At 61.7% G+C, this 67,672-nt stretch overlaps 3 protein-coding genes and 1 pseudogene across 5 annotated transcripts; 2 read left to right on the forward strand and 2 right to left on the reverse strand.

Annotated features, from left to right (window-relative positions):
• The first annotated feature begins 1,277 nt into the window (after positions 1 to 1,277).
• On the forward strand, positions 1,278 to 5,210 carry COX5B (cytochrome c oxidase subunit 5B). The gene is made up of 4 exons (XM_074939945.1): positions 1,278 to 1,416; positions 3,758 to 3,828; positions 4,387 to 4,486; positions 4,976 to 5,210. Exons 1-4 carry the CDS (start codon positions 1,293 to 1,295, stop codon positions 5,086 to 5,088), a joined length of 408 nt encoding a protein of 135 aa, XP_074796046.1. The 5' UTR covers positions 1,278 to 1,292; the 3' UTR covers positions 5,089 to 5,210.
• Positions 5,211 to 7,486: 2,276 nt separating this feature from the next.
• Positions 7,487 to 19,486, reverse strand: LOC141978265 (beta-centractin). The gene is made up of 11 exons (XM_074940241.1): positions 19,420 to 19,486; positions 15,438 to 15,502; positions 14,194 to 14,269; positions 13,477 to 13,602; positions 12,577 to 12,701; positions 11,858 to 12,074; positions 11,448 to 11,540; positions 10,950 to 11,124; positions 9,586 to 9,647; positions 9,077 to 9,117; positions 7,487 to 8,766 (listed from the first exon to the last, which is right to left on the reverse strand). Exons 1-11 carry the CDS (start codon positions 19,465 to 19,467, stop codon positions 8,664 to 8,666), a joined length of 1,131 nt encoding a protein of 376 aa, XP_074796342.1. The 5' UTR covers positions 19,468 to 19,486; the 3' UTR covers positions 7,487 to 8,663.
• Positions 19,487 to 19,914: 428 nt separating this feature from the next.
• On the forward strand, positions 19,915 to 25,393 carry LOC141978266 (E3 ubiquitin-protein ligase MARCHF5-like). Of its 3 annotated transcripts, XM_074940246.1 has the most exons (7): positions 19,915 to 19,957; positions 20,846 to 21,013; positions 22,439 to 22,641; positions 22,985 to 23,115; positions 23,416 to 23,599; positions 23,973 to 24,142; positions 25,035 to 25,393. In XM_074940246.1, exons 2-7 carry the CDS (start codon positions 21,009 to 21,011, stop codon positions 25,200 to 25,202), a joined length of 861 nt encoding a protein of 286 aa, XP_074796347.1. In that variant the 5' UTR covers positions 19,915 to 19,957; positions 20,846 to 21,008; the 3' UTR covers positions 25,203 to 25,393. The 3 variants fall into 3 exon arrangements, with proteins under 3 accessions (XP_074796347.1, XP_074796343.1, XP_074796346.1); XM_074940242.1 differs by lacking the exons at positions 19,915 to 19,957; positions 20,846 to 21,013 and adding an exon at positions 21,084 to 21,222; XM_074940245.1 differs by lacking the exons at positions 19,915 to 19,957; positions 20,846 to 21,013 and adding an exon at positions 21,842 to 21,891 and having other exon boundaries at positions 25,035 to 25,392.
• Positions 25,394 to 43,481: 18,088 nt separating this feature from the next.
• Positions 43,482 to 47,942, reverse strand: LOC141978107 (neuropeptide Y receptor type 1 pseudogene; annotated as a pseudogene).
• Positions 47,943 to 67,672: the final 19,730 nt, after the last annotated feature.

The raw sequence follows: 67,672 nt of genomic DNA on the forward strand, positions 1-67,672 counted from the left end.
AGTATCGCTGTGGAAGCACTGCAGCCGCCCAGCCGCAGCATTTCAGGCGTACACAAGCCCAGAGCTGCCAAAAGATCTGCTCTGGTTCAACGAGGAATGAAGTCAGGGAAGTGCTACGTTCGACAGGAGGGCAGAGATGATCCCAGTGGTCCCTGCTGGCCTTGGAATCTAGCGACCTCTGACCAAGAATGATGATTTTGATTATACTCTCAAAGCCACCTCTCTGAGGAAACAGCCACACTGGTCCTGTATTGGTCAATACTGCCCACGCGTCGCGTTCAGCTCTCATCAGTCAGGCCCCCCACAATGACGAGCTTGCCTCCCACTCAGTGAGTGTGGTGGCTCTATTTATTGGCCTTCTGGTGTTGGAGCCGTCCAGGGTTGCATTCAAAGCTTTTCCCGTTAACCACAGAGAACGAAAGCAAGCGACTCCCGTGTGACCAGGTGACGCCAGGAGCGGGGGCTGCGGAAACACGCTAACTAGCGTGAGAGCTGGCGAGCGCGGCCCCTCGCACGGCTGTTGGCGCTGCAGGGCCCCAGGAGGGAGCGCCGGGAGGTGGGGCCTGGCTGACCTTGGCCGTGTCACTTACGATACGGCCCCACCTCTGCAGAAGTGGCCCGTAATCTGGAGCGTCTCCGTCTCTGGGCCTCCGATCGCGGATGCCTTGAGCCTGACTGAGCCCCTCGGCCCCGGCCGGTTCTCCTGGCGGGCCGGGCCGGGCCTCGCTCTCCCTCTGGCTGGCATCACGCCGGGTCTCCCAGCGCCCGTCTCGACTGAACCTCGCCCCCCCCGGTATTGGGGCAGCACCTCGGGGTGCCAGCCGGGGGCAGCCCCGTGTGCAGGGCGCTGCATGCAGACGGGCCAGGGGCGGGTGCAAGGGGCCGGGGGCCGGCGCTGGGCGGGGGGGGGCAGCGCTGGGCGGAGGGGACCATGTGGGGGAGGCAGCGGGGAGGCCCATCCCCCCCCAGCTGGGTCCTCCTCGCCTCTGGGCCTCTCTGCCCCCCCCTCGGGTGAGCAAGTGATGGACCTGCCGGGGGTCAGGTCACCCCAGCGGGGGGCGGGGCCAGCGGGCCTGTCCCCGCCCATCCTCCATCACGTGGCAGGGAGCCGCCCGCCCGGCCGAGCCTCGCTTCCCGGTCACGTGACGGACGGAGCGGCGCCCACCGGTCACGTGAGGCGGCAGGGTCGCGGTCCCCGCTCACGTGTCCCGGAAGTCCCGCCCTGTTTCCGGCCATCTCCCGGAAGGAAGCCGCCGTCGGCGAGCGCCCGGCTCAGTCTGTCTGCTCGCGCCATGGCGTCAAGGTTACTGCGTGTGTGCGGCGCGCTGCGGGCCCTGCGCCGCCCCCCGCCCGGGCCGCTCCGCGCGCCCGGCCCCGCCCTCGCCCCCGCCCCCGCCCGCGGCCTGGCGGCTGGAGGTGGGTGAGCGCGCGCCGGGTCCCCCGGGGGCTGCCGGGTCAGAGCGGGCGGGGCTCCGTGGCGCGGCCTGGGGCGCCCCCCCCCCGTGGGGCGACGGGGCGGCCCCGCCTCTGCCCGGCCGGCTCATGAGCCCCCCCCCGAGAACGGCCCGGGCTCCGAGCTCGCGGGCGGGGCCGAGCTTGGGGTTTGAGAGAGACTCGATCGGCGGAATCGCTGGAGCCCGGCACGCGCGGGGCTGGCGGGGGGGGCCCGGAGGGAGGCTGGGGACGGGGGGGCCGCGGGGATGGCGGGGGGGCCGCGGGGCGGGGCAGGGGACGGGGGGGCCGCGGGGGGCCCGGAGGGAGGCAGGGGACGGGGGGCTGGTGGGTGGCCGCGGGGTTGGCGGGGCCCGCAGGGGGGCAGCGGGGCGCCCGTGGCAGCGGCGATCTCTACCCCGCTCCCCTGGGTCGATGCTCCGTTTGGCTCCTGAGGGTGAGGCCGTTCCCGGGTGTCCAGGGCGGGGGTCCGGACACGGGTCCTGGTGCCAGACCGGCTCAGCCCAAAGGTCCGTCCAGCCCCGTGTCCTGTCCGCCGGCAGCGGCCGGGGCCCGGCGCGTCAGAGGGAATGAACGGGGCAACTTCCGCTCCAGCTTCAGGCTCTCGGAGGTTTAGGGACACCCAGGGCACGGGGCTGCGTCCCTGCCCGTCCTGGCTAATCCCCATCGGTGGACCTGTCCTCCGTGAACTTCTTCAACCTTTTCTTTAACCCTGTGATACTTTTGGCCTTCACAACAACATCCCCAGGCAAGGAGTTCCACGGGTTGACTGTGCCTTGGGTGAAGAAATACTTCCAGCAGATTGTTTTAAATCTGTTGCCTCTTAATTTATCTGGGGCTCTGTACGCACTGCAGTCTGCGTTGATAGAAATTTTGTTGCTAATTTACACGGACCCGCATGGCGGTGGGTGCGCACAGCGCTGCGTTGGCAGGAGAGCTTCTCCAGCCGACGCTGCTGCTGCTGCCCATCGTCTTAAAGTGTCCGCACCAGCCGTGACCGCGGCATGGCCGCATCAAGGCAGCGCTGCCGCTGTGAGCTCTGTGGTGTAGCCACAGCCTGGGTGACACCTGGTTCTTGTATTAGGTGAAGGGGGAAATGACATTTCCCTAGTCACTTTCTCCTCACCAGTCAGGATTTTATAGACCTCTATCATATCCCCCGCTCAATCCACTCTTCTCCAAGTCCCAGTCTTCTTAATCTCTCCTCATACGGAAGCTGTTCCATACCCCTAATTTTTGTTGTCATTCTCTGTACCTTTTCCAATTCCAGTGTATCTTTTTTGAGATGGGGCGATTCATTACACACATTGAATCTATTTCCCCATGTTAAGTGTCCTCCCACCTTCTTGTCAACTGTCTAAATGGGCCACCTTGATCATCACAAGTTTTTTTTCTCAATTAGCCTTACTCCACCTTTGCATGTTCTGTGTGTGTGTGTGTATATATATGTGTGTGTGCGTGTATATTTTCTTACTATATGTTCCATTCAATGCATCCGATGAAGTGAGCTGTAGCTCACGAAAGCTTATGCTCAAATAAATTGGTTAGTCTCTAAGGTGCCACAAGTCCTCCTGTTCTTTTTGGAATAACATTGTTAGCTTTTTTTTTGATGGCTGCTGCACATTGAGTGGCTGTTTTCAGAGAACTATCCACAGTGACTCCAAGATCTTTCTTGAGCAGTAACAGCTAATTTAGACCCCATCATTTTGTATGTAGAGTTGGGATGATGTTTTCCAGTGTGCACTACTTTGCATTTATCAACATTGAATTTCATCTGCCATTTTGTTGCCCAGTCACCCAGTTTTGAGAGATCCTCGTGTAGCTCTTCTCAGTCTGGCTGGGACTTAACTGTCTTGAGTAGAGCCCTCTCCCTTCTCCTGTGTCACTGGTACCTACATGTACCACAACCACTGTCTACTCCCCAGCACTGCACATAAGCCTGTCTTGATGTCTTGAGAGAGCTGCACCCTTTGCACCTGGCAGGCAAGTCCCCCTGCGATGCTCCCGGTCATCACAACCCAGCTAGATTTCTAATGATCAAATCCCTTGTTGCTATTTATTACCTGTCTCTTCCGAATAACTGGGGGTCTCCTCAGTGTGAGAGGAGACAGTGACACGCCTGGAAGGAGGGTCCCAGTTATGGGATGGTTTCCCTCTGCTCCTGCCTGATGGTCTCCTGCCCTGGGACAACACCTCCCAAGCAGCACAGAGGTGTGTGTGGAGACCTGCTTGTGGGGTGGGAGGGATCCTGCCCATGACAAGAGGGTCATCATACTCTACTGTTGTCTTTATCCCCGATGCCCAGGTATCCCCAGCGACGAGGAGCAAGCGACAGGGCTGGAGAGGAAAGTCATGCAGGCCATGGAAAAGGGACAGGTGAGCAGAGCTACCCTGAAATGGGTCTCCTAATCCAGTACCTTCCCACCCTCTCTCTCCCCCACTGATATGCCATAGTCAGCCTCTTCTCTAACCCAGCTTCCTTCATTCACTGTTACCAAGCCGGTGAACCACTGCACCATCCTCTTCCTCCCCCCATGGTGCTCCTTACCTCCAGGCAGGGGGGGCGGGCGGGCGGCCAGTCTCACTGTGTGACAGGCAGGTTAAATCACTGACAGCGTTCGGTGGACTTTGGGGGTGCAGGGCTGGGGTTAGGCCATGAGGGGATCCTGGTTTTAGAATGACACAAGCTGAGCTAAGCAGGAGCCCTTCTGCCACCCATGTCCCTGGGGTAGCACCGCTCGGTGCTGCGTGGCATGGGACCACCTTCCCGAGTTGGGCTGGTGGCGCCGCTCCTGGGCGTGGGAGCAGAGCTAGGGCACGGTGCTGGGGGATGTGGGCTGGTGGCCCAGTCAAAGCTCGGGTCTGGGGCAGAGGCAGGTGCAACAGCAGACCGCCTCCCTCACTCCCTGGCTGATGGTCCTGCGCTCCCTGCAGGATCCCTACAACATCCTCCAACCAAAGCGCTATGCTGGGACCAAGGAGGATCCCAACCTGGTCCCCTCCATCTCCAGCAAGAGGATTGTGGGCTGCATCTGTGAGTGACGCGTCATCCAAGGCCGGGGGGACAGAGGCTCTGGGCTGACCAGTGAACTGCCTTCTTCAGGGCACCCCATGTGGCGGAAGGGCCTGGCGCTGCCAGTGCTCAGGGGAAGTGGGGAGTGGCTGCTGGCTTCGGACAAGGCTTCACTCTGGTTTCCAGGGCCAATGGCTGGGCCTCTGAGCAGCCTGGGGGTTCCAGCCTGGCCCCAGAGCTGTGGGAGCTGGGCCAGCTGGAGTCGGTGTTTCCTGGCCTGAGGGGAGGGAGTAAAAGCCAGGATGCCTGGGTCCTGTTCCTGACACCTGAGCGTAGCGGCCTGGCTCTGGGCCTGGTGCGGAGTGTGCCGGGAGGGCATGCTGCACTGCTGTGGGGGAGCCCATCTCCCTGATTAGCAGCTGCTGACGGCCCCCATCCGGCCTGCTGATTAACAGCCCCGCACTCCACCCCGGTGACCTCAGACTGTCTAACCCCCTTCTCCCTGCCCAGGTGAAGAGGACAACAGCTGCGTGATCTGGTTCTGGCTGCACAAGGGGGAGCCCCAGCGCTGCCCCTCCTGCGGTGCCCATTACAAGCTGGTCCCCCACCATCTGCCGCACTGAGAGGGTGCCCTGACCCCCGTGGGACCCTCCTGTCTCTGCTCTGTGGGACCCCAGGCTGAGCTGCCTGCTGCTTTACAATGTCATGTTGCTTCTTGGAGCCAATAAAGAGTTGGTGTGTTAAAGGCGTTGCCTCTACCCATGGCTGGCCTGCTTCCTTAGCCCCAGTGTCCAGGCCAGCCTGCTGCTACGCTGGGCACCGGCTGGAGGGGCCTGCTGGTGCTACTCTCCCCAGCAACCTCCCTCTGACCTGCAGCGGGGCATCTCCTGTGCTGACCTCAGTGGGGCACTCCCCCCCCCAGCTGCATTCACTCATGGCTCTGCCAGAGGGTAAAGTGAGGCTCTTGCTGTGTGCCCTGGGGAGCCCTGGGTGGTGTCGCTCAGCAGGGGAAAGAGCCAGCAAGGGCCACAGTGCAGCTGGCCCGGGCTGGAGAAAATTGTAGGGGAGATGCCAGGCTGCCAATCCCTGCCAGGGCGAGTGGAGCTGTCCCAGGCCCTGCAGCAGGAGCTAGGTGGTTTCCTGAGCTGAGGGCAGGAAGTAGGCTCAGGCATGTGCCCAGGGCCTTGTGTTCACAAAACCCCATGCCAGAGTTTGCACCCAACCCACTATACCTGTTTCTGCCCCCTGGAGATGGGCTCCCAGGGGCAGGGAGCTTGGCCCCAGTGGGTGCTTGAGAGAGGAGACCCCAGCCCTGCTTTGGCTTGACACCTTGTGTGTAGCCTCCAGCAGAGCCCCTGCTCTAAGCAGCCCCTGCCCCCCGGGCACAGCCTTCCTCTTCAGACCACTCTGCTTACAGTAGGGGGCGGCCACTGTGCCCAGCCCCCTGCAGCAGTGGGGAGGGGGGGTGTGGCTGAGGGGAGTACTGCTATGCCCTTCTTAGGCCCCCTATGGCTCTCCAGTGCCTTGAGCAGGGCTAGGTGTAGCTACCCACTGGGCCCAGCATGGATGCAGCGTGTCGCTCAGGGTAGTGTCTGCAGCCTGAGTAGAGACAGGCCTGGAAACTGGCTCGTGTCCTCCCTGCACTGGGCAGGGGGTGCAGCCCCTTGCTGAGCTCTGCATGGGGCAAGGAAGTGAACTACACAGGGCAGTGCCTGGGTCTGGTGACCGTGGGGATGGGAGGGGCCCAGCAGCACCAGTGCAGAGGGAGGTGGCCATGGGAGCTGTGCTGGGGCATTAAAGGCCACATGCCTCCTGCTGCAGGGCTAGTGGGGCACAGGGCAGCAGGGGGCTGGGTCCTGAGCACACACAGCCCCAGTGCCACCTTGTGCACCTGAGTTGTGGCTAGTTGCATGAGAGGAACCCTGGGTGTCTCCCTCAGCTGCTCCCTACAGCATAGCTGGGGGGGGGGCAGGGCACTGCACCCCCCACAGCCAGGTGCGTTCCTATCCCCTTTGACATGTTTGTGGGTACAGAGCAGGCTCCAGGGTCTCCGCTGTTTGGGCTAGGGCAGCCCTCACTGCCTGTCCTGGGCCGTGCTGCAGGGCTGGTAAAACAGGGCAGCCAGCAGCTCCTGCCTCCCTCCACAGGGCCCAGCAGTGGGGGGTGCTTGGCTGTGCTGTCACCAGGCCTCTGGGCTTTGGCCCAGGCAGCTGGGGGGAGGGTGCTGGCTGGGGCTGGGACTGCTCTGGGTGGGGGGGTTCCATGGGCAGCAGCACTGCCCCCCCAGACAGCTCTGCCCAGTGCAGCTGGCTGGGGGGGGAGGGGGGGGGAGACTGGGGCAAGATCATTTAGGGTTGGGGGTGGGGCAGGGACTGCAGCTGCTGCTCTCCCCAGCCCAGGCTAACTGCAGCTGCCCCCACCCAGCTGAGCACAGAACCTAGGCCCATGCAAGCAGCAGCCCCTCACCCCAGAGCTTTGGGGGGGCCCCCCACTTGGCAGCAGCTGCTTGGACCCCAGAGACTTTCACCCACCCAGACCTTGGCTCAGCAACCCAAGAGGAGGTTGCCCTCTTGTGGCAACTTTGACACTCCCCTGGGGATGCACAATGGGGACATTTTGTGCACCCCCCCACCAGTCAGGCATAGCAATTCCCCCTTCCCCCTCTGCTGCTCAGCACAGCCCTGCTGGGGGCAGCAGGAGAGGGGCACGCAGCCCCCGCCAGTAGTTCTACCTGCTGCTAAGGCAAAGGGGCGAGGGGAGAGGGTTAAGGCCCTGGCCAGCATGCAGGAGAGCTCTGTGTAAGGCTCTGCTCTGGGCCAGGCACAGCTGGGCCCCAGAACCACAAGCCCCCAGGGCTACTCCTTCATCCAGCCCCCCTTGAGCCTGTGAACAAGGCCCATCTCCAGCCAAACCAGCTCCTCTTACTTCCCCTGCTGAGCTGGGGGGAGGGGCTCTAGGACAGACACACAGGGCACGAGGGGTTAATTTATAATTATTACTATAATGAATTTACAAAAAAAGATACAGGCAACTGTGTTCAGTTTTGTACATTGCAGCTGGGCATGGGCAGGGGCCTCCAGGGGGTCCGGGGCACCGGCAGCCGCTCAGCAGGGAGGTACCGGGAGAAGCCGAGATCCAGACACAGGCCGCTAGCCCGGGGCAAGAGAGCTGATCTCTGCCCCGCCAGGTGCCCCACGGCCCCTCGCCTTGCACTGGGGCAGGTGATTGAGTTGCTGCCCTTTAGGAAAAGTTCAGGGGTTCACCCCTTTCCAATCCAGGGTTGGTACTTTCCCCACAGGGCCAGGCACACCACTGCCCTGCCCCCAGGGCCTCCCTCCAGGCACAGGGCAAGGGGCCATGGCTACCGGCAGCTGTGATGTGGCTAATGCCGGGGGCTAGTGTAGCACCACGAGGCGGCTGCTCTCTAGGCTTTGATCACACGGCTCTGGAGAGCTAGGGGCTGTGACTCCAAGGCTGCAGCCGGGGCTGGCAGCCACAGCCCTGCCTGGGCCAGAGCCAGCCGGACCCCAGCTCGCCTCCACAGCGAGAGGAGTCTGCCCCCATTGGAAGGAGCTTGGCCCCAGCACGGCCCGGAACGGGGTGGGCCGAGCCCACCCATCCTTATGGCACCAGGGCTTTGCTCCAGGCCTCTGGGGGTGGCTCCCACCCCTCCTGAGCAGCAGGGGCTGAGGGCAGCCAGGGGGTGCTGGATCCATGTGCCCCAGGCGGGCTCTCCTAGGGCTAGGAACTAGGAGCCCCATCTACCCTCAGGCCGAAGCCCAGCTCCCATGGGGTCGCTGCCCCCAGATGCCCTTGCTGGGCTTCCAACGATCACTAAGCAGGCTAGGGCACCCTGGCCCCTCGGGCTGGGGCACTGCGCAGGGAGGGGCGGGCAGAGGCCGCGCCCATCACACGAAGCCCCCGGCCACAGGGGCTCTGAAGGCACCAAGGGGTCGAGGGCTGAGGCTGCCAGCCTCCCCACAGGTGCAGGGTGCAGCCAGGGCAGCAGGGATCAAGGCCAGGCCTGGGGGCCGTGTGCGCACAGATGAGCGGCTCGGAGGGGTCCAGCTGATGGGGGGAGCGAGGGGGCTGACGAGGCCCCAGGAGCAGGGCTGGTGCTAGCAGCCCTGGATTGGAAAGGGGTAACGGGAGGACACGCTCAGGCCGAGCTCCACCAGCTGCCCGCTGGCCCCGCACCCTAGAACGTCTTGCGGTGGATGGCCCGCGCCCCGTCCTCCTCGTACTCCTTCTTGGACACCCACATCTTCTTGAAGGTGTCCAGCGAGGCCAGGATGGAGCCGCTGCAGGGGAGAGCCAGAGTCACCAGGGGCCGGAGGCACATGCCCCCCCACCCCTGCGGGGACAGGGCCCAACCAGCTCCCGACCCACAGGGGGCAGAGGGGCTTGCCCCCCCCACTCTGGACAGAGCAAGTCTGCCCTGGGCCCAGCACAGCTCCCTCCCCCAGTCAGGGTTTCTCCTGGTCCCTGGGCCACGCAGAGGGCACCCACACCAGGGGCCCCTCCCGCAGCAGCACTGGAGAAGTCTCCCCTTCCCCCAGCGGGTGGGGCGGGTCCCAGAGCAGAGGGCCAGGCCCTGGGGCAGCCACTCACCCGATCCACGTGGAGTACAGCCGCTCCTGCGGGGCAGAGATCTGGAAGGAAGCAGAGGGTCAGCCCAGAGCCCAGCCTGCAACAGCCCCCCCAGGAATGGGGCTCAGCGCCCAGCTGACGGGTCTGCCCTGCTGTGCACACCCCCCATCACACAGCCCTACCAGGGCACCCCATCCTTGGGCCCACCCTGATCAATGGGGGGATTCCCTCGAAGCCCCCTCCCTCCCCCCAGATCCAGGGGGCAGCGCCTCGGGACTGTTCCCAGCATGGCCCAGGAGGCTGAAGTCGCTCGGGGACGTGCAGGGAGCCGGGAGAGCAGCAATGAGCTGTGCCCAGGCGGCAGGACTGGCCCAGGCAGGAGGGTCCCAGGCTGTGGAGCACACCGTAGCTTTGTGCCCCGGGGGAAGCAGCGGTGCCAGGGTAATCACAGCAGGAGGGGCTGGGCGTGAGGGAGGGGATCCCAGGGGAAAGGGGTGCTGGGGGGGCCCCTGGGCATTGCCAATCCTCACCTTAATTTTGACATCCTTTGGGGCGAGTTTCTTCACCTCGCTGAGCAGCCGGTCCCCAAACCCTGAAGGGGGAACACGGGCATTAACCCAGCTGCCTCAGAGAGAGCCCCCAACCTGCCCCCACCCCACAGGGGTCCCCATGCAGCAGCTGGAAAGCCGGGCGCTAGGGCGCCACCCTATGGCCCTGGGGGAGCAGCATGGCAGCCCCTGGCTTCAGGTACCAACCTGGCCTCCCCGGGGACGAGGAACCAGGCAGCTGCGGGGGGGCTGGTGAGTGTTACACCTCCTGCTGCCTCCCACAGGGAATTACCCCGTTCTCGGCCTCGCCCCAGGGCTGCGGCTCCCAGAACACTGGCCGGATCTGGGGGCAGGAGGGGGCTCCCCACCCCCAGGAGCTGAGCTGTGTGTCCGCCTGGAAGGGGGGCCGAGCGCTCTGCTCAGCAGAGGCTACCCCAAGGAGCCAGCTGGCCCACCCGCTTTCCACGCCGATTGCCCAGCGCTTGATGAGAGCCCAGCTCCAAACCGGCCAGCGCCACCCCAGTGTGCAGAGACCCCGGGCAGGATAAGGGGCCTTGACAGATTCCACCCGGGAGCGCCAGGCACGATGGGAGGAGGGGCGCGGCCGGACCGTTGCGTGGCCAGTAGCAGGCACAAGCTCAGGGAGTCCCAGGCTGAGGTGAGAGCGCCCTCTAGTGGGCAGAGCTGGGTCCTGATCTGGGGGAGCACATGACTCAGTTTCCCCCTCTGGATGCTGAGGGGTTCCCTGCCTCCCCTAGGGACTGAGGGATCGTCACTGCTGGGAAAGGCAGGGGGTATTGGGGCCCTCCCACCATGCTATCTGAGCTCACGGGGGAGCAGGGGGGACACTTCCCGGGGGGCCCTGATGACATCCTGCCTCCATGGGGCAGAGCTTGTGAGGTCATCAGAGACCCCATCCTCCTGGCTGCGCTGTCCCTAGCCAAAGGGTCAGGAGAGTTGGAGCCAGTCGCTCACTAGACGTGCCGAACGGATCCTTCTCAGCCCTGCTGGACGCTCTGGGAGGCCCCCACCCCCATCAAAATCCCTTAGTGGGGCAGAGGATCCACAGCGCCCCCCGAATCCCGAAGCAGGGGCCTCACCCCAACACCCTCCAATCACAGCAGGGGCAGCGACATCGGCAGTGGCTCAACCCGAGGGTCAGGAAGGAATTGCCCCCCTGCCTTGGAGGACCGAGAGGGCCAGGGGACCCCTGCCACTGATGGCCAAGGCGCCAGGCTGGCCAGGCCACGGGCCGTGACCAGCCCCCGGGCGCCGTGCTGTCTGGGCCGGGGGAGGGAAAGCCCGGCTTGGCCCCACGCAGAGGGGGCAGGGCGCCGAGGCCGTACCTTTGAAGAGCGTGGAGCCGCCCGACAGCACGATGTTGGCGAAGAGCGTCCGCCGCAGGTCCAGGTCGGATTTCTGGATGGCAAAGGCCAGGACCTCATGGATCCCTTCGCTCTCGTCCCCCACCAGGTCCGGCTGGAAGAGCAGCTCAGGGGCTCGGAAGCGGGCCGGGCCCACCTGCCAGAGAGCAACGTTAGTCCCGCGCCGCAGGGTAACGGGGCCCCACTCTCTGGGGCTGCAACTCTGGGCTCTCACCGGCTCCTACATCTCTGCCTTGGCTGCCCCAGGATCTCAGCCCCCAGGGAGAAGCTCTGCTCCCCGAGACACGGAGCACCGTGTGCCCAGGACACCGCGTCGCCTAGCCCCAGCCGCCGAGCCAGGCCCGGCTCCCGCAGGCCCCACACACAATCCACCAAACCCAGCCCCAGGCAAGGGGAGCTCCCAGCCAGCCAGCGCCCAGAGCCACCAGGGCACAGAGATCTCCCGCCCCCGACACTTACCTCCAGCGTGCTCCCATCTGGCAGGCTGTAGTGCACCTTCTCCGTCTCCAGCGCCTCGTCCTTCTGGGGGTTAATGGACAGGTAGCAGGCCCGCTGTGCCGGGAGAGAGCAGGTGAGCGGCCGGGCCAGGACTTCCCCTGCCCCCCTCCCCGCCCCAGCCATGAGGCTCAGAGCCTGAGCCGGCAGGAACCCCAGCCTCCGTGTCACGACTGGGGCACAGACGGGCAGGGTCTTGCCCCAGGACCCCCAGCAGGGCAGGTCTGAAAGCTCCAGCGCTGAGCTAGCCCTCCGGCCACCCGGCAGCGCTCAGCACGGAGAGCGAGATGGAGAGCGGCGCATCCCTGGCCCTGGCCCAGGGGGATCCTGCAGCGAGGCCCAGTCCCAGGGCAGCTCCCTGGCTCCCCCCGTACCTCCTTTATCATCTTGACCACCTCGAACTCGGCCGAGGTGTGGAAGTCGTAGCCCTCCTTGCGCAGCAGCAGGCGGAGGTAGCGCGAGACGTCCCGCCCGGCCACGTCCACCCGCATGATGGAGTGCGGCATGGCGAAGCCCTCGTAGATGGGCACCGCGTGCGTGACGCCGTCCCCCGCGTCCAGCACCACCCCCGTCGTGCGGCCTGTGGCGTAGCTGGAGCAGAGGGAGACACCAGGAGCCCATGAGCTCGGCCCCGCCGGCGCTTTGCGATCCCCAGAAAGCGCCCGGCACGGTGGCGTACGTCAGATCGCCCCTTGCAGCCCGAGAGCGCCGAGACAGCACAGGCCCGGCGAGGCCCGGCTTCATCCCCCCACCAAGGGGCAGCCACCTCTGGGGAGCGACGGAGCAACTACCGAGCAGCACCCAGCCACGCGGCGCCGGCAGGCCGTTCAGGAGCCCGGATTAACTGCCGTGGCAGAGGGTCAGTCCGAGGACGCTGCAGATTCTGGGCCAATCACAAGCAATCCGGGGCTGCTTCCAAACCATCCGGCAGGGCACACGCCCTGCTCCCTGCCGCCCAGCGCCCCCTATCACCAGGTCAGGACCCAGCTCTGCCCACTAGAGGGTGGGGGCCGGCACTGCCTGTGAGGGGAGAGCGCCCCGGTGTTCCCGAGGGCTCCCCAAGTGCTGCAGGGGGGCAGGGCCCGGTACTCACAGGCTGAGGACGGCCTGCATGGAGATGAAAAGCGCTGGAACGTTGAAGGTCTCGAAGAAAACCTCAGCCGCCTTCTCGCGGTTCTTGCAGGGGTTTAGGGGGGCTTCCGTCAGGAGAACCGGGTGCTGGGGGGCAGGACACCCAGTTAGCAGAGACGGGGCTCCAGTGGGACAGGAGTCACCCCCAGGCTTGGTCCACAGCCACCCCCCCACCTTCCCAGCTGCCCAGGGAAGCGCCTCGTGGCCAGGCCTGGGCAGGGAGTGCCAATGCTCCGGAGTCTGGGACCAGGTGCAGCTGGGGACCCACCTGGCAGAGTGAGCCCAGGTCAGCAGGGGGCCGGAGCCGCTCTCCTGCAGGTTGCCAGCTCAAACCCAGCCCAGACCGGGGGCTGAATTCATCTCCCCACAGTCACTCAGTGCCTGGGTGATGCGAGCTGGGGGGGTCTCAGCCCAGGTGTCCAAGTCGCCACCCCCCATTGCACTAGGTAGCCCTGGCCATTGATCCAGGCAGCCGGGCAAAGGACAGAGGAGAGAGACTGAACTTGAGGGGGTGTGGGGGGAGAGCTAGGCCCCTCCAGGGCTGGGGGACAATGGCAGGGAAGCTGGGCCGGGTGCCAACTGGGCCGTGCTCGCTCCGGGGCGGGGAGTCCAGCACGAGGCTCACACTAAGGGGATTGTGCAGGGTGGATGGCCCCATGCCCCCCAGCACCCCACTGGGGTTCAGCTCAGGTCCCGGGGACAGTCCCTGCCCAGCCCCGGCTGGGACAGGTCTCATGTCTAGCCTCAGCCCAGACGCAGCCGCCCCAGCTGCGTCCACCCCAGAGACTCAGCCCTGGGCTGCCAGCAAGACACGTGATGGGGAGACAGCCCCTGGGGATCTGGCCATCCCGCAGCCCGTTACCTCCTCGGAGAAGGTCTGCAGCTGGTCTTTGGAGTACACGTACTGCCAGATCCGCTCCATGTCGTTCCAGTCCCGGACGATGCCGTGCTCCATGGGGTAGCGGATGGACAGCAGGCCCCGGTGCTCCTGCCGGCAGAGGGAGCGAGCGGACCCGGGTCACGACACACCTGGAGCGGGATGCCAAGGCAGAGAGGCCTCCCCGGCAGCACAGCGCCCCCTAGTGCCACCCTGGGGCATTGGGGCCAGCCCTGACTGAGGGGAGAGCGCCCCACTGAGCCCCCCAGCAGCACAGCACCCCTGAGTGCTGCCCTGGGGTCGGCACTGACGCTGAGCCACCACCACCCTCCCGCTAAGGGACACAAGTCCTGTCCCAGTCTGGCGTGGGTGGTGAGGCCGGGTGTGGGTGTCCTGGGAGACAAACCCACCAGAGTCACTCTCCAGGCCGGGCAGCACCCCCGGGTTCAGGCCGCAGGGGAAGGCAGGCTGGCCAGGGTGAGCCTAATGGGACACACTTTCTGCACAGCTCCCACAATGCACCTGGCCGCTGTAGACTGCTGCGTGTGTCTGGGGAACTGGAACCTTTGACCCCAGCAGCTGCCAGCTGGAGATGCCTCCTGCCTGTTCAACCTGTGTCTGAAGCCTGGGGGGCGGGGGGGAGGAGGGGGGAGGGAGCTGAGCGCCCCCAAGAGGCCGGAAGGGGCTGGGCTGCACATTTACCTCTGCTTTGGGGCCGATGAAGAGATCCCCCTCCAGCGCCCCCGCCATGACCCGGACGTGCTTTGGGCGCCCCACACTGGCGAGAGAGAGAGAACCAGTTAGTGGGGCTGCAGCTCACATGGCCCCCATCTGCCCAGCCCTGCCCCCACCTGCCCAAGGGGAGGAGATGGGCCTCGCTGTTGCACTTGTGGGGCCAGAGAAGTCAAGGAGCCAACAGACCCCACCCCCAACTCTGGGGGGCAGATCAGCCGGGGGGGGGCAGGGGAGGGGTGAAACGACGAGCCCCGGCCTAGGCGGGCGTGGCTGGCGTCTTGCCAGTGTCAGACAGGGGGAGCAGCACAGAGCAGGATCAGCATCCCAGGGATGACACCGGCTCACAGGCACCCAAGCAGGACTGGCCCTTGGGGCCAGCCCAGCCCTCCTGAGCCACCCTGGCAGGCTCGCCCCTTCTGGGGGAGCTCTGATCCTGCCTGGGGTGAGGGAGCCCAGCAGGCCCCTGGGGCCCAGAACAAGGCCAGAGCTGTGCAGAGACTGCGACACCCCTCGGCCCCGGAGCGGCTCGTCCCCTCCATGGGAGCAGAGCCTGGCAAGGGATGTTTCCAGCATTTAGTTGCAATGGGGGGACCTCAGGCTTGGTGCGTGAGATGTGTCAGGTTCCCGGAGGCGGGGAGGGGCTGGACAACTGCAGACAAAGCCTAACACGTCCTGGCTCTGCTCCAGCACAGCCCCCGCAGACGGCCTGGGGGGCACTGCGTGTCCCTCCCGCGCCACACCCCCGGTTCTGGGCACAGCCCCCCGCTGGCAGGGCGTGGCCAGAAGTGGCCCACACAGAGTTCTGGGCCAGGAAGCGGAGGGCAGGGAGGCAGGCGGCTCCCTTCACAGGGGCCCTGATCTGACCCAGCCTGGGCGAGAATCGCAGGAGGCCCAGCTCAGGATGCTGGTGGAGACGACACACCGTGACACACCAGCTCTTTCCGACTCAGCCCCGCGCTGGGCGGCAGACAGACAAAGGCATCGGGGGGAAGGGCTGAGAGCCCGACTAGGGGCACATCTGTCCTCGGAGATCCCCACTCAGCTCTCGAGGGAGGGGCTAGGACACCCCACCCGCCTGGTTTTAGGGCCTGCTGCTGCTCCCGCTGCCTTTGCTGGAGTCTGTGGTGTGACCCCGCTGTGGATCACTCGCCTGGCGCGGGGATAATGGCCAGAGGCTGCCAGCAGAACCCCCGTCTGGGGGAGATACTCACTAGTTCGGGAAGCAGTATTTCGGGATCTGGTCACCAGCAAAGCCAGCCTTGACAACCCCGGAACCCTGGGGAACACACAAACAGCTGTTAATAAACCCCTTTCTGTGCACCCAGCTCAGCCAACATGGGACCCAAGACCTGTGAACGGGGACCCCCAGGGTACGGCCGGCCCAGGGGTCAGAGCGCTCGCCTGCCGCTTGGGAGCTCTGGGCCCAACTCCCAGCTCTGCCAGAGGCTCCCTGCATGTCCCCGAACAAGGCCTTTATTCTTCCTGGGTCTCCACTGGAGAACAGCCCGGCCCCCAGGCATGTGAGGAGGAACATATCCGAGATCTGAGGCACTCAGCTACCACACTGATGGCGCCCAGCAGCCCTTCCGCTCGTTAGAGCTGAAGCTAATGACATTTCTCCATCCAGGCAGGCTGCTTTGGGCACTTCCCTCCTGCTCCTAGTCAGTTTAACTTCTGTGGCTCAGGGATCACAGCAGGATCCCGCAGCCCCTGGGTCACCCCTTGTGACGCTTCTCAGGGCTCCCCAAGGTGCCTCGCCACCCCCTGCTCACAGCGGGAGGGAGCCTGGCTGTGCCCACCAGGGGAAACCCCCCGGAGGACACCCCAAACCTTGTTCCACTGGCCTGCCCGCTCCCTTGTCCCCATGGCACCCCTATGGCACAGCAAGCTGCTGCCTCCCAGGAAGCTGGGCCCACAGCACTGGTGGGCCCTAGTCCAACCCCCGCTTTGTACGGGGCTTCACCGTGTCTCTGGGAAAACCAAACTGAGGCTAGTTAACAGAGCCTGAGCTAGAAAGTCCCAGAGAAGCCAGTGTAAGGGGCTGGAAACTAGAGCTGAATTACGTGTTCTCCTTCACCGGTAACCTCCAGCCCACACCGTCCATCTACCCAAAACCCTGTGCGCCAGGGCTCGGCATCAGCCGAATCAGCCGAGCTGGGTTCACATAATAGAGCAGAACCCCAGACTGTGAGGAGAGGGAGTATGAGCCCCTGGCCGCAGGGGAGGCCCCCCTGCTGCTGTACAGCTCCTGGGGCAGCCCCGGGGACCCTCGACAGCCCCAGTCACAGGAGTGAGTGAGTGGGGCTGTGACGGTGGGGGTGCAGTGGGCTCCCTGCACTGCTGGCGATGCCTGTCCTTGCAGGCACAGGGAAGGCTGTAGTCTTGGTGGGTCTCCGTTCTGCCCCACACCTTGTGCCTACAGGGCTCAGGTGCCACTGGCCCTGCGGCAGCCCAGGAAGCCCTCGGCAGCCCTGCTGTCACAGGAACAAGTGAGAGGGGCCAAGCAGAGACCCCCAGCCCGGACTGGGAGGAGGAAGCAGATATGGCCCATGAGACCCGGCTCTCCAGTTGATCCAACGCTTGTTTAAAACCCATAAGCTAAATGGACACTCTCGGGCTCAGTCGTCCCAAGTCTGTCCCCGGGCCGAGCCGCCCACCTTCTCCCACTCTGTCCCCGGGCCGAGCCTGGCTCATGTTGTCAGTGACCAGAAGAAGAGCCCTAAGTCCTGATGGGCCACAGCCCCACTCATGGGCCTGGCAGGATTCCTTCCCCTCTGCAGTGCCAACCACTCCAGCAACGCACTTTCCCAGCAGGCGGGTCAGTCACTATTCTCACTTCCCAAATGGAGAAACTGAGGCACTGAGAGGGGAAGCGACACACCCAAGGTCACATGGAATCAGTGGTGGAGCCAGGAGTAGAATCCTCCAAGTGCCAAGAACATAAGAGCGGCCAGACTGGGTCAGACCAACGGTCCATCTAGCCCAGTATCCTGATGAGTGGCCAGTGCCAGATGCTGCAGAGGGAATGACCAGAATAGGCAATCAGCAAGTGATCCGTCCCATCACCCAGTCCCAGCTTCTGGCAGCCAGAAGCCTAGGAACACCCAGAGCTTGGGGTTGTATCCCTGCCCATCCTGGCTAATAGCCATTGATGGACCTATCACCCATGAATGTATCTAGTTCTTTTCTGAACCCAGTTATAGTCTTGGCCTTCACAACATCCTCTGGCAGGCAGTTCCACAGGTGGACTGTGCGTTGTGTGAAGAAATGCTTCCTAATGTTTGTTTTAATTTATGCCTGTTAATTTAATTGGTGACCCCTGGTTCTTGTGTTACGTGAAGGAGTAAACAAGCAAAGACCACCCCTGCCCCGCTGCAGGGGTCCCGCCAGTGGAGCTGGCTAAGGACAGAGGTTTTCTGCAGCTGCAGCCCCGGGGCTGGCTGCACCCACCCGCCCGGTGGAAGACAAACCCCACAGCACACTTCCTGGAAGCCAAGCCTGTGCTGAAACTCCCTTTGAATGAGGAGGTTAAGCTGAATGTTGCATCTCAGCAGCAGCCGCTGCAAAACCCCACTGTAAACTCAGCAGCCACCTCTCTCCTGCCAACCTCCCAGGAACGGCTCCAAAATCCATCTCTGGCTCGCCCGCTTCTCCTTGCCCCATTACAAACGATTCACAGCATGAGCAAGCAAGAACTCTTCCTCAGCCACACCCTGTCCCTACACACGCACAGTGCAAATCCAGCTGTCTGACACCTTCTGGGCACAGGAACACAGGGAGAGCCACACTTCCAAAGCAAATCAGCCAGAGTTAGCCTGCTCTGTGTCCCTGCTGTCACATGCAAAGGAGAAACCAGGCATGTGGTATGCTACACGCAAGGAAGTCTTCACCCCACCCAGTTGACATGGGAACGTCAGAGGACTTTGCTTGACATATACAAGTTTGCCACCCTGTCTTGTAGCACCAGATGTCATAGAAGACCTAAGGATTAGATGCTTTGGATTAAGGCTTGGCTGGCTCTAAACACCCGATGCATTGTAACCCAGAGCATTTGGATCCACAGAGGGAGAAGATCAAATGACAGCTGCTCCAAGGCAGCGTGCAGCTGGGTCTCCAGAGCTGCAGATCCAGTGGCCCACAGACTCCGAAGCGGGGACACATCAGCGCTTGCTGCTCCGAAAGCCTGGCCAGATTTCTCTCGCCAAATTCCGCAACTGAAACGCGCCACAGACTCTGACCCGGTGCAGCTCTCGGGAGCCGCACACAGCAAAGAGCTGCTCGCAGCAGGAAAGCAGAGGCCATTCAAAAAGAGAGGATGGTTCTAAGCTGAGGGCCCCGAGGCTTGACAGGACAGGGAGGAGGGTGTTACACTGCCCCAGGGCAAGCCCCCCGTCCCCCAACCAGAGGCTGAATGCTTCGGGAGGCATGGGGGAGCAGCGTGGGCAGAAAGCCCTGGCCCCCAGGCTGTGGCTGAGGGGCTCCTAGAGATCTGTGGAATAGGGTATTTCGAGAGGCAAGCAGGGGTGCGGCCTGGGGGAGGCGATGGGGCCTCCTGTGAAGTGACCCCTGCACCGAGGCCTGGCGAGCCTGTAGGGCAGAAGCAGCATTTTGCTCTGGGGTCTGAGCGGCAACACGGCCAAGCCTTTCCGCGCAAGGCGCTGTACGCGACAGGGGTCAGGCCATCAACGTGCTGCCGGGGCAGGCCGGAGAGCGGCAGGAGAGTCGTCAACACCAGGGGCTTCAGGTGGGGCCAGCTGGGTCGCAGCCGCCTTGCGCTCCCCGCGCTGGGGAACCCCCCGAGCCCCTTCCAGCGCAGCCACGCCAAGCCCCTCCCCCATCCACAGTCCCTGCCCAGAGACCCTGCGAGTCCACAGCCGGCGGGGCGGGGCGCGGCGCGTCCGATGGGGCAGGGCCCGGGGGGGGCGTCCAGACACGCTCACAGCCTCCCAGTCCTCCCGCATCGTGCCCCAGCGACCCCCCCGGGCCTGCCCCCCCCGCTCCACCCCCCGGGCCTGCCCCACGGGGCCCCCAGGTCACTCGCAAGCTCCTCAGCCCCCCCCCCGGCCCCGGCCCCGGCCCTGGCCCTGCCCCCGCCCCCAGGGCCCCCCCCCGCGCTGCCCCCCCGGCCCTGCCCCCCGGGGCCCCCCGGTCACTCGCAAGCCCCCCCCGGGCTGCCCGCCCCCCCGGGCTCACGTTGTCGATGACCACGGGCTGGTTGGCGATGATGTCGTAGGACTCCATGGCGGGGCCGGGGCCGGGGCGGGGCGGGGCGGGGCCGCCGGGCGGGGGACGCGGCTCCGGGCTCGCCTCAGTCACACTCGACGCTGCAGCCCCGCAACCACCCACCCTGCGCAACCAAACCGGCCCTCGGGAGCCGCGCAAGGGGCGGGGCCCCGCGCAGCCAATCAGCGCCTCCCTTGGGCCCGAGTGACAGGCGGAAGCCGAAGATGGCCGCGGCAGAGGCGGGGCGACAGGTTTGACAGCCGTCCAATGGGACGCGGCGGCGGGGGCGGGCCTTCCGCATCAAGCCTGGTTGCCCGGCGTAGGGAGGGTGACGTCATGGCTCCGCTCTTAAGGGGCCAGTGCGCGGTTTCCGCCCCTCCCCGCCGGCTTGGAGGGTGGGGAAGGGGGAGAGAGCGGAGGCGTTTGCGCATGTGCGACCCACCCCCCCTCCACCTGTTCCCCGCCTACACCCACCCCTGGGTGGCAGGAGCCGCTGTCCCTTTGCATTGTGGGTATCAGGTCAGGGTCAGGGTCCTGACCTAGGTCCGGGGTCTGTGCCGGGCTCGCGGGGTGCATGGGCTAATGGCCGGATCCCCATGGCAGGAGGTGGGGGAGGGGGTCCGACTAGATGATCATGATGGTCCCCTCTGACCCCACCGCCCCGCACATCAGGGAGCCTTTCTGTTCCGTATTTGTACAGCCCCTGGCATGACGGGGTCCTGCTCCATGCCTGTACCCGGCCACGCCTTGGCACCACAGCGAGACAAATCAATTCGAGTAACTGGCTGAGCAAAGCAAGGCCCTACACCTCTTCACCGCCTGACCCCAACAATTATGTGGTGTTCCTGTGCTCTGTTAAACGTCTGTTGCATTCCACTCTAGAGGTGGCTGCATTTCAGTATATCGGCTGGAACACAATATAGAAATATAAGCTACTGTTCTAATACCTTCAGCCAAAGGGCAAAGCCTGGAAACACCAGCCGGATCTCTGTTTATTTTCTAGGCGGGTCCATAAGTGAGGATTAATCATAGAGTGTAGATAGCAGAGAACTTTCCTGTGCTGGTCCTGGGGGGATGGGACCTCATGTGTCTCTTCGATCATTTCTCTTCTGATTCCTCATCCCAGACTTGCATGTCCTCCTTCCAGGAGCAAGAGATCGCTGGATGCCCCCAGAGGCTGCAGCGCTGATGGCCTGGGAAGTCCATGGTAGTTTCACAGGAAGGCCTTGGTCCTGCAAGCTCCTCCAAGTTCTCAGGATTGGGGCCTAACCTGAGAAAGTTTTTCAAAGTGTCATGGGATAGAAAAGAATCTCTGGGACCTCGGGATCAAGTTTCCAGCACACCTTTCTCCATCCCATATGCCATCCAGAGCTCATAGTTTTTGCCCTTTTTTTAGAAATCCCGTAAACCTGCGTGCCACGTCTCGCTGTCCGCCATCTCGACAGAACACTTTGCCAGCCTTGGGAAACCCTGGATGCTCACTTCTGGCTTTGCAGACCCACAGGACGTCCCGCACCAACGGGGGCCGTGACGCTGTCTTCCAGGACTGTTTGCGGGGGATGTTGTGAGAAACAATTCAAGCCGTGGGTGGTGTTCATAGCGGGCCCGGAAATTGAGCACTGATGGGTGGGATCGTGGTGTAATGCAGGCTTGGGATGTGGCTGCAGAAGTTTCGGGTGCGAAAGGCCTGGACCAGGTGCATGGGCTCCAAGGGAAGTCCATGGCGGTTTTGCCATCAAGCCCCGTGTTGCTTTCAGCCGGTGATACAAACAGGTGATGTTTGCGCCAGGTGCCATTCCAGCCAGGACGGGCCTCCCTGGCACAAACCTGGCACGTTAGGGGCAGTGTAGCCTAAGGGATAGTGCACTGAGCTGGGCCTGGGGAGCGCAGGCTTCCGGGCCAGACTCTGCCACCTGGCCTGCTGGGTGACCATGGTCAAATCGTAGCCCTCATTGTGCCTCAGTTTCCCCATCTGCAAAATGGGCATAAGGCTGCTGACCGAGGCGAGCTCTATGATGGCACCCACAGAAGAGCCAGCTGGGATTAACCCTCCTACCCGGGGCCTCTAGACCGGCGGGGCTGTGCGCGCCCTGCCCCCTGCCCGGGCCAGACCCGGGACTGGGCTCCGCACCCCTGGGCCTGTTCACGACCAGGCAGCGCCGGGCCCTGGGTCTGCGGGGCGGGCTCAAGGCTGCGGAACCGCCCCAGGGCCGGGCCAAGCTCCGCCAGAGCCGGGAGGGGAGCCAGGCGCAGCGGAGCGGCCGCGGGGGAACCGAAACCGGGACCGGGACCCGACCCAGCCAAGGTCGGCGCAGGGGCCGCGCCCCACGGATCGCGGCTGGCTGCGCGCTCGCTCGGGCCGGGGGCCGGCGATGGCCGGGCCCCGGGGCCGCCCGGGGGTGTGACCGGCCCGCCCGCCATGGCCGAGCCGGCCGAGGAGAGGTGAGCGCTGGGGGGGGTCCCCGGCCCGAACCCCCCCCTCCCCCCGGGCCGGAGCCGAACCGAATCCCCCCGGGCCGGAGCCGAACCGAATCCCCCCGGGCCGAACGACCCCCCTCCCCCCGGGCCGGAGCCGAACCGAATCCCCCCGGCCCGAACCCCCCCTGCCCGAACGCCCCCCCCTGCCCCCGGGCCGGAGCCGACCCGACCCCCCCTCTCCCCCCAGGCGGAGCCAAGCCCTAACCCCTCCCCCCGGGAACGCCCCGCGGGTTTCCCCTCCCGCCGCCTGGCTCTGGGGGCGCTTGGGACGGGGCTGGGTCCCGACTGCCCTGCGCTGAGCCTGGGCCCGGACGGGGACGGGGGACGGGATCCGGATGGGGGTGGGACTGGAGAAGGGTGCTGGGGCGGGGCACCCGGCAGTTCAGGGGCGCTGGGTCCCCTAGGGATCCCCCCGCCTGGGGTGGGGTGGCCCAGAGGTCGGCCCTGCCACCCGCGCTGCACTGTGGTGCCCGGGGGCGCCCGGGGCCCTGACGGGCTCTCTGCTCTCCAGGCACTGCTGGGTCTGCTTCGCCACGGAGCGCGAGGACCGGGCCGCCGAGTGGGTCTGCCCCTGCCGCTGCAAAGGCTCCACCAAATGGATCCACCAGGCCTGCCTGCAGCGCTGGCTGGACGAGAAGCAGAAGGGCAACAGCACGGGCAGTGTGAGCTGCCCGCAGTGCGGCACCGAATACCGCATCGTCTTCCCCAAGCTGGGTGAGCCCGGCGGGGCCCGTCCGGGCCTTGCTTTGCCTGGGCGCGCGGGGTCGATGGGGTCAATGAGGGGCAGAGTGGAGGGGGTCTGGGGAGGCTTTGCCTGGAGCACAGAGGTTGGCGCAGTGCCCTGCCCTGGCATGTCCCTGGCTCCTGACCTTGTGCTCCACCCACTAGCCTGTGAAATGGGCCGGGGGAAATTCCTGGCCTGGCGGGGAAGGGCTGAGAGCCCTGGGATCCTGCCCGTGAGCGGGTGGGGGCCGCCTGGAGTCTCCCCCGCGGCCGGCTGGGCCAGGGAACGCGGGGGGCGTACGTGGCGTGGCCTGAGTTTCTGATCTCCCTGCAGGGCCCCTGGTCTATTTCCTCCACCAGGCGGACTGGATCCTGTCCAGAGCCAGCCCCTTCGCCATGGCCGGCATCGTGGTGGGAACGGTGTACTGGTCGGCTGTCACCTATGGGGCCGTCACGGTGATGCAGGTAACGTGTTGGGGGTGCCCCCAAGGGGGCCCGAGCGGAGCCGGGGCTGCTGCTTCCGCCAGGCTCCGCAGCGGAGGCAAGAGCACTGGAGTGACTGCGCCAGTGGGTGCTGCCGGGTGCCAGGCTGGCTGCGGCAGGGCACGGCTGGGGCCATGGAGGAAGCTGGCACTGCTGGGAATTGCCCTGTGAGCCCAGCCTGAGAAGGCCCATGCCCCGTGCTGCGGGGTGCGGCCGGCCCAGCCAGCATGGGGAGCCCCACTCTCGGCGCGGGCTCTGAGCTGCCTCCTCCCCCGGCTGCAGGTGGTTGGCCATAAGAAGGGGCTGGATGTGATGGAGCGGGCAGACCCCCTCTTCCTGCTCATGGGGCTGCCCACCATCCCCGTCGTGCTGGTGCTGGGCAGGCTGATCCGCTGGGAGGACTACGTGCTGCGCGTTTGGCGGAAGTACTCCAGCAAGCTGCAGGCCCTGCAGGCCCTGGTGCCAGGTGCGGGGCATCGCCGTGGCGGGGATGGCCTGGTGGTGCTCTGGGGCTGCCCTGGGTGGGGCCGGTGGGTGGGCAGGTTGGTGCGGGGGTGGGCATGGTTGCCAGTGAGCCGAGACGGGGCGGGCGGGCTGGCAGCGAAGGGATTTGAGGGGGCAGAGCGGTGGGGGGAGGGGAAGCTGGGCAGTAGCGCCATCAGCGGGTGGCCTGGCGGGGGGAGGAGAGACAGTGACAAGGGGCAGAGCGCTGGCGGGGGTGGGGGACAGACACTGGGGCAGAGGCGGGTGGTGTGGGGAGCGGTTCAGGTCTGAGCCCCCTGGCCAGGTGGCAGTGACCAATCGCTGCCTCAGTTTCCCCTTCCTTCCCGTTTCCCCAGGGATTGGGCGCCCGGTGGCCCCGGGGCCGCTGGCTGAGTCCCGCCCCCAGAGCGACCACACGTCCCTCTCGCGCTCGCTGTGCGGGGCCCTGGTGTTTCCTACCATCGCCAGCCTGGTGGGCAGGCTCCTCTTCCGGCGTGTGGACTCCAGCCTGCAGCGCACCATCCTGGTGAGTCCGGGGCCGGGCTGTGCCAGCCGCTGCGGGGTGCCCAAGGTGCGGCTTGCACCCTGTCGCGCCTGGAGCTGGAGACTCCTGGCCTGAGAACCCCGGGCCCAGGGAGTCTGAGCTGGGAAACCTCGGCGGTCTGTGATCTGCTCGCTGCCATGGAAATGGCAGGCCAGCCTGGCACCGCCGCCCGCACTGTGCTTGTGGGAGCTCCGGGGCTGCGGGTCGGGAGTGAGGGGCACCGGCAGAGCTGGGGGGAGCCCAGGGCTGGGCTAGCAGGGGGCTGCGGGTTGGGAGTGAGGGGCACCGGCAGAGCTGGGGGGAGCCGGGGCTGCAGGTCGGGAGTGAGGAGGACTGGCAGAACTGAGGGGAGCCGGGGCTGCGGGTCGGGAGTGAGGAGGACTGGCAGAACTGGGGGGAGCCGGGGCTGCGGGTTGGGCGTGAGGGGCTCCGGCAGAGCTGGGGGGAGCCCAGGGCTGGGGTAGCAGGGGGCTGCGGGTCGGGAGTGAGGGGCACCGACAGAGCTGGGGGCAGCCCATGGCTGGGGTAGCAGGGGCTGGGGGTCAGGAGTGAGGGGCACCGGCAGAGCTGGGGGGAGCCCGGGGATGGGGTAGCAGGGGGCTGCGGGTCGGGAGTGAGGGGCACTGGCAGAGCTGGGGGGAGCCGGGGCTGTGGGTCAGGAGTGAGGGGCACCGGCAGAACTGGGGGGAGCCGGGGCTGCGGGTCGGGCGTGAGGGGCACCGGCAGAGCTGGGGGGAGCCCAGGGCTGCGGGGAGCCCCTGTCTCTGGTGCTCAGTGGGGGGCGGGAGCTGGCTGCGGGGCTGTGGTGCTAGGGTTTGCCCAGAGCCATGGGACTGGCACAGCAGCTGGCTTCATCTCCGCCCCTCCTCCGCAGGGCGGCATCACCTTTGTGGCCATCAAGGGGGTGCTGAAAGTCTACTTCAGGCAGCAGCAGTACCTGCTCCAGGCCGACCGGCGCATCCTCGACTACCTGGAGCCGGGCCTGGAGCAGGGCCCCGCGCCCCCGGACGAGGACAGCGGCACCGAGGGCAACCTCAGCTAGGCCTGGAGCCTGGCCCCTGCCCGCAGCTCCCTGGCCTGTCGGGCTCTGCCCTGCAGTCACAGCAGGGGGGCAGAGCCCTGCCCTGGGGCCCCCCGGCGGGAGGCTGTCTCCTGTCTCCCATGCCTGGCCCTGGCCCTGCCCCCTTTATAAATAGCCACTGGAAATACAAACCTTGTTTGAATGGCACAGGGTGTGTCTGAGCATCGTTCCTGGGAGCGGTTCTCCCTGATGCTGTGTGACTTGATCCTCTGCCCGTCTCCCCCAGGCGTGCGGAGCTGGGAGCATTGCCAAGGGGGCTACCCTGGGAGCTCGGCCCCTCGGTGGCCCCTGGCTGCTTCTGGCCTGGGAGAGCCATGAGCGGCTGGCCCCCGGGGCATGCAGCCGGCACTTGGCCTGACAGCCCCCACCCTCGCTGCTCTGCTGCCCATCCCCAGAGCTCCCTGGCGAGGGGGCACCAAGACGTCGGCTGCAGCTTATTTATCCTTCTGCCAGCTGAGCTGCTGCCTCCTGCCTGGCCTGGGTGGGGCAGCTGCTGCCAGACCAAACCTCAGCCCCCTTGGCTGGCTCAGCTCAGGGCACAGCTGGAATTTCTTTAAGACTTGGGGTCCCGCCAGCTTGGTGCCCGGCTCTGGGACACTGTCTGCGGCTGGTCCCCAGAGGGACACGCCCCAAACAGGCAGGTGCCCATCACCTCTCCGCATCCCTGGTACTTGTCAAGCCCCCGTCTCTGCAGTGTCTGGGCACCTGGCACTCAGTCCGGTTATCCGCAGGGCTCTTGCCCCACTTTGCCGAAGGCCACGTGGGCGATTCCTGCGGCCGGGAGGGGTTTTCTCCTCCACCTCCCTGAGCGGGGACAGAGCCGTCCCTGGCCCCCCAGGTCCACAGAGGGGGGAGGGCGGTGGCGCTCCGCCCTGCGGTGTGAAGTTTTCACCCCCTTGTAGCCAAGCTCCCTGGGGCCTGGGGCGGAGCAGGGATCATACCGGGGGCTTGACTCCCACAGGCCCTGCGACTGATGCAGGCCTGAGCCTAGATCGTCCTGGTGCCAGTGATTTTGGGTTGCGCCTTTCCCGGGTGCTTTTCGGCTCCTTTGCTGCGGCTCGAGAGGTGCCACAACCGCTCGCTACGTTGGCTGCCACGTTACCCCCGGGGAACCCCCCGGCATTTCTCCCCGGATCCCCCAGCTGGATCGAGGCCTGAGCCGGGGCGCTGGAGCTGGGAACAGCCCCCAGCAGCTGCCCACGGACAAGCTGCAGGGGGGCAGCAGGTGAATGGTCTGAGCTCCCTTGGCGCCCCCTGGAGGTGGGTCGCATCCATGCGAGGCAGTGTCGTCTGGGGCCGGGGGAGACTTCCTGGGGGCTTGGAGCAACCCACCCTGGGCGCCGGGCCCAGAGAACCCGGCAGGGAGCAGCTGCCAGGCTCTTCTGCCGGGGGCGCTGGTGAGCGGGGTACAAAGGGCTTTGCCGGCCAAGCGAGGGCGGGGGTGGCAGTGCGCCACACCAGGCTGTGTTCGGGGCCTGAGCCCACTGGCCACGCGTCAGTCCTGGCCCAGGGCAGGGTGCCCCAGCACGGTGCCCTCTCCCGGGGCGGGCAGGACTTTTAATCCCTTTGGGGAAGCATCGCTGGCGGCTCCTGGAGATCTCTCCTGGGCATGGGGTGGGGCTGAGGGAGCGTCTCTGTCCTGCTCGCTGGAGTCAGGCGGGGCTCTGCGCCCCCCTCACGGGTCCCCAGGACTGGGGCTATGGCCCCAGATTCGGAACTGCCTCTGGGAGTCCCCCGAGGGGTCCCACGCTTCCTCCATGGTGAGCCCACAGGTGCCTCAATGGCTTCCCCCAGCCCACGCTTAACTCCCACCTTCCCCCCAACCCCCATGTCCTGTGTCCGCGAGCTGAGGAGATGCTGTGAGGTGGGGCCAGGTGGGGTTGGTTGCCAGGTTTGATGTCCTGGGGATGGGATTTGCCATTGTTTGGATTCTCCATGGCTATGGAGATCAGGCCTCCTAAGGACACCTGGGTGGCCTCTCACACCTGCGTCCTAACCTGCCCCCAGAGCAAACAGCCCTTCCCCCACTAGGGAACAGTGCAGCAGCTGGGGAAACTGAGGCACACAGGCTTCATAACAATATTACAGAGAATTCTCACTTCCTCCTAGCCCCTGACCTCCAGGCTCTGCTGCCTCAGTCTGGGAGCCGAGAAGCTGCCCTGCTCTGGCTGCTGCCTCTGGGCTGAGCTCTCCGCTGGTGCAATCGTGTTGGGCTGGGAGCCGCTGCACCCCAGGGACTCAAACCAGCCTTGCGGAGAGCACTCAGCCTCGCCCGGAGGTGCCCTGTTCCTATTGCAGTAGCAGGGGTTGGGGTGCTCAGCCCCTGGGGGCTCATGCTGGCCCCCAAGACCAGAGGCCTCTTGCGAATGAGTTGGCCTGGAGCTGGTGTTACGGTCTGAGAGGTGGCTGGGGGCAGAGCTGCATCCTTCTCCCGGCTTGGCTTTGCTGCTGGACATGAGCGAGCCAGCCGCTTTGCTCCTGGTGGCGCCGGGCTAGGGTTGGGGTCTCTTCTGGCTTGTGCCCCAGCACAAGACCCTTCCCCCAGTTCCTAAAGCAGGGCCAAGGGCTGCCCCCTGCCACCCTCCTTGGTGGCCAGCTGTACTGCCGGCTACAGCCCAGCTCCCCTCTCTGGTCCCAGTGCCGGCAGTTCAAAATCACTGGGGCTTGTGTGAGAGGAGGGTGAGATCTGCAGGCCCCATAACACACCTGGCCCCCCTAAAGGGGCTTACAGTCACATCTCTGGGGCAGCATCACTTCCCCCACATCTGCTCCCAGCACGGGACATGCTTCCCCCTCCGCCGGGGACAGTCGCCCCGAAGAGCCACAGTTCAGCCCTGCCCCACGCCTGGGTCCGTCCCGTCGCCATGCCGCCAGCCGGCTTTGAACCCAGGGGCGCAGGGTGGGGGAAAGGACCATGGAAGGCCAAAACACAACTGGAGTTGCAGCGAGCAAGGGATGTGAAGGGTAACAAGAAGGGTTTCTACAGGTACGTTAGCAACAAGAAGAAGGTCAGGGAGAGTGTGGGACAGTTACAGAATGGGGGAGGCAACCTAGTGACAGAGGATGTGGAAAAAGCTGAAGTACTCAATGCTTGTTTTGCCTCGGTCTTCACAGCCAAGGGCAGCTCCCAGACTGCTGCACCGGGCAGCGTTGTCAGATGCCACCGGTGTGGTGCTCTGCTCTGTTCGATGGCGATACCAGTCGGCTGCGTGCGTGTTCCCTCTGTGTGCTGCCCCGGCTCTGCGCGGATCGCTGACGCAGCAGACCCCAAGACAACCCCCAGAGACCACAGACTCTGGTGAGGTACGAAGGCACCCGGGCAGGTTTATTGTCGAAGAGAAACACAGTCTCTAACTCCCCGATTCATATAACTTAGATACGGTTTGTTGCTAGTCCCTATGTGCTCCCTGACAATGGACACAGCTCAATCAGTGGTGGGACTTTCCGCTGCCCCCTAGGCCGGACAAAGACATCCACTCAGGGATGTATCTTATACACAGGTACAAACAAGTTACAGAACGCCCCTGATGTAGTGAGGTGCAGTCCCGCTACGTAACAACGCACCACCCTTCTACGCAGCAAGGTGCCGCCTCTCGCCTTGTCCATGTTGGTTCGGAGAAAACAACTCTCTCCATCATCCTAGCCTTTTGCCCCCGTCCTTGTTATCTCTGTGGACGGTATCAGAATGTTCTTGTACCATTTGTGTATGGCTCTGGTATCCAGCCCCCTTTAGATATATGTTTATGCAACATCAGCCCTCTCCTTGCCAGCGTCTGTGAGCAGGGCCGGCCTCTGGCTCACAGCTTAACTGTGCTTTATGTCAGCAAAGTCTTGACCATTACTTTAGCCCAGGCCTTAGGCCTCCTACCGGGCCTCTTGATACCAAGGGTTTCTGTTTCGGGGCCTCATCTTACTATAGGCACACAGCATGGGGAGGAGGTGAGCAGACCTCAGTGGTGGAAGAACAGGCTCAGGACTATTTAGAAAAGCTGGACGTGCACAAGTCCACGGGTCCAGACCTAATGCATCCGAGGGTGCTGAGGGAATTGGCGGATGTGATTGCAGAGCCATTGGCCATTAGCTTTGAAAACTCATGGCGATCGGGGGAAGTCCCGGACGACGGGAAAAAGGCTAATGTAGTGCCCATCTTTTAATAAAGGGAAGAAGGAGAATCCGGGGAACTACAGAGCGGTCAGCCTCACCTCAGTCCCTGGAAAAATCATGGAGCAGGTCCTCAAGGAAACCCTTTTGAAGCACTTGGAGGAGAGAAAGGTGATCAGGAACAGTCAACATGGATTCATCAAGGGCAAGACCAACCTGATTGCCTTCTATAATGAGATAACTGGCTCTGTGGATACAGGGAAAGCGGTGAACATGACATATCTTGACTTTAGCAAAGCTTTTGACACCGTCTCCCACGGTATTCTTGCCAGCAAGTTAAAGAAGTATGGGCTGGATGAATGGACTATAAGGTGGATAGAAAGCTGACTAGATCGTCGGGCTCAACGGGTAGTGATCAATGGCTCCGTGTCTAGTTGGCAGCCGGTATCAAGTGGAATGCCCCAAGGGTCGGTCCTGGGGCCGGTTTTGTTCAACATCTTTATTAATGACCTGGAGGATGGTGTGGATTGCACCCTCAGCAAGTTTGCAGATGACACTAAACTGGGAGGAGAGGGAGATACGCTGGAGGGTAGGGATAGGATACGGAGGGACCTAGACAAATTAGAGGATTGGGCCAAAATAAATCTGATGAGGTTCAACAAGGACAAGTACAGAGACCTGCACTTAGGACAGAAGAATCCCTACAGGATGGGGGCCAACTGGCTAAGCAGCAGTTCTGCAGAAAAGGACCTGGGGGTTACAGTGGACAAGAAGCTGGTTTGAGTCAGCAGTGTGCCCTTGTTGCCAGGAAGGCTAATGGCATTTTGGGCTGTATTAGTAAGAGCGTTCCCTTCAGATTGAGGTAAGTGATCGTTCCCCTCTATTCAGCACTGGTGAGGCCACATCTGGAGTACTGTGTCCAGTTTTGGTCCCTCCACTGCAGAAGGGATGTGGACAAATTGGAGAGAGTCCAGCAGAGGGCAACGAAAATGCTTAGGGGGCTGGAGCACATGACTTATGAGGAGAGGCTGAGGGAGCTGGACTCATTTAATCTGCAGAAAAAAAGCAGGGGTGCAGGGGGGAGGATTTGATAGCTGCTTTCAACTACCTGAAGGGGGGTTCCAAAGAGGATGGAGCTCGGCTGGTCTCAGTGGTAGCAGATGACAGGACAAGGAGCAATGGTCTCAAGTTGCAGTGGGGGAGGTTTAGGTTGGATATTAGGAAAAACTTTTCCACAAGGAGGGTGGTGAAGCACTGGAATGGGTTCCCTGGGGAGGTGGTGGAATCTCCCTCCTTAGAGGTTTTTAAGGTCAGGCTTGACAAAGCCCTGGCTGGGATGATTTAGTTGGGGTTGGTCCTGCTTTGAGCAGGGGGTGGGACTAGGTGACCTCCTGAGGTCCCTTCCAGCCCTGATAGGCTGTGATTCTATGTGCGATGCCAGCTGGCAGATTCACGGACCAGCCGGTAGAGGGCACCGATGGCCAGCGCTTTCCTAGCGCCGGTTCTGCTGGCACGTGGGGGTGCCCAGGATCTGGTGTGGTTACAGCCTGACCCTGCATAGCACAGGCCAGAGACCTGCCCCACAGTCATTCCTGGGCAGGTCTGCTAGAAAACCAGCCCTTGATGTACCGGCTCCGGGGCGGAGAAGCCACCGGCCCGGGGGAGTCGTCCCAGGGGTTCGTTACCCTCCGAGCCCAAGGTTCGTGCCCTATTTTAGTCTAAACTCCTCTAGCTTCGCGTTCTGGCCCCGGCTCACGTTCGGCCTTGGCCATGCAGCGTGAAGAGCCCGTTTGCAGAGGGTGCGAAGCAGGAGCAGCCGCCTCCCGGCTGTGCAGAACGCGAGGGGTTTCCTCGAAAGCTGAAGGGACGGCTGGGAGCCACCGGATCCCCACTGAGCGCTGGTGGCAGAGGGAGTGTGGGCTAGTGGTTCCATCAAACCTGGGTCCCTCCCACTAGTGGGGGTCAGGGAGGGCCCCCCCCCATTGTGTTCTAGGAGGTTTTTTTTAAGTCACTGGCCTCTGAAGCATGGGGGGGGGTTCCAGCTGGAGATGGGCCTGTGGGGAGGGCCGGGCTCTGCGGGGGCACCGGGCTCTCTCTGTCTCAGGCCCGTGGCTGGCCGGCTGTGGCTCACACCCCCAGGTCTCCCTGGTGGCCTGAGATGGGTCAGGAAGAAATTTCCCCCAGGTCAGAAGCAGGGACCTTGGGGGCTTGTCACCTTCCCCTGCAGCGTGGGGGGTGGGTCCCTTGCCAGGGTGTATCTCACATCATCGTTCCCTGCCACTGTGGGGCACCGGGTACCTCAGTCCCTCCTGTTCTCCGCCTGGGGCACATGCCAGCCCGGGCTCCCGAGGGCTGGGATCTGTGGTTATTGGGTGTGTGGGTGCGGGTGGTGCTAGCGACCTGGGATATACAGGGGGTCAGATTGGGTGAGCTGTTCCCTTCTGATCTTGACCCCTCCGACTCTAACCCTGCTGTGCTATGTAGTCTGGTCAGAGTGGGAGACCCAGGCTCTGTTCCATTCACTGCATGACCCTGCTCCGTGCCTCAGTTTCCCCACCTCTAACATGGGGATAACATTGACCTACCGTGAGAGGCTCAGCGGATGAAGGTGAGGGAGACACTTTGAGATCCTCAGAGGAAAATGATTGGACAAGGCCAGAGGATTATAACAAAGCAGGAGACACGTAGAGCCCTCTGCCATGCTGAGATTTCCCCACCCTGGAGGCCCATGTCAGGTAGGCGGGTCTCATCCCCATGGCCAGGCTGCATGGCAGTGCAGTAGAGGTGCTGTGTCCTAGGCCTGGCCTAGGTAGCATAAATCAAAGTGACCCTCAGCGTAACCCAGACTTGGCCCCTCTGGGCTCTCCTCCCCTGGGAAGCTGCCCGCAGGGCCCTGGCAGAAAGCGGAGGCTGGTGATGGAACAGGGCCTGCCACAGAGAGGGGCCGGATGGCCCAGTGGGTGCACCTGGGAAACCCTGCGTCAGTCCCCTGCTCTCCCCCAGCACCTTGGTCATCGCTTTGTCCGACTCTCAATGGTATTTAGGTGTCGGACTCCCACTGACCCTCCTCAAGCCCTTGTGGCTCAGGCTCTCCATGTCAGCTGCCCGCGGGGCCCGAGGGGAGAGGGGCTACCCTGCCTCCCCAGCGGGTGGCGAGATGCCCAGCTCCTAGGGCTGGGGAAGTGCCTCAGAGAGACATGCCCGGCACATAGCCCAAAGGGGCTTACGCCACTGCAGGGGAGGGAGTGTCGCCTAGTGGGTAGTGTGCACTGCCCCGGGAGGGGGATCGGCGTGGCCTGTCCGCACTGATGTCCCGGGGGTTGGACCAGCCTGGCTGTGGGGGACGCCCCGTGGGATCCAGGGTGGGGCCTCGGGCAGCTCCCTGGCTCAGCTGCCCCAGGCTCTGGGCTGCCTTGCTCGGGATACCCGGCTGGGAGAAGCGAATTGGGCCTTGGCCCTTTGAATGGGGCTGGTTCCACAGGCCCAGTGAGGGGCCTAGAGGAATTGCCTGCCCCCCTCCAGCCCACTTCAGCGCCGTGCCCCCCCTGCCCCCCACCCACAGCTCCTATTGCCAGCTGGCCCTTGGCAAGGGAAAGCAGAACGCACGGTTGCTATGGAAATGGCACCGTTTCCCTGGCAACCCTCACTATGGAGACTGGAGGCTCTGGTGGGACCACGGCTGGCTGCGTCTCCCAGCGGGGCTGGGGCCGGGCAGGGCTCTCTGCAGCCGGGGGCACCGGGGTGTGGTGGGACCCCATGGCAACTACACAGGCACCATGGCAACCTCTCCCCAGGCCCGGGTGGGGCAAGGCAGCTCCTGAGGGGCTATCAGCCCCCCTTGCTCCCCTGGGGGGCACCCCCAGCTTCTCCGGCTCGTCCTCCCCCAGCCACCTGCCGGTCCCACCCCAGGGCACAGCCAAGGCAGAGCCCAGGACATCTCCCGCCGCCTGGCTCCCAGCGCCCTCCAGGGCTCCCACCCACTGTGGCCAGGTTCCCAGAGACCCCCGCGAGGCCTGATCGCTCTCCAGCCATGCCCAGAAACAATGGGTCTGATCCCCCTGTTGGAGTCACCCTCCTGTCTCCGGGAGTGAGGGCTGCGCTCCCGGCCTGACTGGTGGGTGGGGAAACTGAGGCCCCAAGAGGGACAGGGAAGTGGCAGCTCAGGGACTAGATCCCTGTTGTTGCTCTGCCCAGTCTCTGTGCGCGGGTCAGTCACCGGGATGTGTGGCATGGCCCTGCGGAGCAGGGGGGCATGTTAACCTGCCTGCTGAAGCTACGCCCAGCACAGCCTGTCGGCTGGGTGTCACTGGGCTGGATCTAACAGGGATTCTCCGCTGAGCGGGCATGGAAGGGGCGTCCGGCTGCACACAGGGGCTAGACTCCCCAGGCCCGACCCAATGGCCATTGATTCCAGCGGCTTAGCTCGGGCTCCTTTCATTCCCAACTATCAGCGGCCTTTGCCAACATGGGCCCCACCTCCACCCAGCTGGGTGTTATCACCCCCATTATATAGCTGGGGAAACTGAGGCACAGAGCGGCCTCCGCAAGGCACACGGTGAGTCACCGGTGGAGCTGGGCTGCCCTGACCCCCTCTCATGCTCTGACTCCTAGGGCACGCTTCCCTCCCCTTGCGACGCTCCAGGTGCCCTTCCCAGGGCACGATTTTCTGTGGCCATGAAACACAACGCTGCTGGGGGTGACACCGCCCTGGAGCAAGCCTGAGTGATCCATGCACCAGGGCAGACGAGAACCCAGCCCTGGAGAGTTGGCTGGCTGGACGGGCTGGTGGGTCGGGGAGCCCACCCCCAGGCTGAAGCTGAGAGGGGTGCGGGAGGGACTCCGGATGCTGGGCAAGCCGTCCCTACGCCCCCTCGTTAAGGTTCCCACATGAGGCCCCACGGTGGGGGCCCCCACGGATCTCTGGACATGGCCGTTTGGCCAAGGGGCCAGCGTGTCCCGCGGCATTCGTGGCAGAGCAAGGGCGGCTCTGGGGTCAGGGCGCCCCCATTGTTCTCCGCTCGGGGCACAGCCTGGGTCTGCCCACAAAGCCGAGGGCGGTTAATTGGCAGCCATCCTCGCTTCTGCGCCAAGTCCCAGGATGCATTGCTGCAGGGCTGCTCAGGTTGAGAGAGAGACGTCTGGTCTCTGTGAGCTGCCGGACCATCCGCAAGATCCCTCGTAGGCCATGTTGTGGGAGCCCTGGGCTGCATGAAAGGAACCAGAGATCCATGGGCCAGGGAGAGAACCCAGGAGTCCTGGCTCCCAGAGATGGGGAGAGCTCACCAACCACAAGCTGCGTGTTTAAACGGTGAGAGATTCGGGCTATGGCTAGTGGCCACCTGAGTTCTGAGCCATGCCGGGGGGGACGGGACGGGACGTTTCCAAGCCTTCCTCTGGGCTATTTTGAAATGAGCGCTGGGATTCTGACGTGATCATGGGACTCCGGGCGCTGGGGCTTTGTGGCCATAGAGCTGGGCTCACAGTGGAATCCTTCAAGCTGGCAGCGTCGCCCCTTGCAGAGAGACAACCACACGGCTTCCTGGGGCCGGTGCAAGGATATTTTGTGCCCAACTTGAGCTTCGAGAAGCTTCGCTCACCACAGGCCACAGAAAGTGGGAGAGTCAAGAGGATGCGAGGAGCAATATCTGTGTTGGGGACACTGTCTGTCAGCTTATTTTTCCATACGAAGGTCAATACCTCCTGCGGTGATGCACTCCTCTCGACTCGTCTTGCAATAGCTTGCAACTCACTGCACAAGTCAAAGGCATCGATATCTTTGGATTCACCATGTGGCAAAGCTTGCTCCCGATTCAAGCAATGTTCCCTAATATGCTTTGGTGTTGTATTTTGCAACCTAAACATCATATAGGAAGCCAACTACTGAACTCATTTGCTGCATCACTGTGACTCTTTCTTCGGCCCAGTGTATTGGTGTGTCGACGGCTGCAAAGTAAAAGTTCACGTTGAATGTTTCTTTCGGGTTCGTCAGCTGCTTCGTGTGTGAACTGCTTCCTCTCTTGTCCAATACGGCTTGGATCTGGCTGAAAAAGTGCCAGCAGATCCAACTCCTCCGCAGGCTCCCCGGCATCTGCCAAGGGTTTCTCAGCGTCTGTGTCATCACCTGCTTGACGTAAACATGGCTTAAGAGATCACGATGACGTTTCCTGACAATTAAGCAATGTTGATTGTAATCGGAAATACACCCTTTTTAGTCACCTTACGTCCTTCCTTCGTTCTTTCATACCAAAATCTACTGCGTTTTATTCTACCTTTATAATATCCAATTATTGTTATTAATAATATTTATAAAATTAGAATGGTGGATCCTCCGTCATGCTGGGGGATCGGGTTTGGTGGGGAAGGGGAGCAGACCGGATTCGGTCAGTGGGGGATTGGGTTTGGCTGGGGAGCGGAAGGGAAGCAGACCCGGTTGAGTCAGTGGGGTATCGGGTTAGGTGGGGAAGGGAAGCAGACTGCGTTCGGTCAGAGAGGGAATCGGGTTTGATGGGGAGTGGAAGGGAAGCAGACTGGGTTCGGTCAGAGAGGGAATCGGGTTTGATAGGGAGGGGAAGCAGACTGGGTTCGGTCAGAGAGGGAATCGGGTTTGAAGGGGAGTGGAAGGGAAGCAGACTGGGTTCGGTCAGAGAGGGAATCGGGTTTGATATGGAAGGGAAGCAGACTGGGTTCGGTCAGAGAGGGAATCGGGTTTGATAGGGAAGGGAAGCAGACTGGGTTCGGTCAGAGAGGGAATCGGGTTTGATAGGGAAGGGAAGCAGACTGGGTTCAGTAAGAGAGGGAATCAGGTTTGATAGGGAAAGGAAGCAGACTGGGTTCGGTCAGAGAGGGAATCGGGTTTGATGGGGAGGGGAAGGGAAGCAGACCGGGTTTGGGTGTGGAGGCGGGAGAGGGCGCAAGCTGGGTTTGCCCGGGGGGCGGGGTAGGATTCAAAGAGCCGCAAGGTGAAATGGGTGCTCTCCTCTCCAGTCCCTGGCATGCAGCAGCGGGCCACGTGCAATTGCAACAGGGCAACGGGAGCATGTTGCCGGCTTTGCCTTCACGAGTCCGTCCTGCGCCAGGCCGGGGAGTTGAACGCTGGGCTCTCGCTCCGGCAGGCGGGCATGGGCCAGGCAGGCCTGTGAGGCAGAGAGTGTGCGGCCCTCCCGCCAAAGCAGGGTTGGGAGGGTAGAAAGCTGGGGTGCAGGGAGGTGGGTTAAAGCGGCTTAGCCCCTCCACACGAGAGAGCCTGCAGAGCTGCCAGCCGCGGCCTCCCTCCCTTCTCTCCCCAGGGAGCAGAGCCTCTGCCTGGAAATGCTGCAACCCGCTCTCCGAGCATGCCATGGGCAAGCCGGCCCCGGCCTGCACCGCCCGGCCCCAGCGGGGCCTTACACTTCCCGCCGCAAGCTGCTCCACTCTCCTTCTGGCTGCTGTGCAAGCTGCGAGACAGAGGAGCTGTGACCGTGATGTCCCCACACACAGCAATATCTGTGCAATTATCCATTCACAAGCAAAGGTCTTTGCTGGCTTTCTAAATGGTGGGAGAGCAATTCATTGGGCGCATGGTTCTTATCAGCTACGTCCTCCCGACAGTCTGCGATCTGCAGCCAGCATCTTGATTGCTATCTGCTCCTATTTTGGGGCACCGCTTTTTGGCGTCCCCAAATCTTGGTGCCCTAGGCGGCCGCCTAGTTGGCCTAGTGGTTACAGCAGCCCTGCGGCTTCCCCAGCACTAGGGACCCAGCTGGCCTGAGCTGGCCCGAGCCAGGATGTAAAGGGGCAATGTCAGGCAATCCTACATTGGTCCAAGGAACGGGGGAAGGGAGGTGTGCCAGCCCTGGGGAGGGGGTTGCATGGGTCAGCTGAGGCCACAAGGAATTCCCTCTGGGCCCATTGCTCACAGCTAGACATTGGGGTACTCTCAGGCATCCTAGTGCCCAGCCTGTGCTGCCTGGTGTCCCCACATGGGGGAGCAGCAGTCCTGGAAGGGGTCAGCCCTGGAAAGCTGGGCGAATGTAGATTGGCATCTGATGGGTGGACACTTGGCTTGAGCCCCTTGTAGTGACAGGAGTGACACTGGGAGCTGGCTCTGGAATGCGGTGTCAGGGTCTGGGGCAGACCTGCCTCTCATTGTGGGGGGCCCCAGAGCCCCCTGCACGGGGCACAGCACCACACCCCACTGCTCAGGCAGCTCCGGCAGGCCCTGGGCACCAGGGCTGAGCAGCGAGAGGGCTGGGATGAGGGAGAAGGCTCTTGTTGGGGGAAGGGGCACCCCCATTTCTGCTTGCCCTGCCTCAGTTGAGGGGGGTGACATGGTCAGTACCAGTCGCTGGGGATCTCAGAGCCCAACTGCTCCCCACCATCACCCTCCCTCCTTCCAGGCCCCAGGATGCAGCTGGCTCTGCGTGCCTGGCGGGAAGCAGGGAGTGGGAGGTGAGCATTCCCCAGTGCAGCTGCCCTGGGAGAGGAAAACACCCTGGCCCAAAATGTTCATCCCCTCTGGGGCACCTGGCATTGGCCACTGTTGGCAGACAGGACACTGGGCTAGACAGACCTTTGGTCTGACCCAGTCTGGCCGCTGTTATGAGTCCAAGGGCAGAAGGGACCATTGTGATCATCTTGTCTGACCCCCCGCCCCACCCCATGTAACACAGGCCAGACACCTGCCCCACAATAGGCCCTAGCCCAGAGCTGTTAGAAAGCCAGCCAATCTGCATTTAGAATGGCCAGGGATGGAGAATCCACCACGGCTCTGGGTAAGTTGTTCCCATGGTTAGTTACTGTCACTGGTACAAATGTCCACCTCGTTTCCAGTCTGTTTGTCTAGCTTCAACTTCCCACCACTGGATGGTGTCAGACCTTCCTCAGCTAGATTGCCGAGCCCGTCATTCAGTCTTTGCCCCCCCTGTAGGTCCTGACAGAGTGGGATCACGTCCCCCCTTCACCTCCTCTGTGCTAAGCAAGAGAGATGGAGCTCCTGGAGTCTGTCGCTCTATGGCAGGTTTTCTAACCCTTTAGTCAGTCTTGTCGCTCTTCTCTGCCCCCCTCTCCAATGTATCAACACCCCTCCTTGAACAGTGGGCACCAGAAGCGGGCATGGGATTCCAGCAGTGGTCGCACCCAGTGCCAAACACAGAGGTGAAATAACCGCTCTGCTCCTACCCGAGATTCCCGTTTACCCATCCCAGGAGCCCATTAGCTCTTTTAGCCACAGCATCACACTGGGAGCTCAAGTTCAGCTCATTCTCCAACATGCCCCCAAGTCTTTTTCAGAGTCCCTGCGTCCCAGGGCAGAGCCCCCAGGCATAGGCATGGTTCCTAGACACACACATTTATGCTTACCATTTGCCTGCGCTCAGCTCACCAACCCAGCCCGGTCTCTCTGTAGCAGTGACCTGTCCTCTTCATTTCTTACACTCCCCCAGGTTTTGTGTTGTCGGCAAACTTCAGCAGGGATGAGTTTATGGTTTCTTCCAGGCCACTGAGAAAAACGTTTAATAGCACAGGGCCAAGAACGGATCCCTGCGGGCTCCCACTGGCAACACCCATCCAATGTCAATTCCCTGCTTACAATGATATTTTGAGACCTGTCACTTAACCAGTTTTCACTCCATGCAGTTTTCACTTCCACGGTCATTTTATATCAGTCTAATTTCTTAATCAAAATGTAATGGGGGACGCAGTCGAACGCCTCACAGAAGTCTAAGTATATTACATCACCACGATTTCCTTTATCAACCAAACTTGGAATCTCATCAAAAAAAGTTATCAAGTGACTTTGACAGGATCTATGTTCCATAAGACTATGTGAATTGGCATTCATTATATTACCCTCCCTTAATTCTTATTGAGACCTGTATCAGCCTGTCTTGCCTAGGATTGGTGTCAGAATTACCTGGGTCATCCCTGTTACACTTTTTAAATGCTAGAATGACATTAGCTGTCTGCCAGTCTTCTGGAACTTCCCCCGTGTTCCAAGACTTATTGAAAATCACCATTCATGGCCCAGCAAGCTTTCAGCCAGCTCTTTTAAAACTCTTGGATGCATGTTATCTGGACCAGATTTTAAAATGTCTAGCTTTAGTAGCTGCTCTTTAACATCCTCCAGAGCTAATAGTGGAATGGGAAGAGTCTTATATAATACAATGATGTCATCTGTTCTTTCCCCAGTACAGAACAGAAATATTTCTTGAATATTTCTGCCTTTTCTGCATTATTATTAATAATTCTGCCATTTCCGCCTGGCCTCTTTTTGTTCCAAATATACTTAAAAAACTCTAAGCAAGGAGCAACCTCTTGAGTGCTAATGGGATGGGAGGAGGAGCTGGAAATGCTGGGGGGTGCTCTGCTGCGGGGGATGGGGGGGCATGGGGTGCAGAAGGAGAGCAACGCCCCAGTCTTCTGTTACATGCTTAAAGTGACTATAATGAGGGGCTGCAGAGCGCCATTTAAAGGGGGCAGAGATTTGCTCCCCCATCTGACCCTCCTCTTCCCTTCTCAGGCTCCCCTCCTCCACCAGCAGCCAGACCCCCTGGCCCATGAGCCCCTGCACCCCCTCATGATGGAGGGGGGGCCAGGCCAAACCTCTGTGGCATAATGGCCCAGCACACCAAGCTGCAATCCCATTCACTCAAATATGGCCTGGCCACCCCACCCCATATCCACCTTCATCCCACGCACAGCCCTATATCCCCACCCCACACACAACCCCTCACCCCATGCCACTCCACACCCCAAACCTACACAGGACTTTGCCCTGGCTTGGGCCTGTCCGACGTGCCAGCCTCTGGCACTGGAACCGGACAAACTGGGGACTGCAGTGTCCCGGGGGACGTGGCAAGGAGGGTTCTGGGATAGGGGTCCCCGGGGAAGCGAAGCAGGCTGGTTTGGAAGGAAACCATTGGGGGGAGTTTGGGCCGGCCTTAGGGCAAACGGTGCCCTGGGCAAACTTGTATTCTGGTGTCCCAGCCACCCCTAATCCCCGCACTGATCCACCCGCACCCACAGCCCCTGCACCCCCAGCCCCTGCCCTGATCCACCTGCACCCCTACCCACTGCACCCCCATCCTGCGCCCCCAGCCCTGCACCCCCCTGAGGAAACTGAGCTGGATGCAGAGAGCCCCTGGCTTTGCTGCTCGCTCCCCCAACTTGACGGCTGCTCCTCTGTGCACCCCTGGGGGGGGGGTACGAGGAGCGACATCAGGGCTCCCTGCGTCCAGATCACTTTCCCCAGCTGGGCTGAGTAAAGGGAGGCCAGGCGAGCAGCAGCCCCGGTGGGGAAGTGACCGGGGTGCACAGAGCACTCGGCATTGCTCCTCCCTCCCCCTCACGGCCCCTTGTGGGGTGCAGAGGAACATCGGGGGAGGGAGGAGCAGTATCTGTATGTAACCGCTCACCACCCCCACCCCCGGAGCAGCTTCTGACTCCCCCCGGGCAGCGTGCACCTCTGCACTGCCACACGGCACCCCCTTGACCATGGCACCCCAGGGCGGTCGCCCGCGTGGCCCACCCCTAAGGCCGGCCCTGCTCCTGCCATTGACGTCCATGGAAATCAGGCCTGGGTTCTTACTGCGTGTCTGTACAGCGGCCAGCACAACAAACCCTGGGCCCTTGGGCTATTCCCAGCGGCTCCTCCAGCCTGACCCTGGCTAGCACAGAGAACGTCCCCTCGGTGCCCCGCACAGAGCCCAGCGCCGTGTGTTTGGTCATTGCTTCTTCCAGCAAGACAGCTGGGCTGGGCAGCTACCAGGAGACAGAGACCCCCCCCACAGCCCGGGGCAGTTTGGGCCAAGGGTTAGTCACCCACGCTGGCAAAAACCAGTGCCCCCTTCCAACTGGAATTTGTCTAGCTTGGTGCTTGCTCTGCCTTCCTCTGCTTGAAGAGCCTTTGGAAACCCAGCATCCTCCCCCGGTGGGTTTTCATACGCCCCACCCAGGCCGACCTCACTCTTCCTTCTGAGCAGCTAACCGGACTGAGCGCCTTGCGTCTCTTACCAGAAGGGTCTTTTCCAGCCTTCAGATAACATGGTGGCTCTGCTCGGCCCTCTCATCCCCTTCTCACTCTTTCTAAACTGGACACCAGAACCGAACCCTCTATTCTAAACTGAACCCTCTACTTGGCACTGGTGAGGCCTCATCTGGAGTACTGTGTCCAGTTTTGGGCCCCACACTACAAGAAGGATGTGGAAAAATTGGAGCAAGTCCAGCGGAGGGCAACAAAAATGATTAGGGGACTGGAACACATGACTTATGAGGAGAGGCTGAGGGAACTGGGATTGCTTAGTCTGCGGAAGAGAAGAATGAGGGGGGATTTGATAGCTGCTTTCAACTACCTGAAAGGGGGTTCCAAAGAGGATGGCTCTAGCCTGTTCTCAGTGGTGGCAGATGACAGAACGAGGCGCAATGGTCTCAAGTTGCAGTGGGAGAGGTTTAGGTTGGATAGTAGGAAAAACTTTTTCACTATGAGGGTGCTGAAGCACTGGAATGCGTTACCTAGGGAGGTGGTGGAATCCCCTTCCTTAGAAGTTTTTAAGGTCTGGCTTGACAAAGCCCTGGCTGGGATGATTTAGTTGGGGTTGGTCCTGCTTTGAGCAGGGGGCTGGACTAGATGACCTCCTGAGGTCCCTTCCAGCCCTGATAGTCTGTGATTCTATGAACTGGCTCTCAGCCTCACCAACACGCGACGGGTGGTGCTACCTCATGGCAAACGAGGAATATAACAACAACGCTCTGCCAATAACCAGCGTGACAGCCTGGGTAACACCTGCAGGGATAAGTCCCAGAGCTGGCGACTTTCGTGTTGACACCGCGGGCGTTTGTGGAGAGCCGACACACCGCGAGTGTTCGCTAAAGGGAGCTACTCACATTTCGTCAGCTTGTTCAGTTTATTCTTGATTATTACAAAGAATTATCCCCTTAGAAAAGCCGCGGCAGTCTGTGCATTTCGATAAGATACATATTTATAAATTGGTTACAACCATCGACTGTTGGCCAAAATATCCCCAGGCCCCACCCGCTGGGAGCCGATGTTCAGCACTGAGTAAAGAGACGGGCACAGAATACGACGAGTAGGCGCGTTCAGGGTGAAAGCCGTGGAGAGCCGGAGCTGGTTCGCTAGAACCGGTTGTTAAATGTAGAAGCCCTTTTAGAACCGGTTGTCCCGCGAGGGCTTCTAAATTTAACCGGCCAAAAGTGGCATCTTAGGCGCCGACTCCATGGGTGCTCCAGCCCTGGAGCCCCCAAGGGGAAAATTTGATGGGTGCAGAGCCCCCAGTGGCAGCTCCCCGCCCCGCCCCACCCCCAGCCCCAGCTCACCTCCGCTCCGCCTCCTCCCCTGAACGTGCTGCCCTGCTCTGCTTCTCCACCCCCCACCCCCCCCCGGCTTCCCACGAATCAGCTGTTCGGTGGGAAGCCGGGATGGGCTGAGAAGCAGGCGGCGGCTTCGCGCTCAGGCTCAGGGAGGTGAGCTGAGGTGGGTGGGGGGGCATGAGGAGGACCGCCCGCGCTGCAGCAGGTAACCCGGGGTGGGGGTGCTCAGGGGAACCCCCCCCCACCCGCCCCAGCTCCCCTCCGCCACCCTCGGCCTGAGCCTGAAGCCACCGCCTGCTTCTCAGCCCTCCCGGCTTCCCACCAAACAGCTGATTCGCAGGAAGCCAGGGGGGGGGGGGGGGGCGGAGAAGCTGAGCAGGGCGGTGGGTTCAGGGGAGGAGGCGGAGCGGAGGTGAGCTGGGGCCCGCGCAGGGCGGGGAGCTGCGGTGGGGGCTCTGCACCCACCAAATTTTCCCCTTGGGGGCTCCAGCCCCAGAGCACCCAGGGAGTCGGCACCTAAGGTGCCACTTTTGATGTGATCAGTGGGGGAGCGGCCGCTCCCCCTGCTCCCCCCCAGCTACGCTCCCCCGCCCCTAGAGCCAGAGGGACCTGCTGGATGCTTCCTGGGAGCTGCCCCAGCTAAGCACCGCCGGGACTCCCCACCTCGCCCCCCGGCAGGTCCCTCTGGCTCTTAGGGGCGGGGTGGGCACCCACTACGGTGGCCCACGAGACCCTCCTGCCCGGTTCTGGGGGCAGTCAGGGGACAGGGGAGGGGGATGGATGGGGCAGGGGGCCCGGGGGGGGCGTGTCAAGGAACACGGGGGGGGGGTTGGACGGGGCAGGAGTCCCAGGGGGCGGGGGTGGGCAACAACCCCCTCGTAGGATGAGGAGGGAACCGGTTGTTAAGATTTTGGCAGCTCATCACTGGGTAAAAGGAACCCATTAGCTAAGCCCCTGGGATTGGATCAAGCAAACTCAAAATGATTCACAAGTGTCCAGAAGAACAGCTTTCGACTGGCCGGGTCCCTCTGTCCTGTTAGCCCCAAAAACTGCAACCTCTGAGCCCCGGAAAGCGATTCTGGACAGATATCGACTATGCAAGTGACTGAGTGAGCTCGTGGGCAATACACTAAGGGGGAGCGATTTTCCACCAACGTCAGGAAGTGGAGATCAGGAATATCACTCCGCAGTCACCGGGTAAAGGCATGTGACTGAAAGGAGAACGAAGCACAAAACTCAGTGGTGAAAAGTAAATGAGATCTCGGAATTCTTTTTCAGGTTGAATAATCTAAGGTGTTACCGGAGTCACAGAGAAGGGGATTTTGCTTTTAGAAAACCCGTGAACCATCTCTCCACAGCGCCCCTTTAACAGCCCAGCCCGATTGCTTCCTTTTTCACTTCAAAATACCAAAGAGTGAGTGAAAGGAATGTCAGTTTCTTGTTTTTTCTTTTTTTTTAAATCAGGCATTTGGGAGTTTTAGGAGATCATCAAAAATCTCTGAAATCAAGGGCACTGTGTATTGTTTGGCAAACAGGAGAATTTTTGCAGGTCTCAAACTAGGTGCTAATGCCCCAGTTACACATGAAAATGGCGATTTTCTTGCACGAGTCAGCTGTTCTCATGTGCTGCTGGGTAGTTAGGAGTGACGGTGCTCGGAGACCACGGCAAGCAATGAGCCTGGCAGGAACGCCTAGGACACAACAGACAGATTCGAGATGTTCTTTAAATGCACCTGGAATAATTTGTGTTTGCCTCCCGTAGCTGCAGATCTAACCCCCGACTGCACATTGAATCGCCCAGCCTGGCAATGCACCCACCATCTGCGCATGGGGGGGGGGGTCCCCCTTTGAAAACTAGCTCATCCAGTACTTGGTGAAAGGACCCAAGCAGGGACATTTCCGATGTGATAACGATGCTTAACCCTATGACAGCGCCGCTCAGCCCGCCACGCCCCTCTCGAGCTGTGCGACCGCGAAGTGTTAACAGCCCCATCTGAATGCTGGGGAAACGGCGACAGAGGGATGAAGGCCAAAAGTCTCTAGGCTGAAAGCCGCGCATTTGGCACCTCACTCCAGAGTTCAGCGCCCGATTTCCACAGGTGCTGAGCCCCTGCAGCCCAGCCCTTTGGCAAACCCAGCCGGGACCCATCTATGGAGCTGGGCCGAGGCACCAGCGCTGGGCCATCTGGGGCAGTCAGACACCCACTGCTCCTGCATCCCTGGGGTGCCTCAGGCCACTCGGAGAATCACCAGGCTGAAAATTGGAGACTGAGTGAGTGGCTCCGCAGGGAACAGAACCCAGGACTTCCCGTGGCCAGGCTCTGGCTGGTTTCTGTGGGATTCCCCAGAGCTCATTCCCAGGCTCCCTCTGGATCTGAGCTGTGCCCGAGGGAGGGGCGGAGGGCTGCCCTAGACGTGCAGAGAGTGCATACAGCAAAGCAGCATCCCCCCGCCCGCCGGGCGAGGCTACGGCGGGCTCTGCTCCTGGCACCAGGCGCCGGGGGCAGCCGCCTGTCAGGCGTCGGTGGCGACCCCCCCGCTGCGCAGCGAGGCCTTGGAGACCTCGGTGCTGACGGTGGACAGGGGGACGCTCTCGTACGTGTCCGTCTCCCCAGCGCAGCTGCAGCGGTGGAGCAAGACTTTGAGCTCCTGCTGGAAGTTGGTGTTCAGGAAGCCGTAGAGGACGGGGTTGACGCAGGTGGAGGCCATGGCCGCCAGATGGCAGAGGGAGAAGAGCAGGTCGTGGTAGCAGCCGGAGATGGCCTCGGGGGCCCAGTCGTACAGGGCGTTGAAGACGGTCAGGGGCAGCCAGCACATGGCGAAGGCGGCGACGAGGCAGGCCAGCAGGACGCTGACCCGCCGGTGGCTGGCGGCGCGGGGCCCGTGCGTGGGCCGCTCCAGGACGTCCTGCCGGCGACGCAGCCGCAGGAAGATGCGGCCGTAGCAGGCCAGGATGAGCAGCAGGGGCAGGCAGTACTGGCCGAACAGCAGCCCGGTGGTGTAGGCCAGGCGGTGCCCGTCCGACGGCCACTTCTCCACGCACACCAGGTGGCCGGCGAAGGCGTCGAAGGGCAGGCTGAGGTTGCGGAAGGGCTCGTCCGTCAGGACGCTGAAGGCAAGGAAGGGCAGGGAGACGCAGCCCGACACCAGCCAGGTGACGCTCACGGCCAGGTAGGCGTGGGTGGCCCCCGGCTTCCAGCCGGTGGGGTTGACGATGAGCTGGTGCCGCTCCAGGGCGATCCAGGCCAGCGAGAGGATGGAGACGGTGACGGAGACGCACTGCGCGAAGGGGCTGGCCTTGCACAGGAACTCGCCCAGCACCCAGCGGTCCATGAGGGTGTAGATGACGGTGACGGGCAGGCACACCACGCTCATCAGCAGGTCGGAGCAGGCCAGGTTGGCAATGAAGATGCTGGTGACGTTCCTCATCTCCTTGTGCCGGGCGACAACACAGAGCAGGCACAGGTTCCCCACCAGCCCCACGGCCAGCAGGGCGCTGTAGGCCACCACCAGGACGGTGCTGTTCCCCACCGAGGGGCCGCACGGCCCGCCCTGCTCCCAGGGCAGGCTCAGCCGCTCCGAGACGTTCAGGTACGTGAGCTTCAGCAGCTCCTCCATCCTCTGCCGGGGGCAGGACACTCTGCTCACAGCGTCCCCAGCCTGGGCCAAGACAGGGAGCAAGAGCTGGGGAGGGCAGCACGAGGGCATCGCACCATGCGGGCCCCCGGCTCGCCGACAGGCCGCCATGTGCCTGACCCATGCCCAGCCCCTCCCCCTGCAGGTCCAAGCCACGCCTGGCAGCCCCCACATACCCGAGCCGCTCCCAGCGCCCCCAAGTGTCTGAGCTGCCCCCAGGTCCCCCAGCCCCATGTGCCCGAGCCGCTCCCAGTGCCCCCCGGAGCCAAGTCTGATGCCCCCAGGAATCCTAGCAGCTCAGCATCCGTGCGTGGCCCTGCCAAGCGTACGGCCCCCGATGCCTGAGGCCCCCCTGCTCCCAGGTGCCTGAGCAGAGCCCACCCCATCACCTATCCCAGCGCCCCCCGCGTGCCCCAGCCAGACGTGGTGGCGCCAGGGGCCCTCCTGCAGGGGTGCCGAGGGCGAGTGGGAGGTAGAGGGGAACGGGGCGCCGGCGGGCTGGAGGCGAGGTCCCAGCAGCGCAGGGCGGGGAAGCCTAGCAGGCACCGCAAGAGGCTGGGGGGCTGATTTAGGGGATTGCTGGAAGGGGGATGCCCAGATCCATTCGTGGGGGGGGGCAGAGCCCCCGATGGGGCCAGGAGAGCCCCCACCAGGGTGGGCAAGTCGGCTCCACGCTGCTGTCATGTGGCATCCTCCCTTGGGCGCTGTGCCAGGAGGGAGCCCAGCGACCTGCAATGGGCTGGAGTGGGCAGGGGCTCTGGGCCCCCAGGGGACAGACAGACAGACCCCCCACCCCCAGCTCCCAACAGGCAGACAGACAGACAGCTGGACAGTGTCTGATGGCAGCCGGAAGGGGTTTACACAGCCTGGGCGGCCAAAACCCGGGGGCACCCATGGGGCCAGGCCCCTCCCCCGGGGCCGGGGGGACAGTGCTCTGGCCTGGGGCGGGGGGGGGGGGACAGGGTGAGGCAGTGAAACCTCCGACCCCCGACCCCCGCCGTCCCTCCCTGGGAGCCCCCCACAGTGGGGAGCGGGAGCCAAATGGTGCATGTGAGTGTGTGCGGGGGGGGGATGTGCGTGTGTAGCTCTGTGCGGGGGGGGCGATGTGTGTGTGTGTGTCTGCGGGGGGGGCGATGTGTGTGTATGCGGTATGGGGCGATGTGTGTGTGTGCGGGGGGGGGATGTGCGTGTGTAGCTCTGTGCGGGGGGGGCGATGTGTGTGTGTGTGTCTGCGGGGGGGGCGATGTGTGTGTATGCGGTGTGGGGCGATGTGTGTGTGTGCGGGGGGGGCGATGTGTGTGTGTGTGTGTGCGGGGGGGGGCGATGTGTGTGTGTGTGTGCGGGGGGGGCGATGTGTGTGTGTGTCTGCGGGGTGGGGCGATGTGTGTGTCTGCGGGGGGGCGATGTGTGTGTGCGCGGGGGGGGCGATGTGTGTGTGTGTGTGCGGGGGGGGGCGATGTGTGTAGCTCTGTGCGGAGCCGAGCGGTGCCTCGACCCGCAGGATCGAGCCGGGGCAGCGCGGCCCAGGCCAGGAGCCCCCCGCCCCGCACGGACCCGCCCCCTCACCTGGCTGCGGCAGGGTCGGGTCCGGTCCGGCTCGGCTCGGCTCCGCAGTGTCTGGCCCCGCTCCGGGCTCGCGGCTCCGCGGCGCTCCCGGCCGGCGCGGGAGGGGCCCGGCCCGTCTTGAGGCGGCGCGGAGACGCCCCGGGCCCCGCCCTGGCGGGGGCGCCCTGCGAGGTGGGGGCGGCTCGGGGGGGCCCAGCCGGGATCCCCCGGCAGCGGGGGCTCCGCGGGGCTGGGAAGTGATGGGAGGAGACACGTGAACTGCAGGAGCCTCCCGCCCCCCCGCAGCCCTGCGGTGCCCCTCACTCCCGACCCGCAGCCCCCTTGTACCCCAGCCCTGCCCCCCAGCCCTGCCAGTGCCCCTCACTCCCGACCCACAGCCCCCTTGTACCCCAGCCCTGCCCCCCAGCCCTACCAGTGCCCCTCACTCCCGACCCGCAGCCCCCTTGTACCCCAGCCCTGCCCGCCAGCTCTGCCAGTGCCCCTCACTCCCGACCCACAGCCCCCTGCTAGCCCAGCCCTGCCCCCCAGCCCTACCAGTGCCCCTCACTCCCAACCCACAGCCCCCTGCTAGCCCAGCCCTGCCCCCCAGCTCTGCCAGTGCCCCTCACTCCCGAGCCGCAGCCCCCTTGTACCCCAGCCCTGCCCCCCAGCCCTGCCAGTGCCCCTCACTCCCGACCCACAGCCCCCTTGTACCCCAGCCCTGCCCCCCAGCCCTGCCAGTGCCCCTCACTCCCGACCCACAGCCCCCTGCTAGCCCAGCCCTGCCCCCCAGCTCTGCCAGTGCCCCTCACTCCCGAGCCGCAGCCCCCTTGTACCCCAGCCCTGCCCCCCAGCCCTGCCAGTGCCCCTCACTCCCGACCCACAGCCCCCTGCTAGCCCAGCCCTGCCAGTGCCCCTCACTCCCGACCTGCATCCCCCTTTTACCCCAGCCCTGCCCGCCCCAACCCTGCCGGTGCCCCTCACTCCTGACCCACAGCCACCTGTTACACCTGTGGGGGGCAGCAGGGTGGCATGGTGTGACACACCCACAGGGAATGGGGGGCAGTGTTTTACACACATGTGGGGAGCAGGATGGGGACTCATTGACACACCCGTGGGGAGCAGGGGGCAGAGTGGCTGGGTGTGACACACCTGTGGGGAGCAGGGGGTCAGAGTGTGACACATGCATGGGAGGTTGGGGGAGTGTGGCAGGGCGTGACACACCCATGGGGAGCAGGGGGTCAGAGTGTGACACACCCATGGGAGGTTGGGGGAGTGTGGCAGGGTGTGACACACCCATGGGGGAGTATGGCAGGGTGTGACACACCCATGGGGAATGGGGGGCAGAGTGGCAGGGTGTGACACACCCATGGGAGGATGGGGGGAGTGTGGCAGGGTGTGACACACCCATGGGGGGGTGCTCAGGCAGGGCAAGCTCAGCCACTGTCTGTAGGGTCCCTGGGACAGAGCCCCTGCCTGGGGTGAAGAGGGCGAGGGCCCCCAGGAGCAGGGCAGGAGGCCTGGCTGGGCGGTGCCAGGGACCCCGGCAGGCTGGGCTGGGGGCTGACCGTGGCAAGGGGCACATGGACATGTGGGAGCCCCGCTGCACTCCGGGAGAGGAGAAGCCCCTGGGGGAAGGGGCGTTTGGCACCTTCCTCAACCCCGCACCAGCACATGCCGCAAGCGGGCCTGGCCGCCAGCACAGAGCCATGCTTGCCGGAGCCCCGGTCCTGTAGCCCCGGCGCTGGCAGGGGCAGCTGTGGGGCAGGGAGGGGCCCTGTTTGCAGTAGGGTGCTGGGGGTTGGTCTCTCCTGGCTGTGGCGACGGCCTCTGACCCCTGCGTGACGCTGGGCAGGTTTCCTAGGGCTCAGTGAGGCACGTGGCTGTGCCAGGGCCCGGCCCCCGTGTGTTTGGGGTGGGGCCCAGGAAGAATGCTGGCTGCAGGCCAACCCCTGCCCGCCCAAACAGCCTGGCCAGGAGGCAGCGCGAGCGGCCACTGAGGTGGGGGTCAGGACACCGGGGTTCTGTTCCTGATTCTTTTATCATCTGCCCCTGCACAAGTCACCCCTTTGTGCCTCAGTTTCCCCGTATTTAAAATGCTGAGGACGCGACTGAGCCTTTCATGCAGCGCTGCAGGATGGTTGGCGGCTGAGGGCTCTAACTGCAGAGACCCCCCCTCACGCCCCGGGCATAAACCCAGCGGCAGCTACTGCCAGTCGCCCGTCCGGACAGTGCAGTGCCTGGCACTTCCAGTGGCCCTTTGCAGCCTCTCTGCTTTACCCCCTTTGCCTCGGTGGGCAGGGGAGATGGGAAGCGGAGAGGAGGCCGTGGGTGGGGCAGGAAGTCACAGCTGGGATTTGAAAGCAGGCCGGGTTATGGGAACACAACTGCGGCAGGGAGTTTGTTTATACACAGAGGCAGGGTGATTAAGATAACAAAAGGCTTGGCATTAAATTAAATTAAGGATCCTGAGATGATCCTGAAAACATTGCCAGACACTCCAGATAAGAGACAGGAAACAAAGGGTAGGAATAAATGGTCAGTTTTCAGAATGGAGAGATAAATAGTGGTGTCCCCCAGGGGTCTGTTCTGGGACCGGTCATAGAATCATAGAATCTCAGGGCTGGAAGGGACCTCAGGAGGTATCTAGTCCAACCCCCTGCTCCAAGCAGGACCAATCCCCAACTATATCATCCCAGCCTGGGCTTTGCATAGAATCATAGAATAACAGAGTTGGAAGGGACCTCAGGAGGTCATCTAGTCCAACCCCCTGCCCACAGCAGGACCAATCCCAACTAAATCATCCCAGCCAGGGCATTGTCAAGCCTGACCTTAAAAACCTCTAAGGAAGGGGATTCCACCACCTCCCTAGGTAACCCATTCCAGTACTTCACCACCCTCCTAGTGAAAAAGTTTTTCCTAATATCCATCCTAGACCTCCCCCACTGCCACTTGAAACCATTACTCCTTGTTCTGTCATCTGCTATCACTGAGAACAGTTTAGATCCATCCTCTTTGGATCCCCCTTTCAGGTAGTTAAAAGCAGCTATCAAATCCCCCCTCATTCTTCTCTTCCGCAGACTAAACAATCCCAGTTCCCTCAGCCTCTCCTCATAAGTCATGTGCTCCAGCCCCCTAATCATTTTTGTTGCCCTCCGCTGGACGCTTTCCAATTTTTCCACATCTTTCTTGTAGTGCGGGGCCCAAAACTGGACACAGTACTCCAGATGAGGCCTCTCCAATGTCCAATAGAGGGGAACGATCACATCCTATTCAACATATTCATAAATGATCTGGGAAAAGGGGTAAACAGTGAGGTGGCAAAATTTGCAGATGATAAAAAATTACTCAAGATAGTTAAGACCCAGGCAAACTGCGAAGAGCTACACAAGGATCTCACAAAACTGGGTGACTGGGCAACAAAATGGCAGATGAAATTTAATGTTGATAAATGCAAAGTAATGCACATTGGAAAACACAATCCCAACTAAACCTATAAAATGATGGGGTCTAAATTAGCTGTTACCACTCAAGAAGGAGATCTTGGAGTCCTTGTGGAGAGTTCTCTGAAAACATCCACTCAATGTGCAGCGGCCGTCAAAAAAGCGAACAGAATGCTGGGAATCATTAAGAAAGGGATGGATAATAGGACAGAAAATATCATGTCGCCTCTCTATAAATCCATCCTACGCCCACATCTGGAATGCTGCGTGCAGATATGGTCGCCCCATCTCAAAAAAGATATATTGGAATTGGAAAAGGTTCAGAAAAGGGCAACAAAAAGGATTAGGGATATGGACTGGCTTCCATATGAGGAGAGATTAACAAGACTGGGACTTTTCATCTTGGAAAAGAGACGACTAAGGGGGGATATGACAGAGGTCTATAAAATCATGACTGGTGTGGAGAAAGTAAATCAGGAAGTGTTATTTCCTCCTTCTCATAACACAAGAACTAGGGGCCACCAACTGAAATTAATAGGCAGCAGGTTTAAAACAAACAGAAGGAAGTATTTCTTCACACAACGCACAGTCAACCTGTGGAACTCCCGGCCAGAGGATGTTGTGAAGGCCAAGACTATACCAGGGTTCAAAAAAGAACTAGATACATTCATGAAGGATACATCCACCAATGGCTGTTAGCCAGGCTGGGCAGGGATGGTGTCTCGAGCCTTTGTTTGCCAGAAGCTGGGAATGGGCGACAGGGGATGGGTCACTTGATGATTCCATGTTCTGTTCATTCCCTCTGGGGCACCTGGCATTGGCCACTGTCGGCAGACAGGACACTGGGCTAGATGGACCTTTGGTCTGACCCCGAGTGGCCGCTCTTATGTTCTTATATAGAACCCAGATGTATCTGCCCGATGCTGTAACCCACTAGACCCCCCTCCCCTCCCAGAGCTGACATAGAACCCAGGAGTCCTGACAGGGTCTCTCTCTCTCTGCAGAGTTAGTAACAAAGTAAGAATAGGCATTAAAATTTTAAACCTAACCAGTGTCCCTTAAGTGGCTTGCCACAAGATGTCAAAACATGTTAGTGTTCGAGCTGAGTGGGTATAATACTTATTTAATTTTCTTTTTTTATATAGGAATTAGATCCAGGGCTCCTGTCAGCTAATTGCTAAGTTATCTGCCAAAAAAAACTAGAGTTTTCAAGTGCCTAAGTACCCCTGGAATCACAGTTAAAGTTGCCCCCCCACCAAAATCTGAAATGGTGCCCCCTGCCAGTCCAGCTGTGCTAAATGTGGGCAGTGGCTTGCAAGTCCCCTAGAAATGCTCAGGAATGTGGCTTTTCCCCGAAGAACTTTTTTTCCGGCAAAAAGTTGAATACCGAAATACTTCTCTTCGGCCATGCTGCAGCTGTGCCTCATGGGAGCTGTAGTTCCGGTGCCTGGTGCCCCCGTTCGCCTCCATAAGCTGGGGTCCCCTGTCCGACTACATCTCCCATGATGCACTACGGCCTCTCCTCTCCTATTCTCTCAGTGCAGGGCCCACAGGCCCCCTGGGGAGCTGAGAGATGGTAACTCGCTGGGACAGGGCCTGCGTGCGCGTGGATCTGGCGTGTGCATAAGTGTGTGGGTCTGTGTGCATGTGTGTGCATGCCCAGCGTCCCGCTCCTGCTCAGCTCCCTGCTGGCTCCTGTAACATTCGTATTCAGCGGCCACAGTGACCCCCACGCTGGGCGAATCTGCTCCAGGGGCACTGAACCAAAACCCTGGGGTAGGAGCAATTCTCAGGCCAGCCCCAGTGGTTCTCTCCTGACAGCCAGGGAGGTACCGCTGCAGAGAGGGGCACTTCACTAAGGAGGTCAGAGTAATTATCCCCATTTTACAGATAGGGAAACTGAGGCACAGAGGGGGGCAGTCGCTGGTAGAGCCGGGTCTTGATTCCAGGACTCCTGGGTCCCAGCCCAGTGCTTTGCCCACTAGGCGCCAGTTAAAATATCAGCGTTTCTTCTTCACTGACCCCTGCTTGGGACTCGCCCTGGACCAGGCCCCGTTGCTGCAGCACCTGGAGGTCCCAGCTGAGGCCAGGGCCCCGTCGTGCTGGGCACGGAGCAGAGACCCAGCGAGAGCCGGGCCCTGCTTAGCGAGCTCCCAGTCGGGCTCCCCGGCCAGCTAAGGCTGGGAGGAAAGCGGCTGTTTCCCCAGCGTATAACCCTCGGCATGTTGCCAGCTCCTCCAGGCCAGCCACCATCTGCGCCAGGCTCTGGGCGAGCTCAGCTCCCTGGGCTGGGCCCAGGGCTTTTCCCGCCCGTGCGGCAACACCTGCCTTGTGGCTGCTGCCGTCAGCGCCCGGGTCACCCGTCCTGCTCCGGAGCCTTCCCGCCACGTGCTGGTGCCTCCAGGGCAGCGTCCGCGCTGAGCCCCCGGCACTGAATGGCAGGAAATTCCGGGCTCCCGGCACCACCGGCTCTGGGCCCTCGGGCCGGTCACGGGGGATGTCTCTGCCTTTCCTGTCCCGAGGCCTGGGGGAATTGCAGCTGCCCCTGCCTAGCCAAGCATCTCAAATGACTGGGCAAGCAGTCATCCGCAGGGGCAAGGTGGGATCATTATCCCCACGGTATGGGTGGGGAAACTGAGGCATACAGTGGGGTGGCAGTTTGCCCAGGCCACTCGGCAGCACATCCCTAGTGCTCTCTTGTCTCTCGGAGCTGGGAGTAGAACCCAGGAGTCCCCTGCCTTGGCCACCAGATCCCCCTCCCCTCTCAGAGCCACACCTGGAACCCAGGACCTGCCCTGCCCCGCCCCACTCGGACCCACCAGAGCTCACTGCTCCTCTGCCAGGAAGAGAACCCAGGAGTCCTGGCTGCCCTGTATGTCCTTCAGCCCGCCCCAGTGGGAGCCCTGCTCCCCAGCTCATTGCCCTGTTGCCTCCTGTCGCCCAGCCCCGCAGGAACCCCTCAGTGAGGGTTGGCAGGCAGCTTCCGCTGTCACGCTCCAGGCCAGGGATTTGGTGCTAACCTGCAGCGAGGGAGCTGCACGCCCCACCCCCCCTGGCTCCCCCCACACCCCTGAGGCAGCGCGGGCAAGCTCAGAGCCCTCGGATGCCGGTATGGCACCCCGACCCCACAGGACGGGCAGCCCCCTGGGCAGGGACCTGGGCACCAGGCAGGCCCTGTGGGGGCCTCCCACCCGGGGTAGCCAGGCCTGGCTGAGCCTGTCCAGGATCCGCCTGCCACTTCCCATGCTGGGCAGCAGGGGCCATGCCACCGCAGCCCAGATGGGTGCCGCCCTGTTTGGGGCTATTCAAGGGGCTCATCTGGGTCTCTCCCGTGGGCTCTGGCCAGTGACGCGGCCGAGCAAGTGCCCCACGGGTGCCCCAGGAGCAGGGCAGGCTAGTGGGGGAGGCCCTGGGGTGGCACCTAGCACACAAGCACCTGTTCCCAGCTCTCCCGCTGAGGCTCCATGCCTCAGTTTCCCTTTTGGCTGGCTCCCCAGGGGGCCGTCGCTCGCTGCAGGGGGATGTTCAGTACCTGGCGCTGTGGGGCGCATCTAGGTCCTACTGCGATACACCGAACACTAACAGACAGCTCTGGCCAGGACACCCCCCGCCTTATGCCCCTGCAGCAATTGCTCCTTGGGGGCTGGGAGGCTGCTGGTAGCTCTGTTCTCTCCGTCTCTGCCCCCTGGCCGCCTGCTTCCCGTCACCGGGATTTCAGCTCTGATCAGCCAGGATGCAAAGCACAGCCTGGGGCATCTGCCAGCGCACAGGGGCCCTCCCCACTGCAGACATGCTTGGCTCACGTGTACCGGCCTGGCCAGCACAGAGGGATGGGGGCAGGAGGCTGGATCCCCTGGGGGCTGGTTATTACAGCAGTGGCCCCAGCCCCCAGCAGCTGGTGCTGGCTCTGTGGGTGACAGGCACTGACGGGCGTCTGAGCTGGGGGGGCTCTGGTTCGTGGGAGAAGCGGGGGTGCAGGCTGGGGCAGCAGACCTGCGCTGGGCCGTGGGGCACACATGTGGGGCTGTGTTGAACCCGTGTCGGCACGTGGCAGGTCTGCGTGTGAGCTGGAGGGGGGCATACCCAGGCTGAGCCCTTCGCGTGTGCACCGGGGGCTTATGGGCCGGGATCCCGAGGCCCCCACCGGCCAGTGGCATCCACAGGGGCATGAAGGCCAGAAGGGCCCATTGTCCCCAGCCAGCGCGGCTCCTGTGCATCCGGCCAGGCCTGACGCAGCGACTGGAGCCAGGCACCTGCGGCCCGGCTCCGGCTGGAGCAGCGCCAGCCCTGGGAGAGCCTGGCCAGCTCCGGTGGGGACCTGGGGACCCAGCGTCCAGGCCCCATTCACGCTCTCGGTCGGCGCAGGCCGGGTCCCTGGGCGGGTGCGGGAAACGCAGCCCAGCCTAGCCGAGGGGGACGGGCGTTCGGAGGAGAGCACGGGAGGAAGGGATGTTTCCCAGCACTGTCTGAGCAAGGCCGAGAGGAGACGCAGGGAGAAGCTGGGGACAATGGGCGGAGCCCTGCCCTGGGAATCGGATGTTGTCCCAGCTCTGCTACTGCCCTGCTAGGTGCCCCTGGGTGAGTCACTTAGCTCTGGAGGTGATGAGCACACTGGGGCCTCTCCTGAAGCCTGTGTCCAGCGCTCAGCACAATGGGCTGGGCTCAGCCGGGGCTGCTGCTGGAAGGACCTGCCCTGCCAACGAGAGGTGCTAAGCAGAGGGGCGTTTCAGTTCCAGGGTAATACAGCCACCAAGAGACACGAGACATCTGCTCTCCAGCCCTGGCTTGTAAATGCCCGGCTCTGGCTCGGGGCCCAGCTGAATTCGCCTGGGGGAAGTGGGCCCTCGACCCTGGGCCGGGGAATCGGCTGAGGGTCCCTGGGCCCTGCTTCATTCCCTGTCACTGGGGCGAGGCACAAGGAGTCCCAGGCCTCCTCCCCCAACACTGCTGTTTTGGGTGCGGGGCCAGCTCACACCCAGTCCAGCCCTTCCAGGAGCGATGCCGGGGGCAGCCAGGGAACCCCCTGCTTTCCCCGGGGCCTGGAGCTTGCAGCCTGGCCCAGCTGTGGCCTTGCCGAGGCCCTGTCAGACTCGGCTCTTCGCTATCCCGCTGCGCTCCTTGGCGGGGGCCGCATTGGAAACAGATTCATCGGCCAAGCGCCATCCGCTCCGTGCTGAGTCGGAGCTGGAAAATCACGAGCCGGCTTCAAAGCCGCCTGCTGGAAGGCCAGTCACTCGGGGTTCTGCACCCGGGGCCACGTCTCCTAGGGACGGCGGCGGTTTCGTCTGGAACCCTTTTGGCATCACCCGATGCCCGGCCGTACGGCTCTAAGAGCGAGACGAGTGGGCGTCAGCCTCCGTGTGCCCGGGGCTCAGGGCCTTTCTTCGAAGCCACAGGCTGGGTGCGCCCGGCGCTCAGCCCGGCTGCTCGCAGCCTCCCCTGCTCTCTCCAGAGCTGGGCTGGAAAGAAGGTTTTAAAACCCAGGGTGGCTCCTTCCGAGCGCTGGTGTCTGGTGCCATCACGTGGGCACGGCCGCTCTGCGGACGAGGGAGGTCGCGGCGGCTCGGAGAGCTCCCTCCTGGCATCATGGGCGGGCCGCCGCAGGCCGCCAGCGAGGACGGGTGCGCCATGGTCTGCCCAGCCCCCGTTTTAGTCTCGAACAGGGAGAGTCGCGGCTGGACTAGTCACGCTGGCCCAAGGGAGTTGGGCGCTCAGAGCCCAGGGGGCTGCAGTTCCCTTGGGCACCAGCCCGCCTTGCTGATCGGTCCGGGAAGGCCCCGCGGGGTGTCACCCCAGGGCTCCCCACTCGCTGGCAGCGTTTCTTCGCTCACTGCGGCCTGGGCTGGGCCGGGGGCTGGGGGAGGCGGGTTGCTCCCCATCTGGGCCCTACATGGCTAGGGGCTTCCCATGGGTCCGACCCCATCCCACTGGCTGGGGCGGTGCCGGGACTCAGCCCAGCGAGCGGCCCAAAGCCGCCCCCCTTCCCCCGGGGCTCACGAGGGGTCGGGGCTTGGCTCAGCCCCAGAGGGTTTGGGGTCCCGCCCCGCCCCTGTCACTGGCGCCACCTGGCCCTCAGGCCCCTGGCCTGCTCCGAATTCACTGCCCCACTGGGCCGAGCTGCACCATGGCCCGTGGCCAAGCCCAGCTCCCCCCGGCACGGCTCCCGTCCCGCGCGCCGGGGGCTCCCAGCTAGCGACTGATGGCAACAGCACTAATCTGAGAGCCAAGGAAAAGCCCCCCCAGCCCCCCAGCCCCGATCCCCAAACTCCATCCCCACCCCCCAGCTCCCTATCCCAGCCCCCCAAATCCATCCCCCTCCTCTGTCCCAGCTCCCCAGCCCCATCCTCTGTCCCAGTCCCCCAACTCCATCCCCACCCCCCAGCCCCAGGCCCCCAGCTCCCTATCCCAGCCCCCCAACTCCATACCCCGCCCCCAGCCCCAGGCCCCCATCCTCTGTCCCAGCCCCCCAGCCCCGGTCCCCCAACTCCATCCCCACCCCCCAGCCCCCTATCCCAGCCCCCCAACTCCATTCCTACCCCCTATTCCCGCAGCCCAAAGCCCCCAACTCCATACCCCCTATCCTCCCCAGCTCTCTATCACAGCCCCCCAACTCCATCCCCATCCCCTGTCCCAGCCCCCCAGCCCAGATCCCTCAATTCCATCCCTGTCACGGAGTGTGGGGGAGTCAGGGCCCTGCACCCCCCACTTCCTGGGGTTCACCAGACTCAGCCAGCCAGTAAAACAGAGGTTTATTAGATGACAGGAACATGGTCTAACACAGAGCTTGTAGTTACAGAAAACAGGACCCCTCAGTCAGGTCCATCTAGGGGGGTAGGGAGCCCAGACCCCGGTTCTGGGCCTCCCCACATCTCCCCAGCCAGCTCCAAACTGAAACACCTTCCCGCTGCCTCCCCCAGCCACAAACCTGGCCCCTCCTCCAGCCTTTGTCCAGTTTCCTGGGCAGAAGGTGTAACAGGGCCCCAACCCCCTCCTGGGCTCAGGTTACGAAGGGCAGCCGCCATCCTTCATGTGCTGGCCATCAAGTGTCATCCCTCAGTGAAGTCACCCCCTTGTTTCCCATCCCCATCTCGTATTGGTGCAGTACCCCAGGGAAACTGAGGCACGCCCCATGTTAGCAGAAGACAGTAAACTCGTAAAAGTCCCATGCACTATTCCCAGGTTAATACTCCCTACTCTGTCACATCTCTCCCCGCTTCGAGACTGAACTGAGTGGGGTCACTCCAACCAGTGACCTGGGGAAGTTCAGGCCCCAATCTCCGGGACAACGCATCCGCTATCACGTTGGCACTCCCCTTCATGTGGAGACCAGCATCACTTCCCCACAACCTCAGCTGTGCTGAACACAACTGTCAGCATTCCCTCCCCACTCTGAGCTCTAGGCTACAGATGTGGGGACCCGCATGAAAGCCCCCTAAGCTTATTTCTACCAGTTTAAGTTAAAAACTTCCCCAAGGCACAAATCCTTTGCCCTTGGAGGGTACGCTGCCACCACCAAGTGATTTAGACAAAGAATCAGGGAAAGGCCCACTTGGAGTTCCTGTTCCCCCAAAATATCCCTCAAGTCCTTACACCCCCTTCCTGGGAAGGCTTGAGAATAATCTACCAACCAAATAGGCAAACCAGATTCTTAAAAAACAGAACTTTATTATAAAGAAAAAAAAAGTAAAAGAAGCACCTCTGTAAAATCAGGGTGGAAGGTAACTTTACAGGGTAATCAGATTCAAAACACGGAGGATTCCCCTCTGGGCAAAACTTTAAAGTTACAAAAAACAGGGATAAACCTCCCTCTTAGCACAGGGAAAATTCACAAGTTGAAACCAAAAGGTAATCTAACGCACCCTGCCTTATTTACTTACTCTTTCTCCAATATTGAGACTCACTTTAGGATGGTTTATAGGGGAAGGAGTTTTCTAACCTGGTGCTTCTCTGCTTTCCTAAGAGAACACACCAAACACAGAGCACAAACAAAGCCTTCCCCCGCCCAGATTTGAGAGTATCTTCTTTCCCCATTGGTCCTTTTGGTCAGGTGCCAACCAGGTTATTTGAGCTTCTTAACCCCTTACAGGTAAGGAGGAATTCTGGGCTACCCTTAGCTGTATGGTTATGACAACAACGCCATCCACAGCCTCAGAAACAACTCTGACATCGGGATCAAAACGATTGACAAAGGAGGCACTGCCGTCATCACAAACAGGTTGGAATGCGGACGAGAGGCTGCCAGGCAGCTCTCTAACTCCACATGCTACAGGCCACTATCCTCTGACCCCACTCAGGGTTACCAAAAGAAACTCCACCATCTGCTCAAGAAACTCCCTGAAGACGCACAGGAACAAATCCGCACAGACACACCCCTGGAACCCCGACCTGGGATATTCTATCTGCTACCCAAGATCCATAAACCTGGAAATCCTGGACACCCCATCATCTCAGGCATTGGCACCCTGACAGCAGGATTGTCTGGCTATGTAGACTCCCTCCTCAGGCCCTACGCTACCAGCACTCCCAGCTACCTTTGAGACACCACTGACTTCCTGAGGAAACTACAATCCATCGGTGATCTTCCTGATAACACCATCCTGGCCACTATGGATGTAGAAGCCCTCTACACCAACTTTCCACACAAAGATGGACTACAAGCCGTCAGGAACACTATCCCCGATAATGTCACGGCTAACCTGGTGGCTGAACTTTGTGACTTTGTCCTTACCCATAACTATTTTACATTTGGGGACAATGTATACCTTCAGATCAGCGGCACTGCTATGGGTACCCGCATGGCCCCACAGTATGCCAACATTTTTATGGCTGATTTAGAACAACGCTTCCTCAGCTCTCGTCCCCTAACGCCCCTACTCTACTTGTGCTCCATGGACAACATCTTCATCATCTGGACCCATGGAAAAGAAGCCCTTGAGGAATTCTACCATGATTTCAACAATTTCCATCCCACCATCAACCTCAGCCTGGTCCAGTCCACACAAGAGATCATAGAATCATAGAATATCAGGGTTGGAAGGGACCCCAGAAGGTCATCTAGTCCAACCCCCTGCTCGAAGCAGGACCGATTCCCAGTTAAATCATCCCAGCCAGGGCTTTGTCAAGCCTGACCTTAAAAACCTCTAAGGAAGGAGATTCTACCACCTCCCTAGGTAATGCATTCCAGTGTTTCACCACCCTCTTAGTGAAAAAGTTTTTCCTAATATCCAATCTAAACCTCCCCCATTGCAACTTGAGACCATTACTCCTCGTTCTGTCATCTGCTACCATTGAGAACAGTCTAGAGCCATCCTCTTTGGAACCCCCTTTCAGGTAGTTGAAAGCAGCTATCAAATCCCCCCTCATTCTTCTCTTCTGCAGACTAAACAATCCCAGCTCCCTCAGCCTCTCTTCATAAGTCATGTGCTCTAGACCCCTAATCATTTTTGTTGCCCTTCGCTGGACTCTCTCCAATTTATCCACATCCTTCTTGTAGTGTGGGGCCCAAAACTGGACACAGTACTCCAGATGAGGCCTCACCAGTGTCGAATAGAGGGGAACGATCACATCCCTCGATCTGCTGGCTATGCCCCTACTTATACATCCCAAAATGCCATTGGCCTTCTTGGCAACAAGGGCACACTGTTGACTCATATCCAGCTTCTCGTCCACTGTCACCCCTAGGTCCTTTTCCGCAGAACTGCTGCCTAGCCATTCGGTCCCTAGTCTGTAGCGGTGCATTGGATTCTTCCATCCTAAGTGCAGGACCCTGCACTTATCCTTATTGAACCTCATCAGATTTCTTTTGGCCCAATCCTCCAATTTGTCTAGGTCCTTCTGTATCCTATCCCTCCCCTCCAGCGTATCTACCACTCCTCCCAGTTTAGTATCATCTGCAAATTTGCTGAGAGTGCAATCCACACCATCCTCCAGATCATTTATGAAGATATTGAACAAAACCGGCCCCAGGACCGACCCCTGGGGCACTCCACTTGACACCGGCTGCCAACTAGACATGGAGCCATTTATCACTACCCGTTGAGCCCGACAATCTAGCCAGCTTTCTACCCACCTTATAGTGCATTCATCTAGCCCATACTTCCTTAACTTGCTGACAAGAATACTGTGGGAGACCGTGTCAAAAGCTTTGCTAAAGTCAAGAAACAATACATCCACTGCTTTCCCTTCATCCACAGAACCAGTAATCTCATCATAAAAGGCGATTAGATTAGTCAGGCATGACCTTCCATTGGTGAATCCATGCTGACTGTTCCTGATCACTTTCCTCTCATGTAAGTGCTTCAGGATTGATTCTTTGAGGACCTGCTCCATGATTTTTCCAGGGACTGAGGTGAGGCTGACCGGCCTGTAGTTCCCAGGATCCTCCTTCTTCCCTTTTTTAAAGATTGGCACTACATTAGCCTTTTTCCAGTCATCCGGGACTTCCCCCGTTCGCCACGAGTTTTCAAAGATAATGGCCAAGGGCTCTGCAATCACAGCCGCCAATTCCTTCAGCACTCTCGGATGTAACTCGTCCGGCCCCATGGACTTGTGCACGTCCAGCTTTTCTAAATAGTCCCTAACCACCTCTATCTCCACAGAGGGCTGGCCATCTCTTCCCCATTCTGTGATGCCCAGCGCAGCAGTCTGGGAGCTGACCTTGTTAGTGAAAACAGAGGCAAAAAAAGCATTGAGTACATTAGCTTTTTCCACATCCTCTGTCACTAGGTTGCCTCCCTCATTCAGGGATCCACTTCCTGGACACTACAGTGCTAATAAGCGATGGTCACATCAACACCACCCTATACCGGAAACCTACTGACCGCTATTCCTACCTACATGCCTCCAGCTTTCACCCAGACCACACCACACAATCCATTGTCTACAGCCAGGCTCTGCGATACAACCGCATTTGCTCCAACCCCTCAGACAGAGACAAACACCTGCAAGATCTCTATCAAGCATTCTTACAACTACAATACCCACCTGCTGAAGTGAAGAAACAGATTGACAGAGCCAGAAGAGTTCCCAGAAGTCACCTACTACAGGACAGGCCCAACAAAGAAAGTAACAGAACGCCACTAGCCGTCACCTTCAGCCCCCAACTAAAACCTCTCCAATGCATCATCAAGGATCTACAACCTATCCTGAAGGACGACCCATCACTCTCACAGGTCTTGGGAGACAGGCCAGTCCTTGCCTACAGACAGCCCCCCAACCTGAAGCAAATACTCACCAGCAACCACACACCACACAACAGAACCACTAACCCAGGAACCAACCCCTGCAACAAACCCCATTGCCAACTCTGTCCACATCTCTATTCAGGGGACACCATCATAGAACCCAACCAAATCAGCCACACTATCAGAGGCTCGTTCACCTACACATCCACCAATGTGATATATGCCATCATGTGTCAGCAATGCCCCTCTGCCATGTACATTGGCCAAACTGGACAGTCTCTACGTAAAAGAATAAATGGACACAAATCAGATGTCAAGAATTATAACATTCAAAAACCAGTCAGAGAACACTTCAATCTCTCTGGTCACTCAATAACAGACATAAAAGTCGCCATTCTTTAATAAAAAAACTTCAAAACCAGACTTCAACGAGAAACTGCAGAACTGGAATTAATTTGCAAACTGGACACCGTCAAATTAGGCCTGAATAAAGACTGGGAGTGGCTGGGTCACTACAAAAAGTAATTTTCCCTCTGTTGATATTCACCCCTTCTTGTCAACTGTTAAGAATGGGCCACATCCACCCTAACTGAGTTGGCCTCGTTAGCACTGACCACCCCACCCCCCACTTGGTAAGGCAACTCCCATCTTTTCATGTGCTGTATATTTTTAGCTTCTTACTGTATTTTCCATTCCATGCATCTGATGAAGTGGATTTTAGCCCATGAAAGCTTACGCCCAAATAAATTTGTTAGTCTCTAAGGTGCCACAAGGACTCCTCGTTATTTTCACCTCCATATCATAATCCTGCAAGAGCAGGCTCCACCTCAGGAGCTTGGCATTGGCTCCTTTCATCTGGTGTAGCCAGGTCAGGGGGGAGTGGTCGGTGTACACGGTGAAGTGTCACCCAAACAGATATGGCTGGAGTTTCTTGAGGGCCCACACCATGGCCAGGCATTCCTTCTCGATGGCCGCGTAGTGTTGCTCCCGGGGTAGCAACTTCTTGCTCAGGTACACGATGGGGTGTCTCTCCCCCTTTTCATCATCCTGCATTAACACCGCCCCCAGTCCCGTGTCTGAGGCATCAGTGAACACCGTAAAGGGCTTGTCAAAGTCTGGGGTCACCAGCACTGGGCCACTGACCAGAGCCTCCTTCAGCGCAAAGAGAGCCCTCTGGCACTGCTCGGTCCAGACCACCTTGTCTGGCTTCCCCTTCTTGCATAGCTCAGTGATGGGGGCAGCTATGGCGCTAAAGTGGGGCACAAACCTTCGATAGTATCCTGCCAACCCAATAAAGGCTTGGACCTCCTTTTTGGTTTCGGGAGCAGGCCAGTCTCTGATCACCTCCGCTTTGGCTGGTTCCGGCTTTAGGCGGCCGCTCCCCACCCGATGGCCCAGGTAAGGTACTTCAGCCATCCCCACCTTGCACTTCTCTGCTTTTACAGTCAGCCCAGCCCCCTGGAGTCAGTCCAGCACTTGTCTAACCTGGGACACGTGGTCCTCCCAGGTCTGGCTAAAGACACAGATCTCATCAATATACACCACGGCAAAACTCTCCATCCCCCTCAGTAGCTGATCCACCAGGCGCTGGAAGGTGGCCGGCGCTCCCTTGAGGCCGAAAGGCAGGGTCAGGAGCTCATAGAGCCCCAGAGGGGTGATAAAGGCGGATTTCAGCCGGGCATCTGCATCCAGGGGCACTTGCCAGTAGCCCTTTGTAAGATCCATGGTGGTAAGGTAGCAAGCCCCCCCCACAAGCTTGTCTAGGAGCGCATCAGACCTGGGTATGGGGTAGCCATCAGACACGGTGATGGCATTAAGCTTCCGATACTCCACACAGACCTGGATCGACCCGTCCTTTTTGGGGACCAGCACCACCGGCGAGGTCCAAGGGGAAGCATCTTATCGGCGGGTGCGACCCTGTCTGCACCCGGTGGACAGACAGATTAGTGCGTCCAGGCTGGTTGGAAAACAGCTGTCGGTGGGGATGCAGCACCGCCCTGACCTCAGCTTGCTGGGCAGGGGTTAGCTGATCCGAGAGGGGAATTGTTTCCTGGGAGGAGCCAGTCAAGGATCATCTCACAGGGAAGTCACACCCTGATATCCCACCACCATCAGTACTGATGCAGACAGTAAACTCGTAAAACTCCCATGCAACATTCCCAGGCTAATACTCCCTACTCCGGCACGGGGCCAGCACGTGAAGGATGGCGGCTGCCCTTTGTAACCTGAGCCCAGGAGGGGGTTGGGGCCCGGTGACACCTTCTGCCCAGGAAACTGGACAAAGGCTGGAGAAGGAGCCAGGGTGTGTGGCTGGGGGAGGCTGCTGGAAGGAGTTTCAGTTTGGAGCTGGCTGAGGAGAGGGGGGCGGGGGAGGCACAGAATCTGCGTCTGGGCTCCCTACCCCCGAAGATGGACCCGTCTGAGGGCTCCTGTTTTCTGTACCTACAAGCTCTGTTTTAGACTGTTCCTGTCTAATAAACCTTCTGTTTTACTGGCTGGCTGAGAGTCATGGTGAATCGCAGGAAGTGGGGGTGCAGGGCCCGAACTGCCCCACACTCCGTGACAACTGGTGGCAGCGGTGGGATGCACTGCACCCCGTGGACGGCACTTCCTGCAATATGTGACTGGGGGGCAGTAAAACGAAGGGGGATTGACGAGGACCAGGCGTGCTGACGGCTCAGAGAGGAGCGGTTGCAGGAGGCAGAGGAGACACCATCTTCCCCAACTCCCCTGTCCTGGATCCCCCCCCAGCCCCCTCTGCCCTGGGCTCAGCGATCTGAGCCCTCCTCAAGGAAACGCTGTTCCAGGCAGCCCCTCCCCCCGGTGAGCTGCACTGACACCCCCCACCCCACACACACAGAGGGGTGCAGGTGGCCCATCCCCCCTCGGGCGCTGGGAGCAGCTGATCACTTAATTGTGTCTCCTGCAGCGTTTGGCTGTTTTGAGGGAGCACAGCCCCTGGCAGGGCCTACACCCAGCCCCGCCCCCCCCAGCTCTGCCGGTGCCCCTCACTCCCGACCCGCAGCCCCCTGCTCACCCTGCCCCGCCCCCCCCAGCTCTGCCGGTGCCCCTCACTCCCGACCCGCAGCCCCCTGCTCACGCTGCCCCGCCCCCCCCCAGCTCTGCCGGTGCCCCTCACTCCCGACCCGCAGCCCCCTGCTCACCCTGCCCCGCCCCTCCCAGCTCTGCCGGTGCCCCTCACTCCCGACCCGCAGCCCCCTGCTCACCCTGCCCTGCCCCCCCCCAGCTCTGCCGGTGCCCCTCACTCCCGACCCACAGCCCCCTGCCAGCCCAGCCCTGGGTCCCCCCCAGCTCTGCCAGCGCCCCTCACTTCCAACCTGCAGCCCCCTGCTCACCCTGCCCCGCCCCCCCAGCTCTGCCGGTGCCCCTCACTCCCAGCACGCAGCCCCCCGCTCTGCCTGGTACTGCGTGGCAGGATCCCGAGCCCTGGTAGAGCAGCTCTGCTGGGCACAGAGACAGGACCCAGGCATGGGGGCTGCAGTCACCTCCTGGGCTCCCATATACTGCTCTGCCGGTGCCCCCCCACACTAGGTCAGCTCTGCCGGTGGCCCTCAAGCCTGACCCACAGCCCCCCCACAACGAACCGTGAACTATCCTACAGAAATGCCCTAACGGTAAGAGCAGCAGGAAGGTGGGACAGACGCCTCGGGAGGTCGTGGACACTCCGGCACTGGAAGTTTTCAAAGCGGGGCTGGAGCCGTCTGTCTGGGATGGTTTAAACACAACAAATCCTGCCCAGGGTCCTGTCTACCCCTTCGGTTCTAAATCTTTCCCGAACCCTCCTCTTCTGGCCTTCAAACAACCCCCAACGTCACCAAACTCATCATCATGTCACCCTTCTGCCAGGTGGAGCAAGCGGGGCGGCCAGTTTGCAGAAATGGTGGTGGTGCCCCGAACGCCTAGAGCCCGCCCCCCAAACTCTGCCCCCCACCTACCTAAGGCTCTGGGAGGGGGTTTGGGTGGGGGGGCGGAGGTCTGGAGTGCAGGCTCTGGGCTGGGGATGGAGGTGCAGGAGGGGGGCAGGCTCTGGGAGGGTGTTTGGGTGCAGAAGGGGTGAGAGGCTGGGCTCTGGGAGGGAGTCTGGGTGCAGGCTCTGGGCTGGGGGTGGGGGTGCAGAAGGAGGGTTTGAGGGGTTCAGGCTCTGGGACCGAGTTTGGGTGCAGGCTCTGAGCTGGGGGTGGGGGTGCAGGCTCTGGGAGGGAGTTTGGGGGCCAGAGGGGGTGCAGAGGGAGGGGGTGTAGGCTCTGGGAGGGAGTTTGGGGGCCAGAGGGGGTGCAGAGGGAGGGGGTGTGGGCCCTGGGAGGGAGTTTGGGGCCAGAGGGGGTGCAGAGGGAGGGGGTGCGGGCCCTGGGAGGGAGTTTGGGGCTGGAGGGGGTGCAGGATCTGGGAGGGAGTTTGGGAATGGGAGGGGGTGGAGGGAGGGGGCGCAGGCTCTGGGAAGGAGTTTGGGGCCCAAAGGGAGGGGTGCAGGCTCTAGGAGGGGGTGGAGGGGTGCAGCGTTTACCTGGGGCTCCCAGCCAGGGCAGGCCGGAAGTCTCTATGTGTTGCTACCCCTAGGCACTGCCCCACAGCTTCCCATTGACTGCGGGGAGGCTTGGGGCAGGATACAGACCCACCCCGCTCAGGGGCCAGTAGCCACGTGGAGCGAGCAGGCACGAGGTGGGTGGGGGCCCCGGCCATTTTAAATCACCCAGGGGACGTGCGGGGGGGACGGCGGGGGCCGAGAGAGAGACCGGCCTCAAACGTTGCTGGAGCCGGGCCCTGGGCCAGGAATATTCCTGGTCCCCAGACACCACGGGCCCATAGAACTCGCTGCCCGGCCCGTGCCCTCTGCCCCCTCAGCACACCCCACTCACAGGGGTTGGCTTTGGTCAGCGAGGACCCAGCATTCAGAGGTGCATCGGTGTGAGTTCCCCTCCCACCCAGGGAAGAAGGCACCTGGCTTCCTCTGCCTGGCAACCCCGCCTGCTGGTGTTCCTCTGTGCCTCCCGCTGGCCCCCCACTGTCCCCCACTGCTCCTGCCAGCCGCCTCCTGCCTCTCTGCCGTGACCCCTGTAGGTCAGCTTCTCAGTGCTTCTTAGGTCGCAGCAGGCTGGGTGGAAACACTGGTGCCCGGTGATCCCGGCTCTGATGGAGCTCGTTAACGGAACAGAAAGGCTCCTAATGAAGCCTGGTTAGCTCTATCTTTGATCCGTGGGAA

The sequence above is a fragment of the Natator depressus genome, chromosome 26 (genome assembly GCF_965152275.1).
Source record: "Natator depressus isolate rNatDep1 chromosome 26, rNatDep2.hap1, whole genome shotgun sequence".
NCBI lineage: Eukaryota > Metazoa > Chordata > Testudines > Cheloniidae > Natator > Natator depressus.

Coding starts and splice junctions, on each gene's coding strand:
- LOC141978266 (XM_074940242.1), top strand. CDS start 21,092: ATGCAGGCTTGGGATGTGGCTGCAGAAGTTTCGGGTGCGAAAGGCCTG. Junction 21,223..22,438: donor TCAGCCGGTGATACAAACAG/GTGATGTTTGCG, acceptor TCTGCTCTCCAG/GCACTGCTGGGTCTGCTTCG. Junction 23,600..23,972: donor CCTGCAGGCCCTGGTGCCAG/GTGCGGGGCATC, acceptor CCGTTTCCCCAG/GGATTGGGCGCCCGGTGGCC.
- LOC141978265 (XM_074940241.1), bottom strand. CDS start 19,467: ATGGAGTCCTACGACATCATCGCCAACCAGCCCGTGGTCATCGACAAC. Junction 15,503..19,419: donor AGCCCGTGGTCATCGACAAC/GTGAGCCCGGGG, acceptor TGTGTTCCCCAG/GGTTCCGGGGTTGTCAAGGC. Junction 8,767..9,076: donor CTGTACTCCACGTGGATCGG/GTGAGTGGCTGC, acceptor TCTCCCCTGCAG/CGGCTCCATCCTGGCCTCGC.
- COX5B (XM_074939945.1), top strand. CDS start 1,293: ATGGCGTCAAGGTTACTGCGTGTGTGCGGCGCGCTGCGGGCCCTGCGC. Junction 1,417..3,757: donor CCGCGGCCTGGCGGCTGGAG/GTGGGTGAGCGC, acceptor CCCGATGCCCAG/GTATCCCCAGCGACGAGGAG. Junction 3,829..4,386: donor AGGCCATGGAAAAGGGACAG/GTGAGCAGAGCT, acceptor CGCTCCCTGCAG/GATCCCTACAACATCCTCCA.